The sequence below is a fragment of the Sinocyclocheilus rhinocerous genome, unplaced genomic scaffold (assembly GCF_001515625.1).
Source record: "Sinocyclocheilus rhinocerous isolate Xijiao unplaced genomic scaffold, SAMN03320098_v1.1 scaffold173, whole genome shotgun sequence".
Lineage (NCBI taxonomy): Eukaryota > Metazoa > Chordata > Actinopteri > Cypriniformes > Cyprinidae > Sinocyclocheilus > Sinocyclocheilus rhinocerous.
The window spans coordinates 191,250-263,338 of NW_015645056.1; the positions used below are offsets into that span (position 1 = coordinate 191,250).

The 72,089-nt window shown below is 37.2% G+C and overlaps 5 protein-coding genes across 5 annotated transcripts in view; 1 reads left to right on the plus strand and 4 right to left on the minus strand.

Annotated features, from left to right (window-relative positions):
* tmie (transmembrane inner ear) overlaps nt 1–3,812 on the minus strand; it is a 27,860-nt gene extending 24,048 nt beyond the window's left edge. The window contains exon 1 of the mRNA XM_016508254.1: nt 3,678–3,812. The gene's annotated coding sequence lies outside the window, so the exon portion shown is untranslated. The remainder of the gene's footprint in view (nt 1–3,677) is intronic.
* A 4,436-nt stretch (nt 3,813–8,248) lies between these two features.
* On the minus strand, nt 8,249–19,373 carry ccdc13 (coiled-coil domain containing 13). Its single transcript, XM_016508255.1, has 14 exons — nt 19,180–19,373; nt 18,695–18,843; nt 17,765–17,907; nt 17,536–17,616; nt 17,335–17,448; nt 17,154–17,258; nt 15,482–15,646; nt 15,224–15,400; nt 13,925–14,131; nt 13,767–13,849; nt 11,544–11,684; nt 10,522–10,673; nt 10,268–10,373; nt 8,249–8,413 (listed from the first exon to the last, which is right to left on the minus strand). Exons 1-14 carry the CDS (start codon nt 19,371–19,373, stop codon nt 8,257–8,259), a joined length of 1,974 nt encoding a protein of 657 aa, XP_016363741.1. The 3' UTR covers nt 8,249–8,256.
* A 2,968-nt stretch (nt 19,374–22,341) lies between these two features.
* LOC107705113 (HIG1 domain family member 1A, mitochondrial-like) lies at nt 22,342–23,369 on the minus strand. The gene is made up of 2 exons (XM_016508256.1): nt 23,206–23,369; nt 22,342–23,118 (listed from the first exon to the last, which is right to left on the minus strand). The coding sequence occupies exons 1-2, from the start codon at nt 23,336–23,338 to the stop codon at nt 23,030–23,032; spliced, it is 222 nt and encodes a 73-aa protein (XP_016363742.1). The 5' UTR covers nt 23,339–23,369; the 3' UTR covers nt 22,342–23,029.
* Nucleotides 23,370–24,192: 823 nt separating this feature from the next.
* dspa (desmoplakin a) lies at nt 24,193–55,622 on the minus strand. The gene is made up of 26 exons (XM_016508244.1): nt 55,278–55,622; nt 54,535–54,625; nt 54,230–54,351; nt 52,762–52,930; nt 48,529–48,654; nt 48,258–48,317; nt 47,774–47,941; nt 47,108–47,212; nt 46,762–46,857; nt 45,532–45,657; nt 45,208–45,360; nt 42,653–42,807; nt 42,453–42,579; nt 42,159–42,345; nt 40,640–40,866; nt 39,133–39,311; nt 37,770–37,908; nt 36,511–36,704; nt 36,217–36,379; nt 35,592–35,675; nt 35,404–35,511; nt 35,149–35,247; nt 31,761–33,587; nt 26,156–28,284; nt 24,340–24,421; nt 24,193–24,240 (listed from the first exon to the last, which is right to left on the minus strand). The coding sequence occupies exons 1-26, from the start codon at nt 55,496–55,498 to the stop codon at nt 24,193–24,195; spliced, it is 7,185 nt and encodes a 2,394-aa protein (XP_016363730.1). The 5' UTR covers nt 55,499–55,622.
* Nucleotides 55,623–63,237: 7,615 nt separating this feature from the next.
* The window catches only part of slc22a23 (solute carrier family 22 member 23), a 53,155-nt gene continuing 44,303 nt past the window's right edge, over nt 63,238–72,089 (plus strand). Inside the window, exon 1 of the mRNA XM_016508264.1 lies at nt 63,238–63,722. Coding sequence (XP_016363750.1) covers nt 63,306–63,722 — 417 coding nt within the window. The 5' untranslated portion in view covers nt 63,238–63,305. The remainder of the gene's footprint in view (nt 63,723–72,089) is intronic.

Sequence of the window (72,089 nt, forward strand, 5' to 3'; positions counted from 1 at the left end):
GTAAGGGAGCATAGTGAGCATCGATGCTCCACAGAATTTGCAATGCATTGTGGGATTTTTCAGAAAGTGAACATTCCAGTGCACTGGAAGGAATTCGCTAATGAGACAGCCCTTAAAATGGCCGACTCCCTGATCAGTGCCCTGACTACTGAACAAGGGAGCTGATTGAGACACACCCTAGATCTATATATTTGCATGTTTTCTCAAGCAAAGCAAATTTTGAAAGTCCACTGAAAACATATTGTCTAATTTTTTTTGGCATAGACAAAGAATCTTGAAGGTACACAATTTTTGAAAACATGCTTGAGCAAACTATGCAAAGTGAAAATTTCTCTTTTTTGTTTGTTTTTGTTTTGTTTTGTTTTACTTATTTGGTCTTCTGGGAAACACACAAGTGTCTTCTGTAGCTTCTAAAGGGCACTATTAAATAATAAAAAAAGACATTTAAACAAAACAAGAAAAATGTACACACAGTTGTCATCAATGTGAAAAGATGGATCTAAAAATCAGACAATCACTGCTGAGAAGGGTTCAAATATGCAAGATGCAAGAAAAGTAATCCTTTCAATGGGGCTATTTTTATACATTTAGTTAAAATTTTGTAGTATATGTAAACATCTGTTATGTAAAATATCTTATCCAGGGCTGCGTTTCCCAGAAGCATCGTAAGCTTAAGTTGATCATAGCTCCATTGGAACCGATGGAGCTACGATCAACTTAAGCTTAGGATGCTTAAGTTGCTCAGGACAGTACTTAAAAAAAACATGCATTTTGTATGGTCTTATTAAGTACTATTTTGCAGATTCTGCATGGGGTTATGCATGTGTAACCATGTTAATGGCTATTCCCTACAACTGCCCTACTTTTAAATCGGCACCTGCCATGGTGTTTCTAGTTAGTCGTCCCTGATAAATTAGATAGCATACCCGGTTAAAGATGTCACCACTTGCCACTGACAGGTATTCTAGTCTCTCCTAATTGGTTCACAGCTAGTCTTGGCAGATGAGGGAAAGTCAGTGATCTACACTTCCCGGCCACCCGCTGCACCTGTAACATGATGTACTCGTGATGCTACAGACCCAGCAAACCCAGATGGTGTTTAATAACTATAATTCACTCGAATGATTCTGGATTACAGACACATGAAGGCCAGCCGGTTTGTATGTTGGTGCTTTATTAGCTACACTGACATACTGGCAGTTGTTCTCTCCGATAGATCCAATCCAGTTTTCATGTGGAGCTTTTACTGTATTTTACAATCAGTGTCTCGAGGCCAATTTCAGATTCATAGTTGCTGCAACCACAGAGAGCAATCTTGAGATAAGTGTGTCATGGAAAAATCGTGTGAGAGTGATGGGAAACGAGCTTTGAGACGACACATGAATCAAGAATGTGTTGTGCATCCAAAAATAGGGGCTCTCCACAGTTCTTTAAATTGCCTAGTAATAGGAACTGACCCTTTCAATGGTTTCATTAAAAGTAATTAAGTTAAAGAAAGAGCTACACCCGTGGGATTGTGGAAAAACGGCATATCTGCATTAAAGTCGTGCATGAGCTGCCACCCAGAAGGCCCCTCATAAAACAAGCTGCCAAACCGTAATGCTGAGGGCCGCGCTGTGGTGCCACTGAGAGCCCCAAATCACAGCCTGCGGTCCCCGTCAGAACGCCCAGCTTCTCAAACACCTCGCCGGCAGTTTATTGTGCTACTTTCACATGATTTCAGGTCAGGAAAATAACATTTCTGCTAACATTCAGTGTACAAGTAAACTGTGTATTTCTGTTTCATAATCTCATGCAAATTCACTCGTGACTTAATGAGTAATGACAGCCAGACCAATGCATGCACGGAGATATGTAATTTATGCAAGCTCTTACCCATAGTCTCTGCTAATGCGGCGCATCATTTATTTTGATCCTAATTAAGGGATCCGGTGAGAAACTGGAAAGACGATTGCAGGCCGTTTCTCCAGTTTGATATACACTGCCATCTTGTGGTTAAAACAATGGTCGCAGCACCGATTTAAATGAAAAGTGATATTCGCTCATTTTTAGTCAAATTAATACAGGAATCAGTCAGAAAAGGAAGAAAGCATCTGATTTGCATACTGATTTACAGTTTAAAATGACAAACACGGTTATGATTAACCCTATAAAGCTGACTGTATCATGTTTGACATGCAAATTTCCAAGGCCTCAACATGATCAAAACATTGCTGAAAAACATGTTGCACACAATAGCTACATGCTTTCTGACGTCTGACTGATAGTTTATACTTTTTTAGCAAGTAAAATACATTCTCCCTTCATGCTTCACGTGTCTTTTTGCTGTGAAATCTTAACTGATTTTTATTTAAAATAAGAAAAAACGTTTATTTGTTCATCTCTCAGTCATCATTGTATTGCATTGTATTATAATATGTTTTGAACATAAAACTAAGCATTTAAATACAGTATCATCTCACTAAGACATTATTGGAAGACAGTGACTGATATTTATAACATTTTATGTTAGTTACTGTTATAAAGATCTCATTGATTTACAGTAGGCCTATATTACAAGCTACAATACAATTCAATCTGAATAAAACCATGCTGTTTTTCCCTGCATATTCTCACTACATCATACTATATGAGCCATAAAAGCCTATGATAAAAGTAATATGGTACACAAATACAAAATTTTTTAAGGTTCAATAAACTGTTCAATTCTTAAAGGGGTCCTATTATGCTTTTTCACTTTTTCAACTTTAGTTAGTCTGTAATGTTGCTGTTTGAGCATAAAAAATATCTGCAAAGTTATAAAGCTCAAAGTCCAATTCAAAAGGAGATATTTTATTTAACAGAAATCACTTTTCAAAAACTACAACGAACGACTCGTTTGGACTACAACGCATATTTTCCAGGATTTGTGATATCACAAATATCGACGAATGGGACGCGCGCTAGCTTTCACAAGACAGACGAACTTGGAGTGGTTACAATCATCCAGGTTTAAATCGCACTAAAATTGATTTGATTTTTACACAATATTTACACTGAAGCTCGCAGTGGTATGGGGCGTGACATTTCCCGACCAGGCGCCGAGTGCTGCCAATCACAACACACACTGGCCCAGCTAACCAATCACAGCACATTTTGTATTTCAGAAGGCGGGCCTTCATTTGATACAGGAACTATTTGAGCCGTTCGTGCCAGACTGGGGAGAGAGGTGTTGTAATAATGTAAAATATGTGAAAAATAATGTGTTTTTCGAACAACCTAGTATGAGAGCCTGTTCTAGTACACCCCCAAAACAAAATCAAGACTTTGTAAAAGAGCATAATAGGACCCCTTTAACAAAAATTACAGATCAAAAACTAGTGCTTGATTTAGGCCCAGGTTTTTAGTTTGTTTGTTTCCCAGCACTTGATTACAGTGTCATGTAAAGCACTGTGCATGTGACTACAATTAATGACTGCAGTAATGTGTACAGCATTCAATCCTTTTTAATTACAAGCTAATTAATTAATGATTGCATACTGATTACATGTTTTCTGTAATTGCAATGTAGCCTGGAAACCGTCATGTAAAACGTGACCTGATACACTTCAGTTAACCAACATGCTAGAGTTTGATTTCTTTCATAATCACGGTGTGAAATGAATGCATGTATTCACAAGGCTGTGATTTGCTCTCACCTCTTTCACAACGCCGTCAAAACTGGCACAGTCCACTTTAACCTCTGCCTGCACAGCGGGGACTTATTTACCCAAGTTCCTGGATGTAGTCAATGGTGTGGAGGAAGCACTGGTCCGGAACGAGGGAATACCTTGGAGGAGCGGCGCAGAGAAAGGGCCCATTCAAAGGTGGAATGACAAATAGGTGAGACTGTTTACATACACGCTGTTGACACAAGTATGCATTTGGCTTGGTGGGTTATTGCTGGGTATTCGGGAATAAATCTGAACCTTTCAGGGCTACTGGGGTCCTGCAAAACAATGCCAATCTGTTTGGTTTGAAGCCACATATGTCAAAGTGATGGGTTTCCCACTGCTTCTTATGTTTTGTACTGTACCAAGTGTTTTGAAATAAGTACTGAAATCATTTTGCACCTAAAATTGTCATGTAGTGAAATAAATATTTTTAAATTATTATTTATTCATAATATATAATAGTATAAAATATGATATTAGTAATATAGAGAGAGGTCAATATAATTTAATGGGCAGACAATGAAAATATTAGATTCCTTTAATCCTAAAAACAAAACTCAAGTTCATTTTCTTAGGTCATGTTTGAAAAAAAAATGTTTTGATTTTTAGATTTTTATTTTTTTTTACTTCATGGTAAATGTTTTTGGCACCTATGTGTACACACACAAACACAAAAACATGATTCGAAATAATTACATGGTCCACATGAATTTCATCTAGTAGAAACAAAATCTTACTAAAAGTTCATTTTTTGAGATATCAACCTCAAATTTGGAATACGATTTGTTTAGATTTATGGCTGTTGATTTTCACACATTTTTAAAGTAATGTTTTGGAAAATATGTATTTCATATGAAATTTTTTTTAAAAAGTATTTTTTGTGCATCTTGTGCATCATAAAAAAAAATAAAAAAAAAAAAAAATATATATATATTTTTTAAAAATTTGACTGAATTGAATTTACAAAATAATTTACAACAGTTTAAGTTGGAAATTTGAGATTTCATTTTCAGATCTATGTAATAAATGTAATGTATCAAATGTAATAAATGGATCATAACTCTTCAATAAATATAATTTAGTACAATGAAATCCCCTAAAAATAGAAAGAAAAAAAAATCAAACTAAAATATAGTACATTAATTTCATTGGAAGGGCTCCATCTGATAAAACGAAACTCTTGTGTTGGCAAACAAATACATGGCTTTCTACATGTCAAGAGAAAGTCTGTCTGCTTGAATGTGATGATCAGATCGTCCACTCAATTTTCTTTGGTTCATCAGGTCTCAATCATATACAGAAAACAAGGGGATTTGTTTTGTTTTTTGCCATGCATATAAAGTGTAGCATGCCCTACACTACAGGCCTGATATAACTTGAAGCACTGAGTCAATGATAAATGCTTGCTTGGATTGCAGAGGTCAAGTTGTATTCACCATTCCAGGCTACAGGAAAACATGAAAATAGCAATAGTCTGTTATAGCATGGCAGTCTGTTATTGTAGCGACACCCTGAGATCTTGTTGACTTGTGCAAGCAAAGCAGAAAATACACCATTTGGGCACTATGATGCCTTAAAAAAGTCATCTCAACAGCTCACTAGTTCTCAATAGTTTTAAAAAATTGTAATTGTAAATGCAAAAGCATGCAGGCATATAGAAATGTTACTGTTTGGAGACATTATTGTGGCATTACCACAAAGGCTTTGCCGGATGCAGAAACTGCTGATCGTGGAGGTTTTATAGTTGCAGTGGATTTCAAATCTTCAGGCATGTCAATGCCCTGGCTGATACTACTGTTTTTCTACCAGCTTTATTTAATATTATTGAAAAATGAATATTGTCTGCGCCGCTAGCCTTGTGGGCAGCATGCCGACATACAGCGTTGTTGGGCTGCATGTGTCCTGAGTTCGAGTCCCGACTCCTGGACCTTTCCCGACGTCTTATCTGTCCTGTCACAATAAAGGCAAAAATGCCAAAAAATAAATCTTTAACAAAAAAAGAAAAATGAATATTAATTAATATATTTGATTAGACACCATTTGTAGACAACTGAGTGGTCACTCGAGAAACAAATGTCAGCATTGCAATCTCCTGCAATATTAAAAGGGTTAGTTTATCCAAAAATGACATATCTGTCATCGTTTACTCACTCTCATGTTGTTTCAAACCCATACGACTTCGTTCATCTTCAGAACACAAAGTAAGATATTTGTAATATTCTCTCAACATTTATGTCTATCCATTCAAAGTCCATGCAACCAAAACTTTCACACATCAAAAACAAGAACAAATCATCTTGTGCGTCAAGCAAGCACGACTGAGCTTCCTTGTTTACCATGTTTGATGAGCTCTAAGTATGTGTTGGTCAATGTTAAATCAATCAATAAATGAATAAAAGCCTATAAATTAAATCTGTTCATCATATAAAGGGATTATGTCTCTTCAGAATTCATTTGGATTACTTTTACAAAGTTGAAGATGAAGAGAAGTCTTACAGGTCTGGAAAGGGTAAGTAACCCTTGTGAAAAAGAGGTTCACTTAATTGTATTTGATCTGCACTTGTAGTGTACTTCAAATCTTGAAGTACACTACAAAAAAAAGTTCTTTTTTTAAACTGTACTTGCAGAAATTACACAACACAAGACATTTTAATAAGTGCACTTTGTAATAATGTAAAATTAAAAGTTGCACTTATGTTTTAAATCGTTTTAATATTTGTTTGATGTGCTTTAAAGAAGAAGACTTATTTTGATGTGCTGACTAACATACTAAAGCATAAAAACCATATTAAAGCATAACTTTAACTGTAGTGTGTTATTCGATATTACATTTAAATGACATTACATTTTAAGTTAATAAATTACATTATATTTTACATTTATATATTTTATATTTAAAATGTACTTAATGTGTAATTACAAATATATTTAAATACAAGATATACAAGTTTCAATAGAAATTGCATTAAATATATTTAAGTTTGCCATAAATGATTGTCAGTACATTTGACAACACAATTAACCATATTTCTAAGACAACTAAATTATGCAATTACACATAAAGATTAAGATTACGTCCTACTTACGAAGATAAAAAAACACTTAATTTCAACTAACTGCATTAAATATAAATTTAAACTATAATACATTTGAATTTTACCGCAAATAGCATGCAATTAAATGTCTGAAAACCCTACATTCAGCTTGCACTCAAGTATATTCTTTTTAAATATAGTATTCCCATATTAAGTACACTCTTTAAAAGTATGCTTTACTTCTTTTTAACAAGGTACGTTTTGACAGAATTTTCTTTTTTTTGGTGAACTGCCCCTTTAAAGCGTCACGCCAGCCTTTACAACTGCAATTAAGCTGTGTCAAATGTCCCTTTGCTTGTTGAACATCTGTTATCTACAATCTCATTTCAAACACAAGTTCTTTTTTATTTCTTCACTGTAAATAAGGCTTCGTTTCCAATCCTGGATGATATTTTGGTCTTGTGGTGCTTGCACTCGTAACAGCCTTGGGCTTGCCAGTGTCCCTCAGGCTTCTGGGAAGATGAAATAGTGCGCTGTTTCAAGAGGAGCACACTGCTTCAGCCACAGGTTTAAATTAAGCGTGGTGGAGCAGCGTCAGGATGGGGGGCCTCAAACCCCCTCCGGCCACATAGGAAAGAGAATAACTCATGTATGGCAGCATGAATGCGCCGGCTGATACGCTAAATGTAAACAAGAGGAGAGACACGGAAAGCGAGGGGTCAAGTCATCACACACGTATTGCTTGAGCAGGGCACGGTGCACATTCTGCCGAGCTCATTTTGGTCTTGCTTTTCATTTTTGGTTTCACACCACGACACACAAATCAAATATTAATGAGCAATGTGCGTCAGAAAAGAAGGCAGGAAAGTTTGTTTCCACTTTAGAGTGCCAAAAAGAAAAAAAAAAACACTTGGTTTACCTTGATAATTTCTTAAAATGTTCCTACCGTTAATAAACAAACAGGTTCTCATTATTATACTATTCTTTTCACAACTGTTCCTCCAGCAAAGAGTGAAACATGTATCATATCTCATTCATATCTCATGTCTTCACAATGCTGATGTGCATGTGTGTGTGTGTGTGTGTGTGTGTGTGTGTGTGTGTGTGTTGTCCACAACAAACACGGCAATGGTGTTGATTAGGTGTGGAAGTTGGGCGCATTGTGTCTCCATCACATATGGGGTTCTAATGGGCGACTCCCGGACCAGGTGGGCCCCGGTGTTTAGAGACCTGCAGACGATCACTCATGACAAAGAAAACAGCAGAAGAAGAGAGAGAGTGAGTGAGAGGGAGGTATCAGGGTACTAGTGTGTACCTTAGGGAGCAGCTGGGCAGCTAGGACAGAGGCATGATGGGATACTGGCACAATGCTGGCATGTGTGTGTGTGTGTGTGTGTGTGTGTGTGTGTGTGTGTGTGTTGTCAACAGCAAACATGGCAACATACAGAGCGATCGTCCCCTTAACTTAACTGCCAGTGTTGTCCTTCAGGGATCTGTGTTTGCTAGCAAAGACCCTTCATCAGTCCAGTCTAAGTCCCCTGCTCATGCTTTCTGTGGGCATGCTGGAATTCCTGTTTTGCTTGGGCCAGCATGTCCTTGTAGAATTGCAAGCCTTCTTTCTTTTCCTTCAAGGCGTTCTTCAGAGCAGTTCTCAAGGATTCATTTTCTTCTAGTTGCAGTGCCAACCTGTATGGACAAAAAAAATGCATTTAGTGTACTGGTCTGAAGCAAGCAGTTTCAGAGAGCATCACTATTAGAATTGCTCATATTATGTATAATCAGGGTGCGAACTACGGGGGAGCTAGGGGGAGCTCGGCTCCCCTTAATAAGACATTGTAGTTCGAACACTGTGTATAATGGTTTTAACTTGGCATGTGGCTCATTCTCTGCTTAGTTCTGTCACGACAACTCTCGGAGAGTTTAGCATGGTAATGTACATGACAATGTTAATGTGTTTGGTCTTGCCGGAATAGATCTACTACGCTGCTGCTGCTGCAGCGAAAGAGCAAGTACAGAGACTTGCTACTGCCAATACATCCACAACATACTGCTCTGAGCATGTAAGAAATACTGCTGCTAACATATATGAAATAACCCCCATATAACATACATGAAATCGCCCCGTAGCTGATCTATACAGGTGGAGCTGGGGAGGTGGAGGGTTTCTGAAGTGCACTGCAACTGCTACAGCAACCACTAGCCGAGTATTTGAATGTGGAGCAGCAAGCTCACTGGCTGCTGATGCAAAAAGGAAACAATCAGCTGTGCCATGTGAATAATGATGCGATTATATCAGATTGCGCCATCTAGAGTTTCATGACAGAACACTATTTATTCTACAGACATGAATGATACCCAAATAGTGTTGCTAGTAGTAAGTGCTATCATGTTCTAAGTGACCTCATGTTCTAAGTTGAGGGTGTACAGAGAGAGCTGCTGCAAGAAAAGTGCATGATTCAAGTTTTCCTAATCACACATGAGACATGCTTTATATTAAGCGCTTCAAACTAAGCCTACAGTTTAAAGCGACTTGTCAAATGCATGTGCATTTGTTTTATGTTTGACTTCAAAACCTAGGTACATACTGAACTGCCAACCGTCACTGTCATTTCACTTCAACATAAAGGCAGTTTCAATAAATAAGTGTCCAGTAAATTTGCAGTGTAAAGCTGCAAGGTTTTGCTAGCAGCGGGAAGGTGCCATCACATTAACGAAATTTCAAAAGCATTTCACGGGCAAAAGGTCTATGATATATTGTATTGTCAATAGTGTTGTGATGTATGAAGCACAACTCACACAGAAGCCATTTTCAAAACAAACAGTTTTTTGTAGGTCAACACTGCGAATCGAAGACACGTGTGACCAAATTGAACCCGTTGCAAAATTTGCATGGGATAATCTTTTACCCTCACTGAAATTTCCAGATCTCATGGATTCCTATATAAATTTCACTTCAGAACTAAATAACTAAGTGTTTTAAATTCTGCAGATTTTCTCTCACAATCAGGGCAAAATACTGTGAACAAAATTAGTAATTCAGTGATCTAGATACTGGGCATGTGTACTGTATATCCACTTTCAGGCAAAACCTTACTCATTGCTTAACTGTTCCATTAACAGATAACAGAGTTTGTTATACAAATGCATCAGACATTGCCTTGGTAATGCAAATGTTTACAGATGCTATGAGATGTAAATAGTCACCGCTTTATAGAGGATGATGAGATATTTATGTTTGCACGCTTGACCAGTTGGAAACTAGTAGCCAGGAAACTAACAAGTGACCAATCCTGAGTGGCGACATCACTATACTCGTTCTACCAGCACGGTTCTCCAGTACGGAAATCCGGGCCGAGAATGGTTTGTAATCATGCTGTGCCGAAACAAGCTCAAGTGGAAATAACTGTAACCATTCCTTACCGTTCTTAGAGCTGTTTGGCTCAATGGTAGAAAACAAGTTTATTTGACAGTTGCTGAAATATCTTTTCGTACTAAAATGAGGTTGCATGTGAAAACTAAGTTTAGGAACAAAAGCCATACCGTGCTTTGAGTTCACCAAGTTGTGCATCACGGGTGACATCAGAGGGGCTTCTGGGAGACGAACCCTCCTGTTTGTCAGGGAGACTCAGAGTGCTGCCTGAGCTTCCTACATCAGGCCAAGAAAACCCAAAGGATTTCAGTTTGAGATTCAATATTCAATGAACCTTGGATTTTACAATGTAAAACTGGTTTCAGTGAGACTCCTACCATGAGAAATATCATTCAAATTCAGTCTACATGAGGTCATACAGAACCTGTTCTACTCCTATTAGACGTTTGCAGACTCGCTTCTTTCCTTAAGTCCAGTTTGGCTTTCTCCAGCTGCTGCTCCAGTGAGACTGAACGCTGCCACTCCAGTCTGAGTTTCTGCTCAGCTTCTGCACACTGGCGCTTCGCCTCTTCTTCACTGTAGCATAAATTAAGACAAACAGCCATTCCCTTGAAAAACCCATTGCTTAGCCCATATGACAGGGTTTCCCAAACGGGGTTTCGTGAGGGAACTGCAGGGGGTTTGTGAGTTGATGAAAAGCTAGTAATTCATAATATTGAGTGCAAGTTTAAAATAAAAACAAGGGGCTGCACGAAAAGTAAGATATAGCTTGCTGCAATTATCAAATCAAATCCTGTGATCTAATTAAATAATGCAGAGTGAAGCGGGAGCAGCTTGTGATCCGGTGTTTTCAGCGTTTCAGTTCACAGTAAATTCAGTGAATAAAATGCAGTTTAAAGTGCATATGGGAATGCAACGTATGCTAGGTTTACTTCATTGTCATATTTTGGAACATTTTCGTTTTTGTAAACAAAATTTACAGCATTTCACCTGTATCTTGCCAAAATAAAAGCTTAAGGATTTTATTTTATAATAATATTTATTATTATAGACAGGCAACAAAGTCAAAATAAAACATTATCTAGATTGACATATTATATCATATTTATATAGTTTGGAATGTCCTGTGACCATTAACCATCATCAGAGAACAGTGAAAATGCGAAGTATTAACATGAAATCTCACAGGGACTTCAAGTAAACATTAAATGGGTTTGGCTGACAAAACATTTTGGGAATCCCTGACATCGGTACCGTTGAAGCTTTTGAAAGATTCTTTTATTAAGTAGAATCAGATGGTATTAGTTAACACTTTTAACACCATTCAAAGGGACACCATACACCTATGCTCTTTCCAAACCCATATAACGTTCTTTCATCCATGGAACCTTAATGAAGATGTTTTGAAGAAAGTTATTAATAACATAGTTATTGATTCTGTCCTACCTGGTTTGCTGCACTTTGGTCAGCTCCAGCAGTCTGTCTCTCTCCACACTGGCAGCTTGATAAAGAGCCTTATACTCCGCACACTGAGCCTGGAGCGCTGGGATTTTAACAGCACACTCTGGACAGGCTGCTTGTGCATCTCTGAAATAACATGCAATGCCTTCACTCACGTTGCTGTATTAGATAGCAGGAGACACTGCAGACTGTAGGAAGTGTGTGTGTGTGTGTGTGTGTGTGTGTGTCAGAGGTATAAAGAGAACATGAAAATCATACTTGAGCAAAAGTACAGATACCTTACAGTGAAAATTACTCCACTACACGTTACAAGTCACCAATTCCAAAACAACTTGAGTAAAAGTCTTAGAGTATCTGATTTTAACAGTACTTCAGTATTTTACTTATAATCAGGGTGTGAACTACGGGGGAGCTAGGGGGAGCTCGGCTCCCACAAAAAAACAAGTGGGCTCTCCCAAAGTCCACGTTATAGTTCGAACACTGCTTATAATAAATGTAGGCTCAAATATGCACTAGTCAAAGAGACATGCCAGTGAAAAACTGTAACATTGTGGAGAAGCTGGAGGCAGAGGCAAGGACCTATGTGCAGGTATTTAATGGAAAAACTAGTACAAACAATAAACCAAAAACCACAGGGAACAAGGAACAGAATGATGGGCAAACAGATAATCATTACATTCAACAACCCACAAGGAACTAAAGAAACACTAGGGCTATATATATATACACAAGGGGCTAACATGCTTAAAAAGATAACAAGACACTAGCGATGGGAGAAATGAAGCTTTTCAAAGCTTCGAATCAATTGAACCAATTGCTTTGCAAAATGATTCACTGTTTCGAAGCGCTCGAAACACCACACACTGGTGACGCCTGCTGGTCAAAAGTGTGTAAATGCAACTAAAACTCAGGCTAAAGCATGGATAAAAACAGCTTTTAAAAACCCATTGCAAATGTTTTATTGAAAGTATAATGCATTAAATGCAATAAAAATCATAAAATACCATTAAATATGAAGTGCCTGTATAACATGTGGTTTTTAAAATATTTTATATTAATTTGCAAGGCTTGTTTTGTTTGTTTTTTTGAGAGCTTGTATATAGAGGCCAGTAAGAGACTATTAACTACTTCTAATACTTTTAATTACACAAATGTCTCGTTAAAATGTCTACAAATTGATGAAACTGATCCGAGATCAGGTAAAAACCATAGACGCTGGTTCAATGGTTTGCCACTGGGGGGTGATCATGAACTCCCATGATTCACTGGTTCACAGAGATCGCCTCCCAGTGGCGAACCATTTCGTAACGTTTCGAAACAGTTATGACGTAATGAAGCCTCGTTTACTGAAATCACGTGACTTTGGCAGTTTGATACGCGCTCCGAACCAGTGTTTCGAAACAATTGATTCACAAAAGTTTCGAAGCTTCACGAAGCAGCTCTCGTTAGAAATACCGGCCTCTATCGCCGGGCCCTTGGAATCGTTCTAACCTTCCCCCCTTACGGTGCCCCTGGTAACTGCAACACTCATTACAAATATAGTGGAGTAAAGACTACAGATACTCATTCAAAAATATAGTGAAGTAGAGAGTAAAAGTTGCTAATCTTTGATCTTTGATACTCAGTAAAACTACAGAGTATCCAAAAAGATACTCAAGTAAAGTAATTAATTACATTTACTCAAATACTTTACACCTCTGTTGTGTGTGTGTGTCTGTGCGCAAAATGTTTGGTCAGAAAATCACAGTTTATTTGTTGTCGACTAAAGCTGCGTCCCAAATGACGCACTATACACTATGTACTTACGCACTATGTACTCAATCATGTAGTGTATGAATTATATATGGTTATTTTGTAATTCATAATCGGAGTCTGATAGCCCCTCCCCCTTCACTACGTAATTAAAGCTGTGACAGTTGAGTGCATGAAGTGTCCAACATTCCACACTTCATTTTCTCGGTTATTTAAGTGCATCATCCGGGTATTTAAAGTGCACTTTTTCTGCAGTCACTAATTAGAAGTACAAATCGAAGATTTGCAAATAAAAATGTCGGAGGATTTCGATATAAGCCAAGAGGAGACTGGTTTTCCTTTGCTAAAATTCGTCTGAAAGAAGAAAGTCATATACACCTAGGATGCTTCGAGGGTGAGTAAAACACAAGCCAATTTTCATTTTTGGGTGAACTAACCCTTTAAGAATGATAATACCTGGCAGAGTTTGACTCCCTGCTGTTCTCATGTCGTGATGTCGAAGGCCTGATGTTAGTTTGACTCTTACACTCTGACTGCTTCTGCTCCAGACACACAAAACATGCATAAGCAGGAGAAAGACAACAGCGCTGATGATGTGATCAGACATGTCATACCATGAGGGCGAGTTGCTGGATCTCCTGCTCCAGCTCTTTGACCTTGTTCTCCTTCTCTGAGACCATGGCTTTGAGCTGCTGGACGAGCGAGGCGTGCTGCTGGGCCTCGCTGTGCAGATGTCGCTCCAGGCCCTGCTGAGCCTCCTCACGCTGGGACCCTTTCTGACTTAGATGCCCGAGCATGGCCTGCCACTTCGCCTGCTGCTTCTGTCGGAGGAGCGAGTCAGAGATCAGCCCTGCTCAAATATATAATATCACCTGCCAAATCAATATTCAATATCACCTGCTTGTGTTGGAGGAGGGAGTCAAGAGGTCATGCGTCTGTTACATGCGTTTATTATTATTTACAAGAATATCTACAATATATTACTATTTACAATAATGTCTGTTTGATGTCTAACATTAGATTTCATGAAAAACGTGGTAATACTTTAGATTAGGGAACACTATTCACTATTTACTAGTTACTTATTAGCATGATGTATATTGCTAGCATCATAGCACATATTAATGCCTAGTTCTGCCTGACCATATTCTGGATCCCTTAACCCACCCTATACCTAAACATAACTACCATAACAACTACCTTACTTGCTAATAAGCAGCAAATTAGGAGTTTTTTTAGGAAAAACTATAGCTAATAGTGTGAATATGTGCTGCTTAATCTAAAGTGTTACCAAAATTCTGCTCATACTGGACATGTTTATAAGTTGTTATTTATTCAGACAAAAATATTTATTTACATTTATATTTATGTATTTAAATACTGTATATATAGGGTAAAAGATCGTTATAGATTTATTTATTATCATTATTAATGACATTAATATTAATATATTTATATATAATAATTTATATTAATAAATAGGGTTGCAAAGGGGTGACAAATTTCCGGTAAATTTCCGGAAACTTTCCAAAAATCCCAGGAATATTCCAAAAAATCCTGGAATGTTTCCAAAATTTATTGGAAGTTTTCCACCTTTTTGCAACACTATTAATAAATAACTATTACTTGAACATTGGAGTATTTCAATATATCGCTGTCTAACTGTTTAATTTAGAACCTTGGTGTCTTTTAGCAGCTTGCGAGTCATATGTGTTGGGTTCTTACAGTATTTTGTCCCAAAAATGGGATTTTAGAATTTGAAATGTTCTTCACACTAAGGAAGAAATGTTCACTGAAAGGTTCTTCGGAAAATCCAAAAATAAAACCCCCTTTTGAAACCTTTGTTTTTAAGAGTGTATAATATTTATACATTCTGTATTGGGGTATCACACAGCAATTCAAGAATCTGTTACCAATAAGGCATCGACCAGCTCATCGTCATGTTTGCCTTTATCCAGCAGAGTGCTGATCTGGCTCTTCAGGGCTTTGACTTCTGTGCTCAACACTTTGTTCCTGGATTTAGAGGCCTCCAGTTTCTTCTTCGTGTCTGAGTGCTCCTCAAGAAGAACTTCATAATCCACTGTGAGCTTCTGCAAAGACACGTCATTATCGAAATGTGAAATGTTATAACATAAATGGACCCGTAAAGATGTTTAATCAACGTGCACAACCTCCAGTGTCTCCTTCCTCTCCCTCTCTATGTGACGGATGTGGCTGAGGTTTCTGTCTTGAGTCTTCAGTAGGCCTCCCGTTCCTGTGATCTCCTCCTCCAGGCCGAGGTCACATAACTGCTTCCTGTGAGAGGACTGGCTCAGCTGCTGTTCCAGGTCTCGCATCTTCAGTGTATAAAATGTTTAACAGTATTAAGTGACCTATGAATACAACAGAGCAAATTCCAATAATGGGTGAAATCATGGAAGCCTGTTTCCACCACGGAATCAAAAAATAAAAACTTTTTTTCCTACAATTCAGACTTTCTGTCACAGTTCTCCGAATTTTTGACATTTGCAAAAAAAAAAAAAAAAAAAGAATTGTGAGATAAAAAGTCACAATTATCTTTTTAAATATTTTTATCCTGTAGCAGAAACAAGCTTCCATATGGAATGGTTGTTTCAAGCCAATTTTAATTCTGTCCAATGAGTTTGTGATTAGTGGATAATGACTCTTTAGATACTTTTGCAGAGATTTCCATTTTTTATGAAAAATGTTAGAATAAATATAAAAGTATCATCGTTATTATAACAGCATTTCTTTGCAATGCAAGAAAAATGTCAGAATTGTGCATTAATTCATAATTGCAAGAAAATGTTAGAATAGTGAAATAAAAAAGTTGCAGTTACTTTTATTTTTTATTCCATGGTGAAAAAAAATACATGCACACACACAACTGTTTGGGTTTATATGTCACAATTCTGTTTTTATCTCATAATTCTGACTTTTTTCTCAGAGTTGCGAGAAACAAAAGTCTGAACTGTGAGATATAGATTCTGAATCACAAGAAAAATAGACTAAATTGTAAGATAGTTGTGAGACAATTGCAATATGTGACCCTGGACCACAAAACCAGTCATAAGGGTCAATTTTTTGAAATTGAGATTTATACATCATCTGAAAGCTGAATAAATACAATTCCATTAAAATTGTAAGATAGTTGTGAGACAATTGCAATATGTGACCCTGGACCACAAAACCAGTCTTAAGGGTCAATTTAAAAAATTAAAATATTGAGAAAATCATCTTTAAAGTTGTCCAAATTAAGTTCTCAAGGTCACATATTACTAATCAAAAATTAAGTTTTAATATATTTACAGTAGGACATTTACAAAATATCTTCATGGAACATGATCTTTACTTAATATCCTAATGATTTTTGGCATAAAAGAAAAATCAATAATTTTGACCCATACAATGTATTTTTGGCTATTGCTACAAATATCCCGTGCTACTTAAGACTGGTTTTGTGGTCCAGGGTCACATATAAAAACTCAGAATTGCGAGATATAAACTCTGAATTCGGACTTCCTTTCTCGCAGTACGAGTTAACATTTTGCAAATCTGAGTTTCTCACAATATCTCGCAATTTGGACTTTTTTTGGAATTATGAGAAAAAAAGACTTGAAACTCGGAACTTACAGGTAAAAAAAAAAGTCTATTTTGAATGACAAATCCAAAAGAATTTTGATTATGAAACAGCACTTTTGCTTTGCTCGTGAAAATGTCCAAAACAGAATAGCCCTTCTCAATGCATGAAAGCTGATTAACATGTATAACAAACGAGTGAATAATCAGTATCTAAAACAAATCAGTCACGCTAAAAGTTGAGGCTATGTTCTGAAGACTCACTCTGTTCTGAAGGGCGAGGATCTGCTGAGAACGGCCTCTCCAGCCTCCCGGGTTACACAGTATCTGCTGAATATTGACGTCCTCGCCCACCTCACAGCTCAACACCTGACAAAACAGTTCCACTAAATCATCACATGATGTTTACTGATCACATGAATGACAGGATTTATTGTGAACAAACCCTGTGTGCTATTTTTAACTCTTGTTTACAGGTCTGGATCTGGTTGCGGTATTCAGTCATTTTGAGTTGGGCTGTAGATAGTTTCTCCTGCAGGGATTTTACTATGGGGCTGTTCTACACAAAAACACATTGAAAAGAATGTCATTCAAAACAGTTACCAATGTCTAATCATGTACCAAATGATGATCAACACAATATTACTTCAAGATGGTCGTTCACAGTCCTTGAATCCTGCGTTTTGGTTGTCTTCTTGCCAGGATTAAGTAACAATGTGGCCTGAAGCTAATAAAACAGCAATGATATTGATGAAACCCCACACTGAGAAGGAGCTGACAAAAGCAACTTTGAATGCATCATGCTGTAGCACAGAACAGTGCACAAAAAAATGCATCTGAAATCAAAGGAGTTAACGATTCTGTTTTATCTTTACCTCTTTCTCCAGTTCTTTGACTCGATTGTTTGCTTGTTTCGTTTTGGTCTTCTCTCGTTCTATTTCAGCTGCTAATTCTCGATTCTTTTTTGACAGTTCCACAATTTTGGTTGCTCCTGCATCTCCTGCCAGACCAGCAGTACCTTCACAAAGAAAGCACCAAAAAAGACTGTCACACACTCATTATATACCAGACTCACTGCACTTAATGTATGAATGGCATTGCATTAGGATGGCACGACAAGTAGCATCTTTCAAAATATATTTTGTTATATACAGTAATGTTCCAAATGTTTTTGAAAGAAAATTAAGATTTTTGTTTTACAAGGATGCATTAAATTGATCAAAAGTGACAGTAAAGACATTTGTAATGTAACAATAGATTTCTATTTCAAATACATGTTCTGCTTATCAAAGAACCCTACAAATAAAAGTGGTCACCATTTTGAACACAAATGTGACCCTGGACCGCAAAACCAGTCATAAGGGTCAATTTTTCGAAATTGAGATGTATGCATCATCTGAAAGCTGAATAAATAAGCTTTCCATTGATGTATGGTTTGTTATAATTGGCTGTGATACAACTATTTGAAAATCTGGAATCTGAGGGTGCAAAAAAATCTAAATATTGAGAAAATCATCTTTAAAGTTGTCCAAATTAAGTTCTTAGCAATGCATATTACTGATCAAAAATCTTACTGTTTTTCCATTTTTTTAATGCAGCCTTGACTGCTTTCAAAAATATTGAAAAATAGTAGTAATATACTTTGACTTCATGCAGCCACTTACCTCTACACTCTTAGAGAAACACTTTAGAATATGATTTGTTTGCAGATGCCACATGCAGTGCAATACATTTTCGGATGTAAGAGTCCTAACTTTTTTGGGCCACTATCAAGCTCACAACAATAGAAATGGTGCACTGTTTACCTGCTAAAGCCAATCTTTCCTCCTCTCTCTTCTTCTTCAGGTGTTTAATCTCAAAGTCTTTCTCACTGTGCAGTTTATGGAGTCTGCCGTTCTCATCTCTCAGCTCCCTCACATGATCGTGCAGCTGTTTGTTTTCATTCTGCGTCACTCTGAATTAGAGTACAATTACTATTTAATTCATACACACTGCATATCGAATTAACACATGGTAAATGTGTGTGTGTGTGTGTGTGTGTGTGTTTGTGTGTGTGTGTGTGTGTGTGTGTGTGTGTGTGTTAGAAGTTATATAGTTATGTAATTTTGAATAACTAAAAATTAGAGAAGGAAAATCCATGCAGAGGTAATAGAATTTTAAATGAAAGTGATAAAAAGGGGGAAAAAACGCCATGCAGACTGCTAAATTACGAGGTCTCATTTCTGGCATGATGGACCCTAATAATTATATTTGTGATAGCCGCTCTGTGAACTCATGTTTCATGTGTCACCTTGCATTGAATAGACCCATCATGTCATCATCCTCTTCTGTGAAGTTTATATTGTCCAGACCGCTGAGAGGAGGAGCGTTTGAGTCCGTCTTTTTCATCTCCAGTCTTCTCTGGATGCGCTGCACTTGTTGCTCTTGAAGAGCTTGAAACTGAAGCCTCAGCTGCTCCTTTATTTCATCACTGTCACCATCCATCACTGAGAGATCAGAGACAATATGACACATCTGACAAATGGCATGAGAGCTTGTTTATGCAAACTAATGCAGTTATAGATGAGAGCTGTCCAAACATGCTTCAAAGAAAGAAACATCCACACATCCAGAGAGCATATTACACCTGATTCAGCTCATTTGCATGGGTTGCCTGTTGCAGGCTTGTTTTTTAAAGCACTTTTTGTCCTTTTATATTATTTTATTTTTAGTATTATGTTTACTCTGTGTTAATGTTTATAAATTCTAGTCTGTAAACCCCTGTGAGCTGCAATGTGACATGCAAATAAAATGCAATAATAAAATAAAAATAACATTTATTTTTTTATTACTACTACTACTCCTATAAAGCATATATGTATGATATTAGAGCAATGTCGATTATTTTAGACAAATTAACGTTTAAGTTAACATTATTATAATCTACAGTACGGAGAGGATTCTCAAGCGGTCCGTTTAAACCTGAACAAAAACTTACCGGACGACGTAAGATTCCGCTCAACTTAGTTAAGAATTGGCATTGGGATTGACATGGTTATGGTTCAAATAAATTCATAAATATATCTAAGAGAGTATAGTCCGTCATTTAATAGACACTAAAGGTTTCGCTAGTGGTTTCCCGTCCATTTGTAAACACGACCGTCTCCGTGGAAACGCGTTGCCACGCTCTCAGAGTAAAAAGGTACAAAATATGTCACTGGAGCGATACCTTAAAGTATTACTATGTACTATTTAGGTACTAATATGTGCATTTGAGGTACTAATATGTATCTTTAAGGCACTAAAAACCACCCTTGAGGGATAAATAAGGCACAAATGTGTACCTTTTGAAAGGGTGAAAAAGCTTTTGTACCTTTTTTCTAAAAGTGTAGGAAGTGCGTGCAGAGACGGTCTATGGCAGAGACTCCTCTGATAACCTCACTGGACATCTAACTAGGCTGTTTTATTAGTAGTAAAATAATAGGTCACTTGTTACAAATAATTCATAACAACAGGAATGTAATTATGTAACACAAACAGCTGTACAATGGTGGGAGCTTAATACATGTCTATATACAAATATTAGAAATATTACAAATTAGAAAAAAAAATCATAGAAAGTCGTCCATATATTGCTCCAACGCTTTTTGAAAGGATATACATTTTTTTTAAGGCCGAAACACTCAACAAAAGCCTAAAATAAATAACTAAATCCCTTATCAGAGAGAGAGAGTGTGGAAAAGATTTTTAGATATTTATAATAATGTAGTAGGCCTACATATCACATACAAAGAAAAGAAGCTGCACACAAGAGGCAAACCAGCATGCATCTCAACAGGCAAGCCAGCAGCAAAAACACTCTGCAAACAGAGAAATTCAACAGGAAGCATGAGCAGAGCTCCCTCTTTAGGCACTTATTACAAATTAGAAAAAAAAATCATAGAAAGCCGTCCATATATTGCTCCAACGCTTTTTGAAAGGATATACATTTTTTTTACAGCTTTTAAGCTTTTTTTTTAAGGCCGAAACACTCAACAAAAGCCTAAAATAAATAACTAAATCCCTTATCAGAGAGAGAGAGTGTGGAAAAGATTTTTAGATATTTATAATAATGTAGTAGGCCTACATATCACATACAAAGAAAAGAAGCTGCACACAAGAGGCAAACCAGCATGCATCTCAACAGGCAAGCCAGCAGCAAAAACACTCTGCAAACAGAGAAATTCAACAGGAAGCATGAGCAGAGCTCCCTCTTTAGGCACTGTAGACCTTTTATGCTCCTTGATCCTTCATAAAAACCAATCACGGGTGAAGAACACTTTGGTCTCATCCAGTCCTGTGAAATAGCACACACACACACACACACACACATACACACACACACACACACACACACACAACACACACACACCACACACACCACACACAAACACACACACAACACAATACACACACACAACACACACACACACACATTCTGTATGATTTATAAGCTTGTTTCCTCATGGTGACCTAAAAAAAAATGTCACCACAAGGTTAAAATTGACTGGTATTACTATACTTGTGGGGACATTTGGTCCCCATAACTTGATAAATACCAGGTACACACACACACATTGGTTGTTATGGTTTACAGGGACTCTCCATAGGCGTAATGGTTTTTATACTGTACAAACCATATTTTCTATCACCCTACACCAAAATTTGTCCTTAAAGTTTGTGTCATTGTACCTGTTACATCTATTCCACATTGTTTGGCTTTGGTCTTATTTTTGTTATTGCTAAATCAGTCTCAGATCCTGGAAAAGTGTTTGTTCATCTTTGTTCTGAATCTCGGTGATATTGAGATGGTACCAAAGACCTGCAAGTCCAAAATATCCTGCAATAACATTCAGCATGTACTTACACAGTACAAACTAGGCAACATCATCTATTTAGAGATGTGCAAACCTAACGTCATTTGTTAGTGAGGCCAGTAAAATACACCGTCCTTTGATTGAGTTAAACTGAGTCTCTGTGGTCTTTACAAATCCAGACGTGTATCAATCACTGGTGACAGGCATTTCTGCCAAGTGTCTTAGTCACTTGTGAAATGATTAAATGTAATAAATACAGATAGCAGAAAATGGTTGGTTGCAGTTCATGGGTGTGACGGGCTGTTTCAGTAGTTCATATAAGCCATGATGAATTCTAATTTTGTGTAAAAACATTAAATTTTTTGGCAGTCTAATCAAACAATGAGTAAACCACGAGATAAATGTTCATTCATCCCACTGTAAATGGACGTTCAAATCAAAGAAGCATTTTGGATTCTGTATTATAGTAGCACAACTAACATCAGAAGCATATTATGCATACAGAAAACTGACATACTGTATACTTTATGGTACTATCCTGGGACTCCCGGAGCAGGACTGCAAAACACACACATCACAGTAACACACGAGTGTGAAATAATAACCAGAAGAGTTTATTGGAATTACAACAGTTTTTATTGGCAAAGATAAACACAGTGGTAGCCGAGATCCTCAAAATATATACCACTCTAAAAGTACAATTTGTGTCTGTTTTGAAATATGAAAAAAAAGGTGCAATAATTACCTCACACAGTAACACAATCAATCAATAAATCTACAAAAGAACAAGCTCCTCTCCTTCCTCGTGACACTTACACTCATACACACAGTGAAGCAGTGGTGAAGTCCCTATATTGTGTTCAATGCATTGTCAAATTTCAGATGATGGTTCGTTAGGTTTGCTGTCCTGGAATTTCTTTCGACTATTGACTTAAATGATACAAGAACGAATCTTGAGTTACAAGGTGCAAAGGTCTTAATTCCACACTTCTGTGATGAAACAAGGGCACAACACTGACATAAGAGCAGCAGCATTTAGCAGAAATTACACTAATCCAAATATTTTCAGTAACAAAAAATTTTTTTTTCATAAATAGTAGTTGGCGGTAGCAAAATAGCTACAATTCCGTCGCATACTGTACAATGTTTCTTAAACATGCCAGGCAACCTAACCTCCTTTTCTGAGGTTTATTAAAGTTTAAAAAGGAAACCGTTTCAAGAAATTATTTTTAAAAAGTTCTTATGTTAGCAGTAAACACAAACCGTTGGTATTAAGGATATCGCAGGAATCTAACACATTTCTCTTCACTTTTTTTCCAATGCCTTCTGCTCTAACGCTTTCTGTGCTTCGTGAGGTTTGAGAACGTACTCTCTGTACATAGAATAGATCACTCCTGCAAACAAAAAGACAAAATATTGCATTAAACGATACATTTCTCTAATTCTGAGGATGTGTGTGTAAATCTAGCAAAGCACCTCACCTAAAGTCATGGCTCCCACCACAAAGCCCTGCGCAGCCACACGCATGTGAATCAGGTGGACTGACATCTTCGTATCTCCTCTGTTCTTCAGTTTGAACAGTCTGTATGCCACAATGGCAAAGAACCCAGCCATCCCTTAAGAGACATCACAGAGAGACAATATATGAAAGAGTTAAGGTGATGTTATATATGTGACCCTGGAGCACAAAACCAGTCTTAAGCCTCGTACACACCGGGACGATTATCGCGCGCGCTTATCGCCAACGTTTTTCGACGCGTCTTTTGTGTTCATACCCAAGCGATTTTCGCTGGCGATGAGCCGAGTGAACGTGCAAATTCGCTCCCTGACATTAGATGGCGCTTAATGAAAAACAGAAATACCCCGGTACACATCGCGTGAACAAAAGCGCCAATCTCATTGGTCGGCCAGTTTTTAACCCGAGCCCGAGGCGTTTTTTTTAAAATGTCGCTTTTTACGCCTCGCGTTTTGCGCATCGGTGTGCACACTTACATTGGCGCCCTTTGTTTAGTCACAACAAAGTTTGTTAAACGTCGGCGATAATCGCGCGCGATATTCGTCCCGGTGTGAACAAGCCTTTAGAGCAAGAGCTTGTAACACTCCAAAGAGAAAGGAAAAATTGAAATCGCATCATATGACCCCTTTAAGTGATTCTGAATTACGAACCATATTGTACTGTAAAACGTAAGATATTTTTTTATTATTATTATATATTTTTTTTAGTTTAGAACCATGACTTTAGGTCATTAGTGTGTTGTAGCAAGAGGAGGTTAATGATATATCAAAGAATACATCAAGGAAACTGAAAGGAAAAGTGTGAAAAGTTAGTGATTACTAATGACATGTTATATGAAGGTCAAACGATGCACACAGGCCACTTAATAATTGATTTTACACAGTTCTCACTTGATGTACATATGTAATAAAATATAAACAGCAATGACAGTCTTTTGATTTACATCTTATCATCAGCTTTCAATGAAAAGATGCGACATTTCCTCAAGAGTTAGCGGCTTCTGAGAGCACACAAAATCACTGTCGCTCTTTGTAATTAAACTATAATATTTTATTATATTAGCAAAACAATCAGATATTAAATTAAGGTTATAACATACCTGTTTAGGAAGTTTTCTGCTGCGCGCCTGTTGTGAAGCTGTCCTTTTCTGCCGGTTGAGAGCAGCTGCGCGTGTCGCGTGACTGTCGGGAACAGAGTGATGTAACACGTCACACGTCAAAGTGACGTTGCTATCCGTTTTTACAAAATAAAAGTCTTTTTAAAACGATTGTGCCGCGTAAACAATTAGAACAATGCGTTTTCCAAAGTATAAACCGTCTATTTTGTCGCGAAAAAATGATAACAATTGGGTCTATTGAAAAAAAACAACAACAGGTAATTATTTATATGCATGTATGAAATCATACGTTTTCATCTGAACTTTTATTTTGAAGAAATAGGCCTTTCAAACGAGTTCTTTTTCAGTGAAGGGGCGTGACCTTGCGTGCCAGTGTCCGGGTTCAGGTCAACAGCCTGTACTTTTTTACAATTTATCTTCACAGACAGGAAATTACTCTGTTTATCTACACCTCCCTGTTATTTTAGGTTTATATTAGGTTGTGCAGTATTATTTGTATCATATTTACGGCATCTAATGCACCTTTTAAACATGCCACTTTAATATTCTGTATGAAGTATTTCCCTGGTGAACAAATGTGTATTTCCTGCACTGTTGCTAGAGTTACTATACTGAAGTTCTGCTAAATCAACAGATAATCAGTGATTGTGCTGCTGCATCATTACCGTGTCTTATGGAGCTCCTGTTGATGCTGATATTAATCATTAACTACAAAAAGCTCCACAGGAGCACAGTTGCACTGTAGAGAACTTATTGTATAAACTCTGAAAACATGTACTTTAACAGGATTCAGAATATATGAAGTTTACTCTGTTATATTTAATTTCTTCCAATTCTACTATTCATGTTATAACTGAGGTTGAATACATAGGTAGGTATCTGTATGTATGTCTTGTCTGAACTCAAAATTGACCAAATATGAAGTGTTATTTACAATATGAACAAATTAAATGCTTAGCATCTGAACTGTAATACTGAAATGAGTCGCTAGATGGCTTTTAGATAAAAGCTGAGTCACTGTGAATGTGTGTAATATAAGCAGTGTTTGTTTACTATAGGCATTGTGCTATATGATAGCCTACAAAAGGTAACAATGACTGTATTATATATTACTGTAAATTACATGCAGATATAGGCCTTTGATGTTACTTATGTAAGCGTGGGTTATGTCATGCGAACATATACCTATATGCTGACAACATATAGCCTATTAGTAAGATGATTATACAAACTTGCTTAAGGTGCAAACTCATGATGAAAGGTGCAAAAACATGATTCACGGGTGGTGCCAAATAATTTCTCTCTCTCTCTATACATAATTAAAATAATAAAAATAAAAGTTGCAAGCAATTTTATGGATGATTAACTTCCCATTTTATGGATGCACACTAATGAAATTGATTCTTAATAGTTTCATCCTTTGCTGGCTTTGTAATCATGTGCTGTTTTATTTTGTTGTTTATGCCTTCATAATGTTATGTTATTCATGTCTGTTGTCATGTGTCATGTTCATATTTGAACTGTTTTGCACAGTGTTTTTCTGCTCAAAAAGCAAGCCACTTTGTGTTCATGATACTGAAGCAAGAGATATCGATTGTTGGGATCTCTTTAAGATTTACAATTGTTTTTTAGTAGTTTTAAATGATCAGTTTTTTCATTGTTTTCTGGTTTCCTTTTTGATGTTTTTGTTAAATTGCACATGGATGCTGATTGTTGAATGTACAGTATGTCCGATGTATGCCTATGTGTGTTCATTACAAATTTGTCCAAATAATAATTAGGTTGGCTTTTTCTTTGCTTTGTAGGCCTTCTGCATGAGAGTCCACCCGTCAGGTACTGGAACTCCAAAAACCTCTGCCCTGCCTCGTAAGGCAACCATTTCTCCTTAATGGCCTCTGCGGCAGAAAGTTTCCTCTTGGTCTTCACATCCTCAAAACCGGCATAAGCCTTCTGTGCTGGTTTTAGCTTGACGGACATGTCTTCATCGATAAGGCTTTGCTGTACAGCATCCTTCAGGGAGAGTCTCTGGCCAGTAGCAGGATTGACAATCCCTCCAGTGCAAACCTGGGCTTCCAAGAGCCGCTGAGCAGTGATGTTGTCCACTATTCCACGTCGCTGTGCCTCTGGGATGGTAATCTTCTCAAGGGTTTCTGTATCAAAAATGGCTCCCACGGGGCTCTGGTCATCAAAAATATCAGATGGAGGGGAGAACGTAATGGATACGCTAGCAAAACGTTTGCGGATGGTTGGAGATGATGGCGCAATCTGTGTTGGACTGCTGCAAGTAGCAACATCCTCAGGACTGCTGGAGCAGATGGAAAGCTCAGAACCGCTGCCTTTACTTGTGATCAGACCTGCGAACTCGTGGAGTGTCAGAGTCCCGGCACGGTACTTGTCCAGAGTTTGTCTATCAATAACTCCCCTATCTAGGGACTCTTGAATGTCATACTGGGTTCCGGTTTTGCGATCGACAATAAGTAAACGCTTGCTGCCGTCAGATGCTTCGATAGTGATCTCCTCCCACTCACACTCTTGTTCCGAAAGCTCCAGGAAAGTGTCATAGTCGATTAACTCACGATGGTACGCTTCTCGTACGGTCATCTCTTTGCCGGTGTCAGGGTCTACAATCACCACTCTCCTCTTGCGCAGTGTGTTCTTTTGAGACGTCGTTTGCTTTGGCTTCTTCTTGTCCTTCAAAGGCAACAGGATAAGCCCAGTCTTGGGGTCTTTGATGCACCTCTTTTTCAACTGCAGATATGTGAGGTTCTCATGGGTGTTGGGATCAAAGAAACCTTTGGTGTCATCGCCCTCGTATGTCAAAATCTCGTTCATTTCGCGGTCGAAGTAACCTTTCCTGTAAGCCACTTCCACATCAATCCGATGACTCCCTTTAGGATCAATGATGCCACCACTGGCTATCTGAGCTTCCAGCAGTCTAATCCCATGACCCTTCTCTATGATCTCCTTCTCAATTGCTTGAAAGAGTGAGATGATCTTTCCTGTTGCAGGATCTTTGTATCCTGTCACAGCCTTTTCAGCAGACAGAAGCTTGTCTTTAAACTCCTTTCCCACAAGAGCTCTCCTCCATGCTTCGTCCACTGTCATGCAGACATTGTTGACTGGATCGATTATGAAACCAGCGGCAGCCTGGGCTTCCAGGAGCTCCAGGGTGGTTCCTCGCCGAAGTAGACCATCTTTCATGGCCTGGTAAAAGGGCAAGACCCTATCATTGGCCTCATCATAGATACCAGCGATGCAATCAGAGCCGCCTAGGTACGATCTGAGTCTGTCCTCAATTTCTTTGCCTGTTAGTTGTCCTCGGTTTACTTTATCCAAATCGGTCTGATCAAGCAAGTTGGAGTCTACAAGCTCTGTGAGTGAGACCTCACCACGGAGACCTTTCACTGTCAGTTTCTGACTGCTACTATCAGAGACAGACTGACTGGTTTGTGTACATCGACAACATGCAACCGGACGCTGTTGCAATAACTTCAATTCCCTTTCCAAAGCCTCCTTCTTCATTATGAGCTCTGAGATCTCCTTGTCCGAGCTCTGAAGACGACTCTTGAAGCGTTCTTCCAGACTCCTCATCTCAGCAGTCAATCTTTGGATCTCACTCTGCAAGGAGGCCTTGTCTCTCTGTACTTTGTCTCGATCTGACTCACTCTGTCTGATCTGCCCTTCCTTTAACTCGTATTGGCTTTTCCAGTACTTGAAATCCTTGGTAATTTTATCAATTTCGTCCTGGAGACGTTGCTTCTGTTTGATCTCAGATTCCAAGGAGAGTTTGATGCGCCGGAGCTCTTCTTCGGAGCGCTGCTGCTTGTCTTTGTCTTGTTGCGACAGCTTCAGTTTGACTAGAAGACTATCTCTTTCTTGCACAATTTCTTTGTAGTTGGCATCAGATCGCTGGATCATCATGGATGTCTGTGAACATAAAAGAGAAATGATTTATTGACGAACTGTGTCAGATTATAATTAATTTAGAGGATTTAACAAAGGAAAGAATTATAACACCAACACCATATTGATTCAAACATAATTAGAATAGAACAACAAAAATTATGTTATCAAAGCAAATATTAAAAAAGCTTTTTGTGGAAAGATTGTAACCATGCAGTGTTATGCAGAAAATGTGCTTTCAAAGGTAAAGCATTATGCAGTAAAGAGTTATCCAGCAAAGCCATTTTGATATAGCTTAAATTGGTGATGCATTTTTGATTCAACTGATGTCGCTCAGAAAAAAATACCTCCGAGAACTGCTTTTGGATTTGGGCAATTTCCACCCTTAAATTTTCTCTCTCTTTAGTCAGTTCATTGATTAGTTCCTGCAGTTCCAGTGCTCTGTTATTGCTGGTTTGTAACTGGAATTGAATGGCAGACAATCGGGAAGCGCTTTCACTCTCGATGGTGCTCAGGCTTCTTTTCACGTCATCTCGCTCTAGTCGCACAGTCCTCAGTTCCTCCTCCAGCCGCAGACGCTCTTTGGTGAGATTCTGGGTGAGGCTCTGCAACTTCTCGATCTCGCTGGTGCTCTCATTTAGCACTCGACTCTTTTCTTCTATGGTCTTGTAGAGGGAATCGTTGCGTTGATTGGCCTCACGGACAAGGGCTTGTTCCCGCAGAAGCTGCTGTTGCAAAGCTTTCAATTCTGCATTGACTCTGTTCAGATTCTCTACTGTGATTTTATACTCCTTCTGGCTTCTCTCCAACTCATCTTTCAAATTGCGAAGCTCCTGCTCATACCTGCGTCCAGAGGCACTTTCCTGATCTTGATGGACCCTTAGAGTTTTGATGGTAGTGGTGTATTCACAGCACATCTGATTGACCCTCTCCAGCTCGGTTTCGATCCTTTTCCTCCTTGTGAGCTCATCCTGATTACTCCTCTTCTCCTTTTCCAGTTCTGCCTGCAACTCGTTCACCTTTGTCTGCAGTTCACTGATGCAACTCTGCAGCCTGATGGCATTCTTTTCCAATGTGCTCTTTTCGTTCTTTTGCGTCTCCATGTCTCGCTTTATAATGAGTAGTTCTTGCTCAGAGATCTTTAGCTTGTTAATGGTCTCGGTGGTTGAAGTGTGCTTAGAGAGCAGTTCAGCCTGAGACTGTCTGAGACTTTGATTCTCAACTTCCAAGGCTTTCCTTCGCCTGGTCTCGTCTTGGAGATTCTGGGTCAGCAAGGTAATCTCACGGGTCTTTTCCTGAGCAGCTCTGTTGGCCTCTGCCAGTTCCACCCTGTATCTCGTTTCAGTCTCTTCCCTTTGACGCGTTATGACCTGAATCTGTGACTCCAGTTCGTTCTTGAACCTGCTCCCCTCGGTTGCCGAAGACCTCTGCTGATGAGCGTCCTCTTCTGCTTTTCTTCGTGCCGCTTCAACTTGGGAGAACGAAAGCTGCAGCTTTCTGAGTTCCTCTTCCAAGTCTCTTTTCTCAGAGGTTAACCTATCCAGCTGAAGTCTCAGAGTTGACGATTGCTCCTCCTTCTGTTGTGTTGCCTTGAGCACACTGGTCTTGGTGATGTGGATCTCAGATTCATAAGTTTGCTTTAGGCTATTAATGTCCTGGTTCAACTGTGTTCTTACCTTTGAGGTCTCTAATTCTGCTGCATTGCGCCGGGAGGCCTCATCCTCCAGCTGTAATTTCAGCCGTTCAATCTCCCGCTCTTTTTCTTTGATGGCCCTTTCAAATTGACTTTTGGACAAACTGAGCTCCTCCAGTTCTTTCTGTCTCTTGCGGACAGCGAGCTCATACTCCTCCTGCTGGGTGGTGTATCGGTCCTCAGCCAGCCTGCGTTTGCGTTTCTCCTCCTCGATGAGGAAGGTGAGGCGGGACAGCTCATCTTGTAACTTCTTCAGCTGATTCTGGGTGCTGTCCAGGCTTTCCTGAGTAGTATTGCATTGCCTAGCCTGGGTTCTCTTGATCTCCTCTATAGATATAAGCTCTTCTTTAGACTGGGTCAGCTCCAGCCGATAGCGAGCCAGACTATCCTCCATTGACTTGTTTTTATGAGTTTGATCTTTGAAATTGTCCTTGAGACGTTTTAGTTCTTCCTCCAAAAGGTCAATTTTAGTGTTCCGCATCTAATAAAAAAAAAGCCATATTGAATAGTGTAAGTTAGTGGTAGTAACTTACAAGAATAACAAATCCTCACATTTAAGAAAGCATTTTGAACATTGTGCTTCCTTTTTGTTTCCTATATGTACTGTAAGACTTTATTTTGATGGTCCGCTTTAGAAATTCTGCTGATTATACAGTAAGTAACTTTGCAAATACATGTCAACTAGCAGTCATTACAGTATTAGTGTCAGTATTAGTGTCTACAGTATTAGTCTGCTTAATATCTGCTAACTCTTTATTTTGATGGTCCCCAACACACATTCTACTTACTATAAGTCAATTTGCAAGTACTGTATTGTCCCGAATATAAGACGATGTTTTTTTCTTGGAAATACATCTGAAAAAACGCGGTCGTCTTATATTCAGGGTCTAGACTTTGACATGTCAATAATACACCCACAACAATAGATGGCGCCAAATACGCATAAAACGAGTGTGCCATGAAATACGTAATGTGATGCGTGTTGTAAAGATCGCGAATAAAAACAAAAGAAAAAGAAAACCTTACAGCTGCACGAGTCGTGACTGTCACGTTACCCTGATGGGACCAAACTCCCTTTGTGATTTTAAAACATAAGACAGTACCCAGATTTGAAGACTACAGTAAGATTTAACTTCGACTGTTAATAAGATTTTGGTAGGCTACTATTAGATGGATAGCCTAAATGTCCTAATTCAGATGGGCTACCAGTTTTTTTTATTTTTTTTTATGGTATATCAAAAAGTGTATATTTTTTAAATGTGATTGTTGGTACATTTGACCAGTTTTTACCATACTTTCAAAACAAAAATTAAAATAGGAAAAATATGCAATATGAAAATAATTGAAGACAAAATGTGTTTTACTGAGAAAAAACAAGATCTGGTTTTTAAAAAGCCTTTTTCCAAAAGGTACATCTGGAAAAAGGGGGGGTCGTCTTATAATCAGGGTCATCTTATATTCGGGCCAATACGGTACTACATTTTATTTAAACATAAAAGAGAAATGATTTATTGATAAACTATTTCAGATTATAATTCATTTAGAGGATTTAACAAATGAAAGAATTATAACACCAACACCATATTGATTTGAACGTGGTTAGAATAAAACAAAAATTATTTGTTTTACCAAAGCAAGTATTAAAAAAGCTTTTTGTGGGAAGAGTGTAACCATGCAGTGTTATGCAGAAAGTGTGCTTTCAAAGGTAAAGCATTATGCAGCAGTGTTATCCAGCAAAGCCATTTTGATATAACTTAAATTGGTGATGTTATTTTTGATTCAACTGATGTCGCTCAGTAAAAAATACCTCCGTGAACTGCTTTTGGATTTGGGCAATTTCCACCCTTAAATTTTCTCTCTCTTTAGTCAGATCATTGATTAGTTCCTGCAGTTCCAGTGCTCTGTTATTGCTGGTTTGTAACTGGAATTGAATGGCAGACAATCGGGAAGCACTTTCAAGCTCGATGGTGCTCAGGCTTCTCTTCACGTCATCTCGCTCTAGTCGCACAGTCCTCAGTTCCTCCTCCAGCCGCAGACGCTCTTTGGTGAGATTCTGGGTGAGGCTCTGCAACTTCTCGATCTCGCTGGTGCTCTCATTTAGCACTCGACTCTTTTCTTCTATGGTCTTGTAGAGGGAATCGTTGCGTTGATTGGCCTCACGGACAAGGGCTTGTTCCCGCAGAAGCTGCTGTTGCAAAGCTTTCAATTCTGCATTGACTCTGTTCAGATTCTCTACTGTGATTTTATACTCCTTCTGGCTTCTCTCCAACTCATCTTTCAAATTGCGAAGCTCCTGCTCATACCTGCGTCCAGAGGCACTTTCCTGATCTTGATGGACCCTTAGAGTTTTGATGGTAGTGGTGTATTCACAGCACATCTGATTGACCCTCTCCAGCTCGGTTTCGATCCTTTTCCTCCTTGTGAGCTCATCCTGATTACTCCTCTTCTCCTTTTCCAGTTCTGCCTGCAACTCGTTCACCTTTGTCTGCAGTTCACTGATGCAACTCTGCAGCCTGATGGCATTCTTTTCCAATGTGCTCTTTTCGTTCTTTTGCGTCTCCATGTCTCGCTTTATAATGAGTAGTTCTTGCTCAGAGATCTTTAGCTTGTTAATGGTCTCGGTGGTTGAAGTGTGCTTAGAGAGCAGTTCAGCCTGAGACTGTCTGAGACTTTGATTCTCAACTTCCAAGGCTTTCCTTCGCCTGGTCTCGTCTTGGAGATTCTGGGTCAGCAAGGTAATCTCACGGGTCTTTTCCTGAGCAGCTCTGTTGGCCTCTGCCAGTTCCACCCTGTATCTCGTTTCAGTCTCTTCCCTTTGACGCGTTATGACCTGAATCTGTGACTCCAGTTCGTTCTTGAACCTGCTCCCCTCGGTTGCCGAAGACCTCTGCTGATGAGCGTCCTCTTCTGCTTTTCTTCGTGCCGCTTCAACTTGGGAGAACGAAAGCTGCAGCTTTCTGAGTTCCTCTTCCAAGTCTCTTTTCTCAGAGGTTAACCTATCCAGCTGAAGTCTCAGAGTTGACGATTGCTCCTCCTTCTGTTGTGTTGCCTTGAGCACACTGGTCTTGGTGATGTGGATCTCAGATTCATAAGTTTGCTTTAGGCTATTAATGTCCTGGTTCAACTGTGTTCTTACCTTTGAGGTCTCTAATTCTGCTGCATTGCGCCGGGAGGCCTCATCCTCCAGCTGTAATTTCAGCCGTTCAATCTCCCGCTCTTTTTCTTTGATGGCCCTTTCAAATTGACTTTTGGACAAACTGAGCTCCTCCAGTTCTTTCTGTCTCTTGCGGACAGCGAGCTCATACTCCTCCTGCTGGGTGGTGTATCGGTCCTCAGCCAGCCTGCGTTTGCGTTTCTCCTCCTCGATGAGGAAGGTGAGGCGGGACAGCTCATCTTGTAACTTCTTCAGCTGATTCTGGGTGCTGTCCAGGCTTTCCTGAGTAGTATTGCATTGCCTAGCCTGGGTTCTCTTGATCTCCTCTATAGATATAAGCTCTTCTTTAGACTGGGTCAGCTCCAGCCGATAGCGAGCCAGACTATCCTCCAGTGACTTGTTCTTTTGTGTTTGATCTTTAAGGTTGTCCTTGAGACGTTTTAGCTCTTCCTCCAAAAGGTCAATTTTAGTGTTCCGCATCTAAAAAAAAATGCCATAATGAATAGTGTAAGATAAGGGTAGCAACTTCCAAGCATAACAAATTCTCACTTTTAAGAAAACATTTTGAACATTTATGTTTCCTTTTAGTTTCCTATATGTATTGCACTTGGTATCAGCACTATTAATACTGGTAAAACTTTATTTTCATGGTCCCTTTTAGAAATTCTGCTGACTATACAGTAAGTAACTTTGCAACTCTATGTCATCTAGCAGTCATTAGAGTATTAGTAGGCTGTCTGCTTAATATCTGCTAACACTTTATTTTGATGCTCCCAACACACATTCTACTGACTATAAGTCACTTTGCAAGTACATGTCAACTTATTCTACTAACCCTATCATAACAGTCTACTAATACTCTAATGACTGCTAGTTGACATGGAGTTGCAAAGTTACTTATAGTTAACAGAATTCTAAAGGGGTTCATCAAAATAAAGTGTAGCCCTAATATTCAGCTTTAATCCTAAACCTGTTAAAATAACTTGACTATGTAGTGACCAATCGTTAGTGTCCTAAACAAGGTGACAAAATTGTTACAGGTGACAAAAATAGTTTTCAAACAAATTTACTTGTAAATGTAAAGAAAACATTCTACATTATATATTTCAGGGATTCCCAAACAAACTTTGTCTGTTAAACTTCCAATCAGTGTTATTTTAGTATCATTAGAGATACTAATAAAGTTTTATTGTTTTTATTTTTACAGGTTTCATTTTCAGTTTAAGTTTTAGTAATTTTGTTATTGCTTTTGTCATTTATAGTAGTTTTTTTTTTTTTTTTTTAAATATATGCCAATAAAGTTTTTTTTTTCTGTATTAGTTTTTAGTTTTAGTTATTTTAGTACGTCAACTTCAAACAAATTTACTTGTAAATGTAAAGAAAACATTCTACATTATATATTTCAGGGATTCCCAAACTTTGTCTGTTAAACTTCCAATCAGTGTTATTTTAGTATCATTAGAGATACTAATAAAGTTTTATTGTTTTTATTTTTACAGGTTTCATTTTCAGTTTAAGTTTTAGTAATTTTGTTATTGCTTTTGTCATTTATAGTAGTTTTTTTTTTTTTTTTTTTAAATATAATGAGAAATGTTGCCAACTACCTGGAATATATATATATATATATATATGAAGAGTTCATTTGCAAAAACCGATAACTCCATTTTTATTTATATATATATATATATAAAATTTCAGTTCATTTTATTTCAAGTAATTACATTTTTTAATGGTTTAAATTTTAGTTTAAATTTTAGTTAACTATAATAACCCTGCTCCTAATACCTATGTACAGTTTTTTCTTTTTTTATTACAATTTTAATGTTAAATATGTATTGGATTTCACAACATCTTTGCATGTTTATGTTTCCATTTCCTTATTCTTACATTTCTACAAAAGCTAAAATAATATAGATCATAAATGTGCATGCTGTTTGGCACTGGCATCTCATGAACCCAATGGGGTTTCCAATTTGGGAAACTCTGATTTGGAAGTTTATTTGGAAAGATATATTCACAACACATCAGACACAAAATTTACCTTTAACTCCTCCATGTTTTTCATCATTTCCCCAAGGAATTTGTAGTAGTCGCTTGAACGCGTCAAGAGCTCTATGTAGCGTGACTGCAGCTCTGCCGCCTTTAGTGAGACAGTTATAAGTCAGTGAAGGCAGAAAATTCACTCATAAACTCAAAATAAAGTAAATCACTCGAACTGTGATGTTAATTCATCATGTTTTGTACTATGTGTGAAACATTGGACCTAATCTTTAAATCTTGGATGTAATATGATTACCTCCTGCCTCAGTTCAGTGGATGGAGACTGCAGCATAGTCCTCTTGATGGGAATGTTGAGCAGCGTCTCCAGTCCTGCACTGTAGGATGCCAGCTGGAGCTCATAGTCCTGCGAAAACAGTTATATGAGAACTGAGACTTTTGCATAATTTGCATATACTTCTTGTAATTAAAAACAAGAAGTCTCACCTTTATGGAGGCAGTGCACGTGTCTGCATCTTTGACCACATCATCCACTTTTTCTTTCTTTCCTTTGATCTCAGAATACAGCGCCTGCTCATTGACAACATAATTTTCTCAATTAAATATTATATGCAATCTTTACCCAAATCCAAAATTCACTTTCTTAACCAGAATAAAAAAACAGTTTTTCACTGGCATTTCTCTAATGCATCTTTGAGCCTATGTTGAGTTTGAGTAAAATACTTGAGTACTGTTAAATCAGATACTTTAAGACGTTTTACCGAAGTGGTTTTAGAGTTGGTGACTATAATGGAGTCAGTTTCGCTGCACAGTATCTCTACATTTACTTAAGTTTGGTTTTCAGGTACTGAAAACCAAACTTTACACCTCTGGCGTGTTAAAAGTGCCTCCGTTGCATACTCTCAGAAAAAAAAGGTACAAAAGCTGTCACTGGGGCAATACCTTTTACCTTTTATTTACCCCTGTGCATATTAGTACCTTAAAAGTACATATTAGTACCTTTTGGAAAGGTGATCTTGTCAATGTGATAATTTCATCTAGAAAATCACCTCACTAGACTTTGTACACTTGACCAAATGTGGGTATTTTATTTTAAGTGTATTGCACTGACTTTTTGTTGGTTGAGGTGGTCCATCAAACTGTCCAGACTGTTGAATTTAGTAATCTGGAGGGCATCTTGGCGCTGTCGTGTTTCCTGAATCCATTTGTTCATCATGGAGTTGGTTTGCTTGTAGTGATTCAGCTGTTTCTCCTGTTTCTCCAGGTCCCATACCCTGACAAACAAGCACGCAAAATTGAATGAAACTATGGTGGGTCATACTTTCTACATTTCTACACCATTTACCATTGTGCATCCCAAAAGTGCATGTGGAAATTCTTGCCAGAACAGCATATTTATCAATACCTGCTATCAATCTGAGCCACAATTCGGCGCCAGCGGTCAGTCATCTGTCCAGCGAGCTCTGAGTATCTGGACAGGTCAACATCACACTGGTGGAAAGATTTGTCTATTTGACTGTTCCAGTGCACGGCCTTGGACAGCTCAGTCTCCATAGCCTTCAAAACACCTTTCTTCTGCTCCAGCTCTGCTTTCATCGTCTGCACGGCACAAGACATAATCAAATAGAAATATATAAGTGACATGCTCAATCGTTTTGAGTCGGAAGTCAAGATGAGACATTTTTGGAGACATGCGATTATAAGAAAAAACTTTTTTTTTTTTGTGACGCTGGTGTGAAACGAGGCTTTCCGTCACCCCTAAAGAAATCATATTTACACTGTCTGAACAATTTAGACTCTTTTCAGGTCTCTGTCTTAACTCGGACTTAAATGACTACAACACTGACTTTTCCTTTAAAGCTGCAACATAATAACGTGTGAAAAAAGAGGGGTTTTGAATACTTTCTGAATATACTGTATTGTAAATGTGTTATATTTTTATTTAACCTTTTATTGATATTTTAAGAATTTCATTTATTTTAATTCTAATACTTATTTTAATTATTTAATTTGTATGCTTGAATAAATCTCCTAATTCAGTCAAAAATGACTTATTTTTTAGGCATTTTTTTCCAGAAACATTTTTTTATGACAACCACCATTAAATTATTATATCTTACAATATACAATAATCCTAATCCTATCATTTTTTCATTCAGTGCATAAAACTCAAAATGTGTTTTAGGGTCAAAATGACTCAAAATGATGGTGCATGTCACACCCAATTTTTTATTTTTGATATTTTGAATAATTTTTAATATTTACATTTTCCATTTTCATTTTAGTTTTTTTAGTTGTTGTGTGTTTTTGTCATTTTTAGTAGTTTTTGTTTTATAAATACATAAATAAATGTCTATATAGTTTTTTTATTATTAATTATTATCTCAGTTTTAGTTGTAGTTATTTTATTACATCAAGGTAAACTAAATTCAAATAAGAAATGTTGCTTTGGCAACTAGCTGAAATAACGTTTTTTTTTATAGTGTATTTTATTTCAGGTAACATTTATTTTATTTCAAGAAATGATCATTTTTTTATTAAAAAAATAGTTTAAGTTTTAGTTTTAATTAACTATAATAACCCAGACACACACACATTATGTACCTGGTTAAAAAAGACAAGGGGTCATATTAATTATTACATTAATAAAAATATTAAGTTCACCTTAAGAGTCATGAGGTACTTTTCCACTTCGTTCAGATCAAGAGAAGAAGTCTCTTTTTCTGTCAGACGAGCCTCGTGGACTTTAATGATGTCCTCAGCCTGCAGGAGGTTCTGGAGCAGAGCCTGAACAGCAGTGAGCCTGGACACACAGACAAATCCTTATGAGAAAAAAAAAACTGAGAAGATTACTGCTAATTAATTCTCATACTAATACCTTCTCCTGTCACACCTAACCTTGATGGACAGAAACAACTATAAGTAAGCCATTCATAGGTTAATTAAATGAGAAAGCTTATATATGTTCTTGGATCTTAGATGTCAAGAAGACGCTGCTTATTAACACTGCAAGAGCGAAAAAAAACAAAAACAAAAAACTTATGGATTTATGGATTTCCAATACTGATGCCATAGATATAATACTGTTTACAGCTGCTAATGAAGCCTCTGGAGATGAAACCCAATTATAATAAGGGACATGCTCTAATCAGCTGACCAATCACAACAGACTGGGACCAGCCGACCAATCAGAGCAGACCTTTTCAGAAACTCTGGCTTTAAAGAGACAGAGCATGAAAAGATGAGCTGCAGCAATGTCCAATATGAGAAGAATAATGCTTTTTGATTTTTAAGTCATGTAAATATATTCTAGCAGACCCCATTAAAAATGATGAACTTGTCAATTAGCATATTATGGGCACTTTAACCAAAATCAGACCCCCGAAGAGGACCAAAAAGCGAATCAGAAAAAAAAAAAAACACAGTTCTTTAGATTCACACTGTCCCTGTGCCTGAAAGATAACTTGAATCCTTATTTTGTCCACTTTTGTCTCAGATTGTTTCATACTGGTGCTTTTTGGACCTAATCCATTTCAATGTGCATTTTGGGTACAGCAAGATGGGAGTGTAATGGCATATTTAGTATAATGCCAATAGATTAGCCAGGTAACACTTTATTCCACTAGTCCACTTCAGACATTCTACTAACTATAAGCAAATACATGTCAACTAGCAGTCATTCGAGGATTAGTAGACTGTCTGTTTAATATCTGCTAACACTTTATAGTTATGTCCAACACACATTCTACTGACTGTAAGCACATGCCGACTTATTCCACTAACCTTGACCATAACCTGGCAGTCAACTAATAATCTTAGTTGACATGTAGCTGCAAAGTTACTTATAGTTAGTAGAACGACTATAAGTAACTATAAGCATACAAGTAAAGTGTAACCACGCTAAACTCTATGTGATTCAAATGTCTCCTGTAGACAGCAAGACATTTCAGCAGGCTTAGGAAGAGAGCAAAATCAAAATATTAATAGAATGAATAGATGCCATATCGGTTGTTTTAAATGTTCTTGCCTCTGGATATAAGCGGTTGAGAAGCCCTGCAGGCTGCCCAGTTTCTGGTTGATGTGGTCCAGTTCAGAGCGCAGGTAGCGGGTCTGCTCTGCGTTAGTGCTTCCTTCCAGCTCTCGCAAGATCTTCTCCCTCAGGCGCAGATACTCGTCCCGGATGGAGTCCAGATCACGATGAACAACCTGACCATACAGACCAGACACAGATCGTTTTTACTGATTAAACTCAAAACTAGCTCATATGAATCAAGAGAAGATGTGGCGAAAACAAAAAACTATATTTTATCACAGTCCCCAATCTAACACTAGCACTATTAATAGACTTCTATAAAACATTGCACTTTAATATAATATACAATCAATCAAAAGTTGCCGTAATAATCCACCCTCAAAAAGTGTTGAAAAGACATTTGTTAGTTTTTAGTTGCAATAGGAAGTGGCAGTGGCCAAAAAGGATTTACAAATGATTTTCCAATTGGTCCCTTCCTGTAAACTCTGAGATCAGTAGGAAATTCAGCTGTGTGTGGTGAGAGAAATCAACATTTTGGATTTAGATGCCAATAAAAATCACAGACTAGCCCCTATAATTGTTGAAATTTCATTTTATCCCCATAAGAAATAATTACAGTCCGAAAGGTGCTTTATGCATTTTTGAAACTTGAAAATTTAGGTAGCATGGACTTTCAATGCATAGACAAAAATGATTAGAGATTAGGCTTGCCGCGATAGACGGTGCTGACGGTGATACCGGTGTTAAGCCGCAACACAGAGGGAACGCCCCTGCGGTGATACCGGTATTACCGGTGTTGTCACACGTCGATTAACCGGTGGGAAAATTTCCTCACCGTCATTACAAATATCTTAATTTGTGTTCTAAAGTCAAACTAAGGTCTTTTGGGAACAATATGAGGCTGAGTAAATGATGACAGAATTTAGATTTTTGGTTGAACTGTCCCTTTAATTGACTCTAATTAGCTTTTAAAGAAGATTTAACAGAATTTTCTCCAGTTTGCGTTGTCAATGATCACTAAGTGTCTTCAGTAAGATTTTGGAAAGTACAACTGTTTGTGTGTTATTCATGAAAGGGATAGTTCACCTAAAAATCTAAATTCTGTCATCATTTATTCACCCTCAAGTTGTTCCAAACCTAAATGAGTTTCTTTCTTCTGTTGAACACAAAAGAAGATATTTTGAAAAACTGCTGGTAGCCATTGACTTCCATTGTTTTGTTTTTCTATGCCACTGAAGTCAATGGCTACCGTCAGCTGTTCAGTAACCAGCATTATTCAAAATATCTTCTTTTGTGTTAAACAAAAGAAAGAAACTAATACAGATTCGAAACATCTTGAGGGTGAGCAAATGATGACAGAATTTTCATTTTAAGTCAGACTGTGTCTATAATTGTAAGCAATGCAGAAATCTGATCTTCAGTATCAGCCGATATATAGGCCCATCAGTAATTGTTCTAACAGACCGTGCCATTAGCAGTGATGTTTTGTGTTTGATTGTACCTGCAGCAGCACCAGTCTTTGGGAGCACTCCTGTACGCCGTTCTCCTTCAGAGGCACGTGGAGGTTCTGGATCAAGCCCGTCTCCGCCGCCTCCACCCTGCGTCTGAGAGCACTCAGATCTGACATGAGACTCACGTTCAGGCCTGAGCTCACCAGCTTCCCGTTAGCCACCACCGCCTTCCCATCTGTCTCCACCTTCACCACTTCTGTTCTTACTCCATTCTCCCCTACACGACAAAACAATAACACAACAGTTAGGCTGTAAAGCAACAGTAAATGAATGAAGGTGTCCTAAAGCAGGGATGGGCAGCTTTGGTCCTGGAGGGTTTAACCTTAGTCTCTAAACATCCTTCCTGTAATTTTCAAGTATATGTTTAGGAATGAAGCTGAACTCTAAACAGTGGTCCAGGACTAGAGTTGCTCATATTTGTCCTGAATTAAATTGTAAGTTAAAGATATGTGTGAAGGCAGGGTGAAGGACCCGAGGGAGACACTTTATATTTGAAATATGTCCAGCATCTTTTTTTAATTCTTGTTTAAAAGTACATTAATAGTTTAAGTACCTAATATTATTGTCGTTTTGGGTCTCAATATGCCTGCACCACTGTTATTTTAGTATCACTGAGATACTATTATAGTTTTTATTAATATCTTGAATCTATATTTTATTTTTTTATAATTATAATCATAATTTTTATATTTTCTGTTTATTTTTATTTTATTTTTTATATTTTTTCCCATTTCATTTCATTTAAATTTTTTTTTTTTGTGCGTTTTTTATTTTAGTTTAGTTTAGTTATTTTACATCAATTTAAACTAAATTGAATTAGCTGGAAGATATATGTGTGTGTGTGTGTGTGTGTGTCTGTGTCTGTCTGTGTGTGTGTGTGTGTGTGTGTGTGTGTGTGTGTGTGTGTGTGTGTGTGTGTCTGTGTGTGTGTGAGTGTGTGTGTCTGTGTGTGTGTGTGTGTCAAGTAATGAAAATGTTTTTCTTTCATTGTTTTAGTTTCAGTTTTAGTAAACTAGAATAACTCTGGCCTGAACTAAGAAAAAAGACAGATGTGTGATCTGAAGCTTTATCGGGAGATCTGCTAAATTCCAGTGAAGTTGAACACTGAGTGTTATGTTGTGTAGATGGATTAATTTCCATGCATCCAACATCAGTTTGCAGATTCAGGCAGATGTATGCATGAAGTCATAATTTATGTCACTTGTCTATTTGTGAATGAAGTAAAATGATTATTTCGGTAGACTGACATTTGTGTAGAAAATAGCCAATCAATGAACTTCAGTATTAACTGTTTCAAACACTCTTTGCATTGTTTTTTCTAATCATATTTTTCAATCAGAGATGAACTGTTCTACAGACCCAATCTCTGGATTAATAATAAACATTAATCACGGAAGTCACTCTGCAAACATCACATGGCTTTGATATCCATGCCAAGACAACTTGTAACACTACGTTCATGTATATTGATTATAAAGTGCGTCTGGATGCTGTGTGCGAGTGTCTTACTGTAGTTGGGCAGCTGGATCACCAGCCGGTCATAATGGGACTGAGCTCCTGCGTAATGCATCTCCATCTTTCTCTTTTCTTCATCGCTAAACATCTCAGAGCCGAGACTGTTCCGCATGAACTCCTGGTAGTGGAGCTCCAGGTTCTTAATAATGTTGCGATACTCTTCAGGACGCATTTGTGACAGCTAAAACAGACAGGGAACGAGATGCAAAAAATGACAGTTGTGTGACATAATGCTAAGTAAAAAGCATAAATGGCATAGAGTGAATGACGGATCCGATCAATTCATACCATTGAGAGTGTGAGGGAGTTGATGTATTGGATGTCCTTCATGCAGTACTGCCAGGAGATCAGACTCTTGATGTTGATGTACAGCTGACTCCAGATGGACATGATGGCTTCATAGTACTGCTCGTTCCTGTCAAGCAAGCAGTTCATCAGTGCATGTCTTGTTGCACTCTGATCTGTGTGCATGCGTGTTTTTGTCGTACTTGTGTGCCAGACTGATGCTCAGAGGGTTTGGAGGTGGGATGAGCAGACACACCGATGGGATGAGCATTTCCAGTCCTCCAGGTCCAGTCACGTGCCACTTACTGCGCTGAGAGTTGTCTTTCAGGATACCTTCGTTCCCTTTCAGAATGCCCTTCTGTAAAAGTCAAACGACATTTCAGTGTTTCATATGTGACCAAACAAAACCAAAACCAGTCATAAGGGTCTTTGTCTTTGATGATCCCATCTGAAAGCTGAATAAATAAGCTTTCCATCGATGTATGGTTTGTTAGGAAAAGATAATATTTGGCCGAGATACAACTATTTGAAAATCTGGAATCTGAGGGTGCAAAAAAATCTAAATATTGAGAAAAGTCCAAATGAAGTTGTTAGCAACGCATATTACTAAACAAAAATTAAGTTTTGATATATTTACGTTAGGAAATTTACAAAATATCTTCATGGAACATGATCTATACTTAATATCCTAATGATTTTTGGCATAAAAGAAAAATCGATCATTTTGAGCCATACTATGTATTTTTGGCTATTGCTACAAATATACCCCAGCGACTTAAGACTGCTTTTGTGCTCCAGGGACACATATCATTTCGCATAAATACATACAATGTATGTTTACGTCCTGCTTCTGGAGAATTTAGTTTTAGCTTTAAATGACACTTGAAACTACTAACCAAGGTTTTTGTGTTTACTTGAAAATTACACTGCCAAGTTTGGTAAATTAAAAGAGAGAGACAATGGCATTTCTTCATTTAATGACACTTTTATTCAAAGTGGCTTACAGTATAAATGAGGAAGTGAGTCATCCTAACATGAGAAGTGGTAAAAATACAGACCTTTAAACATTGTCTATAACCAAATTAACTCCCTAAAAAATGAGGCAGCGACAACCGCATTAATATTCAATCAATGGCTATGTTAAAGGGATAATTCACCCAAAAATGAAAATTCTGTCATAATTTAATAATTCATCATCCTCATGTCTTTACAAACCCATTAGACTTTGGATCATCCTCGAAACACAAGCTAAGATCATTTTATTGAAATTTGAGAGGTTTCTGTCCCTCTAATGAAACTTAGAAAATCCAAAAAGGTCATAAAGGCGCCATGAATCGAGGGGTTTAAAGAGATAGGATCACTTTATATGATGAAGAGATTTAATTTAGGCTTTTAAGCACACAAGCTCATGAAATATGGAAAACACAGAAGCTTACTTACCACATGTGATGCGCTTTATGTGCATCGGTCATTGTGTAGATGAATATATAAAGCGATCATGTCTATTCACAAGACTTGGTTTAAATCGCTCGTTTCATTTAACACCAGCTTTATGACCATTTTGAATCTACATTTTTGGTGACCTAGACTTTCAATGGAGGGACAGAAACTCTCAGGTTTCAATAAAAATAACTTCATTTGTGGTTTGAAGACAAAACAAAGTCTTAAGGGTTTGGAACAACACGAGAGTGGTTAAATGCTGACAGGGTTTTAATTTTTGGGTGAACTGTCCCTTTAACAAAGTCAGCGTTTGGGACTGACAATCATGTTTAATAACAGATGTTACTCTTCAACTGTCCTTAAGTCATTCCACTGGTTAAAACAACACTTTATTGGTACTCTGTTCGGCGCCTGATGAGAAATCACTTGCTGACCATGCCAAAAGAGAAAATGGTTTTACAGCGTGCCAATTCTTAGTAATGGAAATGTTAATCATCATCTTTTAAATTACATGTCACATTATATTACTATAATGAAAAAATTTTGATTTGCAACAAAGTGGAAGTTAATATGTGACCCTGGACCACAAAACCAGTCATAAGGGTCAATTTTTTGAAATTGAGATTTATACATAATCTGAAAGCTGAATAAATAAGCTTTCTATTGATGTATGGTTTGTTAGGATAGGACGATATTTGGCAATCTTTGAAAATCTGGAATCTGAGGGTGCAAAAAAATCAAAATATTGAGAAAATCGCCTTTAAAGTTGTCCAAATGAAGTTCTTAGCAATGCATATTACTAATCAAAATTTCTTCATGGAACATGATCTTTACTTAATATCCTAATGATTTTTGGCATAAAATAAAAATCGATCATTTTGACCCATACAATGTATTTTTGGCTACTGCTACAAATATCCCCCAGCGACTTAACACTGCTTTTGTGCTCTAGTGTAAATGTTATAATGCCGTCATAAATTGCATAAATCAACATTGCAATGGCACATGAATATAGAAATCTACTGATGAGCGGTCACATGGTCACATATTTGTAATTTATTACTGTACAGTTTTTTTTACTTTATAGTCATTGTGTAACTTAAAAGTGAAGCTAGTTGTGCACCAATTGAAGACTTTTCATTCATCTGTTATGAAAATAGACCGTTCTCAGTTTCCTGTTCAAACCGCAACTAACATGCTTGGGAAATAAATCACTGTAAGTCCTTCTAAATAACACATGACTAAATAAATATATATAGATTTTCAGATATTACAAAGAAAATAAAGAGACATCAGTGTGTATGTGAGAGTGACTGACCTGGTCCTGTTTGAAGTCACACAGGGCTTTGACGATGACCGGGCCGCTGCTCTTCTCCTCTGGGTTACGAGGCCTCAGACACACGATGCTCTTAGACTTGCTGACCAGCGTCTGCACCTGCCTCTTACTCTCCATGATCCTCTCTTTCTCTTTCTACACACACACACACACAGGCACAATTAATTACACGCTGATGAAGAACGGGAACATTTTCTGTGCACGCATAGTGCAGTCACCTCATATTGACATAGGTAATGACGTTATAGTACGTCATGTGTTATATATTTGTTGATTTAACTCTACAGGTGTTTGATTTTGTCTCACCTCCAGGTTTTTGAGCATTTCTGTCAGATTCTCCAGAGGTGTGTTCTTGTCACAGGTGAACTTGTTACGGATGCTCTCGTGGTCTTTCTGCAGTCTGGTGTACGTCTCATTGGTCTCCTTGAAGAACTACAAAAGAATAATAACAAAAATAAGCCTTATTTTATCCTTTGCTCCCCTTCAGGTCCACACCTGTATGCGTTTTTTCCATAGAACACAAAAAGAGAAATTTTGAAGAAAGGATTGGTTGCTCTTTTCCATGCAATTACAATAATGTGGACTGGGGCTTTCGAGTTTCAGACACAAAAATCACCATGTACTGTAAGTATCATAAAAGTAACCCATATTCCTTGTGCACTATATATTCCAAGCCCTCAGAAGCCAAGAGATTTTGTGTGAATAATAAGTCGAAATGTAAGGCAGCATTATTCACTATACTATTTTAAAAACTAAATAAATAATTTCTTGTCTTTTTAAAAGACAACCAATCTTATCTTCATTGATGCTTTCTAAGAATTGTTTACAACAAAACTGGCCATTATAAAAATCCCTTAAATACATTTGAACACTTGAGCATGTACCAGGGTTTTGTTTTTGTTTTTTTGCATAAAAATGTTCATTACTTGAATTAAAATAAAATAGTTGCTTGCAACATTTCTCATTTTAATTTAGTTTAACCTGATGTACTAAAAAAACTAAAATTTAAACAAAATTAATATTATAATTAATATACGTTATTTGAAATAAAATGAATATTTGTATATTTAAAAAATGACAAAAACACAACAAAATTACTAAAACTTTAAATAAAATTAACTGAAACTGAAAAAAAAAATATATATATATATATATTAGTGCTGTCAAACGATTAATCGCGATTAATTGCATACAAAATAAAAGTTTTTGTTTGCATAATATATGCGTGTTCTGTGTATATTTATTATGTATATATAAATACACACACATACAGTATATATTTCGAAAATATTTACATGTCTATATTTATATTCATATAATTTATATTATAAATAAATATATTTAATATATAAACATAACCTATTTTTCTGAAATATATACATGCATGTGTGTGTATTTATATATACATAATAAATATACACAGCACACATACATATATCATGTAAACAAAAACTTTTATTTTGGATGCGATTAATCGCGATTAATCGTTTGGCAGCACAAATATATATATATATACATCAAACAACAAAGCCTTACTTGGCTGTAAGCAGCGTTCTCCTTCAGATGAACATAGATGCACTTGGTGATCTGCAGTAACCAGCTCCACTGGGTTTGCAGTGTGTCCATATAAGCCTGAAAGAACCAGAGAAAAGTGCTTATTTGCAGTGATGTGCAAAATTTCTTGTACAATATTATAAACCATTGTATAAACTGAAAAAAAATCTACATCATACAAAATATCATGTTTGTAAATTTTAGTGTGTGCCAGACAAATATTATAATTTCAAAGTCATATTAGCATGAATGAGGCAAGTTTTCATAGCCACTGTTTTGTCACAGATGTTGTCATTGCTCTAAGTTGAGCGTGAAGATGTTTCCTCACCTCTATCTTGTCAGATGCTGGGTGCTGGTTCCTCAGGAGGATGTCCACCTTTGCCTTCAGTTTATTCAGCTCTTTCTCTTTCTCTTCCAGATCACTCATCAGTTTCTGGAAGGAAGGATGTATTTTATAAGCTAAAATCATCAGGCATTTACATAACAGGAAATAACTGTCTGGCATAGTTAAGAAAGACTATTTTTTAAAATTGTCTTAATTTCACTGAATGTGATTTTTTTACGTTTTCCCATGTGTACATGTTGTATTTCATCAGTGCATGCATCTCAGAATTTAGCAAAATTCAGAATTTAATGAGTCGACAACTGCCACCTGATCACTTGAGACATAAAACAACAGCTGAAGAACTCATTCTTGTTCTCTTTCCTGTATTTTTTGCATTTTTTGTGTCCGCTAAATTAATAAATGTATACAAACAAAGAAATGTAAACTGGGTAACTCTTTACAATAAGGTTAACATTAAAGTTTGCAGTAGTTTTTATTTAACACTTTGAAAGATTCTCAGTTCATTAGGGTCAAATTACATTGTATCACTGAAACGTGCATTTACTGTAAAAGCTGAAATTGTGAAAATCACTATACCAATTCAATATGCATTTGTGATCATTTGCATTACTGTATAATATTTTCTAATGATTGTGTGTGTCTCCTCACCGAGTAGCTCTCTTGTTTCCGTGGGATGTAGTTGTCGATGTTTTTATCGCCCCAGTCAAACACCAGCTCCTCTTCCTCTCTGTCGTTGACCCATATGATGGCTCTGGAGATCTCCTCGATGATGTTCTGCAGGTCTCGCAGCTGAGCCGCACGCGTGTGGGACATTTTCTACACGTAAGAAAGAAGAAAAGATCAGATTGAGAGAAGCGCAAACACTGGAGAGTACTGATCTGTTAAACATTTACAGTCTAAAATAGTTGCTACATAATATTCCCATTTGTATTACTATACAGTTTTGATAACTCTACTATTATTCTAAAATGTGGTAAAAATGAGTAGGTGAATCGAAACCTAACACATTTATATATAATCTATTTGACGGTGTATAAGCAATTGAATTGAATCACCTGCAATGGACTCTGATCAAAGTGTAGAAACATCTAAAAGATGATAAAGAGAAATGAGAGATGTTTCATTAGCTGACCTGTAAACTGTCCCATTCTTGGTCCAGAGCATGGAGTCCGGCCTTTTCTCTGCTCTGCAGCTGAAGCAGAAAGATTCTGTCAGTACATGTTTATCATTCTTACAATGAATATATTATAAAACAACACTTGAAGCAGTTATGTGAATTTATTTGAATGTTACTCCATTTGAGTTACATTTCAGTTCAATATCCTGTTACTGCCACTTTAAATCAACATTCAAATTCCTGTGTTTGCATTAGCATGAGCGTGTGTGCAGTGCACACAACGCACCAGTTCATCCCGTGCTCTGTCTACTTCCGGGCTTCTCTGGATTGAACTGTGGAACTTGTTGTGATTGAGGATTTGTTGGCTGATGTTCTCCGCATCATCACCGAAGGGTGCGGTCTCAATGAGTCTCTGCAACACACAAACAAACCCTTTCAGACATGTGCCTACAAACACAAGCAACTGATTTACAGTCTTCTGGAGTGTCGCCTCATTTTAAATGCTGTTACATTTCTTCATATGGTCAAACATGGTCAAAACAGCAAATTAAAGTATAAAGCTGGGTTAGTTAAATTAAAGGCACAATATGTAATTTTCGCCACTAGAGGGCGCATATTCAAAATAAACAAAGAGACAAAGGCGTAGTGCCGTGACTGAGTGTGGAATCATGGGAGTTGTGGTCTTCATCCCCACTAACTCAGACAAACCATATATTGTCATAATCGTGTGTTTTATTAGTCACGTTGAATCAATAAAAGCAGTTAAATCTTCTGTTTATTCAGCTACCGCTATAGGCATTTTCTGGGTTTCTTCTGCGAGGAGTATTTGGAGTTTCAGCGCGAGAGCGCCCTCTGGCCTTCGGATGGAGATTTACTGCTGATCACAGAACCGTGCTTCACGGAAAGATACGCATGACAATCGCAGCTTCCAGTGGACATCTTATCATCTAATTTTGCCCACAATTTTGTATCGAATTAGAATTTGGTTCAGAACTACAAACATGAATAAAAAGTGTTTAAAAACTACAAACAGGGCAAACGTGTGAAACCGACTTTGAGCCTTTTAAAGACGCAATTATGATCTGTTAGTATGTCTCAAATCTCAAAAGTATCCACTTTTTCTTCACAAAAAGAGTAAACACTTTAAGTGCATACATAGTATAAATGGGACGCAACAATAGATAACATTAGGTTCTGTTGTTGTAATATTCACTTCCTGTGTTTCTTCCTGTTGTTCACTCATTTCCCTAATTAGAGAGTACCTTCTCCTGCGTCTAGTCATAGTTTAACATTATCATGTGTATATATAGCCTTCCTTTTCCTCAGCTCATTGTCGGTTATTGTCTTTCTTTGCATGTTAAGCATTTCCATTTCCATGGGTTTCCTCATGCATTCCTGTACTCCTGAATATATCGATACAAGCTGCAGTTAGATCCATGTCTCTCCTCGCAACACTGTGACAACACATATAAGACACATCTGAACTTATGTAGCAAAAATAGAGAAAGGATAAAAAAAACAAACAAAAAAAAACCTATTGCACAACAAAGCCCAGTAAATCACAATTAAACAAGACAATGTGCAATGCTTGTTTTGGGAAGCCATTCCTTCTGTATTTTGGTGCAGAAATGATACACGTTCAAGCTCACTGTTTAATCACAATGTGTTTGTTATTCTTCACTTGTGTCTGAAAGCATGTAGATGTTTAAACAAAAGTTAATAATTAGTGTGATTTATAGCCTCTAGGTGGCAGTGCTTAATCATTACCGTCAGTTGTGGACTAAAGCGCCTCTTTTACACTGATCTCAGATCAGTTTTGTGGCTTCTTATATAATGTCTGGGAATCCGGATCAGGGTCTGCAGGGTTGTTTTGGTGACTGTCGAGTTATCTGAAGTATTCGTCCTGACAGAGCTCAGCACAGATAAGAACACAAACCACTCTGAACCAGTCACACCACAGTCACTCTCACTGCTTTTGTCTTGCTTTCTTTTGCTCCAGACACTCCCTGTTTTACCCTCCCTCCTTCCTGCTCGGGCGAAACATTGCATGCTCTGTCTAATCTCTGCTGAACTGTGCAGGGGTGTGTGTGTTTCATTCACGTCTAACTTCAGACAATCAGTGCAATCAAGTCATGCATGGTTTCTGCAAGTTTGATGAAGGTCATTTTTTAAAAATGGTCACACTTTGTTTTAAGCTCCAATTCTCTCTATAAACAAACCATTAACTACAACTTTTGCCTCAATAATTTGCTGCTTATTAATAGTTAGTAAGGTAGTTGTTAAGTTTATGTATTGGGTAGGATTAAGGATGTAGAATATGGTCATGCAGAATATGTGCTTTATAAGCACTAATAAACAGCCAATAATAGGCGTGCTAATACGTAACTAGTTAGTAGTGAGAACTGGTCCCTATATTAAAGTGTTACCAAAAACAATTAAGGGAAATTAATACATCAACATGTTCTCTTAACGTAAATGTCTAGGTAACACACAACGAGTTGTATTAGCAGCATATCAAAATCCGAATTTTTTCAATTATTTTAAAATTTTAACAATAAATAATGGCTTAAACATCTCTGCTTCCAAACATTAGAATATGGAGTAACTTTACTGTGCCTTCTGATCACACTGAAAAAAGTGATGTTTTTTTCAGTAACACTTTATTTTATATTATAATGAGATCCCTTTGCAACGTCACCAACGGAGCGAAATCAGACGCGCTCGTTTTCTCAGACGCTCGCAGAAAAAGGCTTACCAAAACAAAGTTACTGGGTTAATCTTTTTCACGTTTCCTTGGTTGGTAGATGCACCGGGGACCTGATTATAGCACTTACAACCTGTAAAAGTACCATTTTCATGATATGTCACCTTTAAAGGAAAAGCGCTCAAACGGGTGTGTGTAGTGGGAGTGGCACAGAAACGCTGGGCGTGTCTCCTGCTGTAGGTGTGGACGCCAAACAACTCCATCACAAGTAACAAGAAGTTAGTCAACACAGGGAGTCTGATACACTCCTCTCTCTCTCTGTTTGGAAATGCGTCAGATCTCAGTGAATCTGAATGTGAGATAAGCCTGAATGCTTCCACTCACAGGCACTGAACTGGCCTGGACTTGAGGAGGAGGCTGAGCTGTGAGGGTAAATTCCAGTTAAGTGCTGTCATTATGGGCTGTACGGTCTGTAAACCCTGTCTTTCAGCAGGGTGAGAAATCACAGTCAACTCACTGCTATTTTCCAGACAGCTCAGGAGACAGATCTGCTTTGGTAGTCCATGTAAAGAGAAGCTCCAACAAAAGCTCTACGGTTTGAGCCAAGATCGAACACAGAGGATGATTTCGCACTTAAACTGGAAGTTTATCACACAAATATAGATGATGTCAGTAGAGCATATCTTGCATTACCTGGAATTTTCCTTTCGTGTAAATAAAGTCAAAGTTCACCCAACAATAAAAAATCATCTTCATTTACTCCCCCTCAAGTTGTTTAAAACCTGTATGAATTTCTTTCTTCTTCTCAACACAAGAATACATTTTGAAGAATGTTGGTAGCCAACCAGTTGTTGGCTTGGAAAAAAAAAAAGCACTGTGGAAGTCAATGCGAACTAGAAACTGTTTGGTTACCAACATTCTTCAAAATATCTACTTTTGAGTTCAACAGAAAAAAAGCAATTAATCAAACGATAGTTGATAGAATATTCCATTTTGGGTGAACTATCCCTTTAAGGCCAACAACTGATGGTAAAATATGACAAATAAACTAGTAACACAACTGTTCTACAGTAGTCAAACACCGCAAAATGAACATGTTTTTAGTTTTTCAAAACACACAGTACTGTTGATATCTAAAAATAGCTGAGATTGAGATTATTGCCATTAAATTGCATCAACTTTACCTTCGCTCAGCAAAATTTTGCATGAGAGCAAAAAAAGTTCGCCACAAAGATTACACTCATGTTTAGGTTAGTTAAGTGAATCGCTTTCAGAAAAAAATGTGATGGTGATGGTACCCTTTCAAAAGAGATATTTACTAATATGTGCACTTCAGGTTCTAATATGTAACATTTAGTACCTTTAAGTTACTAAAATACACCCTTCAGCAGTAAATAATGTACACTGCATAATGCACTGACCAACAGAACGTTGCAAGGGACTTCTGTGTGAGCTGTGCTTTATACATCTCTAGCAATAAAATGTGTTTCTTTGTGTCCTTTTTGGCACACATAATTATGCATTGTGAGAATTATGTAGTCTTGACAACATTAGGGGTTACAGATCATTAGACTAACCTCGTTTTCCCTGTATAAATGCACCATGCAATGAAACAATACAACGGCTAAGTACCTCATCAGTTACATTGTTTTGTTTTTAGTAGGTAGATGCATTGAGAGTTTTTCTCAGGCTATTGAGTTTTTTATATTCATCGATATTCCCAGTGAATGACTCATACAGAATGTTTGCTTTGAACAGACTGTTGTGCAAGAGAAAAGCAGGTGTGCTGTTTTAAACTGTGGCCTAGAGACAGACCTTTTTCTGGCTGATCCATGCGACTGCCTCCTGGAAGCTCTTGCTAGGGTCGTCCCATGCGATAACCTCTGACGCAATGATCCGATTGCCTCCACCAGCGGTCCTCCTGATAGTGGTGCCCGTGATGGAGTTTCGAATTTCTGAGTGAAAGGCGTGACATTCGTCCAGACTGCAAGACAGATCGAGGATTAGACGCTTTGCTTTGAATCTATAATCCTCTTTATTTTTTATATCAGAAATATCTGGGTGTTCAGCAACTGGTATTTTATGTCCCATTAGTTGATTTGTACTAAAACTCAAGACATTTCAACTTTTTTATTATCATTGTGAATAGCTGCGATAGAAATCACAGTTGCGATTTTTTAAGAATCTCCCTTAGTCAGTTGTGATGTATTTTCCGACAAAACATTTTTTTTCAAAATTGTGTATACTTGATTATCAAAGGTACAATAATGTCAGTGACTAGCATGCTTGAGATGAATTATGAGACATGCACTGTTTTGTATAGAAAAAAAACTAAGTTTTTTTAATTGTGTACCATTTCCAATCAATCTGTTATTTTTTCAATTTGTGCAAAAATGTGAAAATATTAGCTGTGAAATTAGCTTTCCCTTGTTGAGAAGAAGTGCACTTATTTAATGTGGACTAATAATGTACTTCTACTTGAAAGTATATTTACTGCAGTGTTATTTTAGTATCACTGAGATACTATAGTTTTTATAAATATTTTGAATTTGTTTTATTTTTAGATTTTATTGCATTTTCATTTTAATTGAAGTTAAAGTTTTAGTCTTTTTTTTTTTTTTTTTTTTTTTTAAATGTCTACATCGTTTTTATTCATTTTTATTTCAAGTACAGTATATCAAGTTAAACTAAATGAATAAGAAATAAGAAATATTGCCCTGGAAATGGGCTTAAATATATATATTTTTAATTATTACGTTTTTATGTTCTAATTTTTTGTTTAGTTTTTTTGTTAACTATAATAACCCTGATTTATTGTATCTGTACATGCAAACTTTTAAAAAGTAAATTTAAAAAAATAATTTTATTAAACATAAGTTTTACTTTAAAGAACATTTTAAGTCATCGTCTTAATTGTTTGCTGTGCTTTGAAGCACACTTATTTTGATGTGCTTAAAGCACATGTAACATATTTAATTATAATTCTAACTGTAGTGTTATTTGATATAACATTTAAAGTTAATATGTTTTGAATGTACTCAATCGCAACTTTACTATTACAAATGTGTAATTACACATCAGTTGATTTGATAAATCTCCACAATGCCAAAAATGTCCACAGTTGAAGAAACACTCATTGCTGCTGAACAAATTTCACAATATATTCCTGGTTACTGACACATTGCTCATAGTGGGCTGGGCTGTATGCTAAAGTGTGCATTATGTGACAGCATACTAGTTTCATTTACGTATGTGAAAACACACAATCACACGCTGCAGGTACCTTCGGATGATCATTTCATTGGGCTGACCCGCAATGCGTAAGTCCACGGCGTACTTATTCATCTGCTCCATCAGAGCCGCTGCCGCATTCATGTTTTTGTCCACTTCAGCTGCTGGTCCCATCTCCAGAAAAACGACAGAAAAAAAAAACATTAGAATCATGTGGAAAGCAGTAAAACCTTAAATCACTGTGTGTGTGTGTGCGTGTGTGTGTGTGTGAGTGTGTGTGTGTGTGTGTGTGTGTGTGTGTGTGTGTGTGTCACATGCATAACTCTTTTTCAAAGTATGCATGAAAATGACACTTACGTTATCTAGGATGTTATGTGCTCGGTTCAGGCAGCCCATGCACTCTTGGTAAAGCATCTGAGCTCGTTTTTGAACAGACATGGACGACATGCTAAAAAAACAGGCAAAATAAATCAATAAATACAGTAAAAATTTTACATTGTTACAAAAATGTTACAGATCATGTATTATATCACTAATCATTTAAGGTATTTTAAAGCAAACAAATGTTTAATGTTTTGTTGAATAGATTTAACCATCATTCAGTTAAAAGACAGATCAGAACATATTCTCAAACGGGAATAGTATTTCACATGTTGTGGTTAAAAACAAACAAGCCAGGTTACATTTTGAATTCCAATCATTTGAATGCATGCACATGCACAGATTTCACATGCACAACAATTTTATGAAAGCCCTGTTTGATATGTGACCACATAACAATAATGAACAATACACGCAAAGTCCATATGCACAATGGTCATGTGTGACATATCCAATTTTTATAGCTAAAATATTAGTCTTTTATAGATGTGGACTTAATGGAGCTCTTTCATTTAAGTCAACTTTCTTTCGGATGTTTCACTAAATTTCACCAAAATAAATATAATACAAATTTAACAATTGGTGATATACAGTAAGTATAGAGTTAATCAATGAACGTATATGCTACAACTCAGAAAATATATTTTCTTACATTTTAATTGCTGACTTTGTTTATAAATAACAATAAAACACTTGATAATTTAATAATGGAAACTTACCTCTGTCCTCCTCCTCCTCCTCCTTGTGAGTTTCTGGAGAATGTTTGTGCAATGGTCTGCGTATAGCCATCATTGAACTCAGACTGGTATCCATTTCCACTCATGTAGTACTGCGCGCCGTCATTCCGGGGTAAACTGTAGCTCACGGTGGTCAGATCGGGCCGGGAGTTGGATCTGCGGCCGATCGTGTGGAGTCTGGTCTGAGATCCGGACAAACTCATCTCTGTGGAAGACTGCAGCACCAATTCTGTGACCGGTCTCAACCAAAGAAAGCGCAAGGAAAGTTATGAAAGTGCTGCTGTTCTGCTCTGCTCTTGCTGCGCGTCTTTGCGCGGCGGTGAGTGCGCAGATACTGGCCGCTGAGCTCTGGATAGTTCCGGTTTTGCAGTTAGACCACACCTGCGCATTCTCACTATAGAGAGAGTTCAGTTCCCATGAGGTGCGACTCAGGAGGCGCGATATCAGTCATCCTCACTTTCCCACGGAATTCTTTCATACGGTCGGATAAGAATTTTTTTCTGCTTAATTTTTTGCAGTTTTTTTTTTCACTACTTGAACCGCAGCCAACAAGCTGCACATTCTATCAAAAGCTGAAGATGCCCTGCAAATTTAACCTCTACTAGGCCTACTATTAATTATTTGGTTAGTTTCAAGACTAGATATGTGTATACATATGTATATATACTATATATGTGTACATATACATATGCATATGTATATATATATATATATATATATATATATATAATGTATGTGTGTTTGTTTATTTTTCATTACTTTCAAAAGGTAAAGATTGCAAATGCAGTCCATTTATTTATTTTTTATTTACTTACTTTTTATGAAGTTGCATGAAAATGGCACATGACCTGTTTTTCTTATGTTTTTTCCCCACAATTTTTTTCACTACTTGAACCTCAGCCAGCAAGCTGCACATGCATTCTATCAAGAGCTTCTTTTTTTTAGCAAAATGTTTAATTAATTAATTATATTTTTATTTTGTATTAATTGATTCATAAGGCATTTATCTATCTATCTATCTATCTATCTATCTATCTATCATCTCACATCTGTAAAAAGTCAAATTGTATCAATAAATAACACGTGATTGCAGGGAATCAGAAGAAGCATAAAGCACGCCCTGTCTGACTCAAATACACACAGACTCAATCTGCGGAGGACTTTCCCCCGTGTGTGTGTGTGTGTGTGTGTGTGTGTGTGTGTGTTGTCCACGGTAGAGCGACACACCCACCTCACCTAGCCTCACACACCCTTTACAGTCCTCTGTGATTACAGGGAGGTTCTTGACAGGTTAACTTAGAAAAAAAGTGTAGTATGGTGGTAGTACAAAAAGATTGTAATTGTCCATTAGCCTGTTTGACAAGTGAAAAGTACAATGCATAATGTCATATTGCATTAATTTACCATTTGGTGTGGTAAAGTTAGGAATAGATGATAAATCTGATAAATTGAAATTGAGTCATAATTTTTTTCTCAGCATTTAAAACTATAATTATTGAAACCAGAGTTCATTGCAACATTGTATGTACGCAATACTATGTGTCAACATGCAGAATATGATTTTTTAGCTTTCTACCCCTGAAATTTTGCAACACAGCAAGACTCTTACACAAGCTTATCTCAACCAACCAGTTACGTTTTCATACCTGTTCACCTGGTGCAAATCTCCAGTTACACTTAGCTGAAGATCTGAAATTAAAATCCTTCTTTCAAATTCTTAACTCTCAACAAATTAAAGTTTACAGTTGAAACTTAAGTTCAATCAATCCAACCTCTCTCAAGTTTTGGCCCTTATAATTTTACTTATAACCTGTCAGTCATTAGCAACAGCTTAGTCATCACATATGTAAGTCTTGCTCACACCTTTTAATGTTGTGAGTTGTTTTCTCGTGAATGTCTTAAATTTCATTCTTTTTGACATAGCTTCTACTCGTGCAAGATTAGCGAAATAGCTAAGAATGTTATCTGTGTTGTATTTCTCTGATTTAGGTCCTACAAATATGTGGCATTGTGTACACACCTCCAGGCGTCATGTGACATGATGGTGTCCCCCAAGGCTTAATGCTGGGCCCATTATTATTTAACCTACACAGTATACATTTCAATTAGCTCATGCAGATAATCAATATAACATATCTTTTCAATTTGGTTGTATGGGGTCCAAATGCTCTGTCAGATCCCCAAAGCACTAGATGCTCACAAACCAATTAGCAACATTTTGGTGTGCATAGACAGCATGAATGTGTGTATGTCAGTGAACTTTCTGCAACCAAATAAAGATACGACAGAGAGCAAAGTGAGATATGGTTTAGCTCTATTTTATTTTCTTATATTGTTTTTACTGTTTACATTATTATAGGGAACTTAGATGTTTTCTGTAAACCACTTTGAAAAAGTGCTATATAAATAATTCTCTTTCAAATGAGTTATGTGTAATTGTTTTCAATTTTCAGATTGTATTTCAATTTTAAATCCTAAAGAGCTAGACCTTTTTTACCCCATAACAATCTCAGAGAATGTCATTGTGTGCATACTTGTATGCTGCTGATTGCTCTCTCTGACTGGGAACAGTGTTTCTCTTAATCTTGTTTAACAAGAGTGGCACACACCTACAGACACACCAGTCAAGCCCTTAATAGTTTTCTGAATTCATTTCTTTCTGTATAGTTAATTGTTGCACTTCTGGAAAGAGCCTAAGCATGAACAAACTTGCCTAAGTAATAAATGTAACGACTAAGAGACTGCCACCGTTCACATACAGTAAACACTTGAAAAGCATGACAAAACAAGAAAAGAACATCGCCCAGGCCTCACATACCACATTTTATTGTACTTTGACTATACTGTCAAAATTCCTGAATATAATATAATAAAATACTATAACTAAACACAACCTTTACCTTGCCTTTACTTTAAAATAGGAAATATTTATTATTGTTTTTTTTGTTCTTTTTTTTTTCTGAGGGGCTACCACTGACAGTCCTGACACTACATTCTATGAATGTGACAGTCTATTGTTATTTTTTCATTTTCTAAAAAATTCCTGATTACATATAGGCCTTTTGTGAACTCAGAGGTCACATTGTTGTGTCCCTTTTGTTGATCTCTCCTCCCTCTCTCTCTCTTTCTCTCTCTCTCTCTCTCTCACAGGTCCTAATTATACATGTCGCTAACTTGTGTGATGGTTGGCCATAAAGAAACTTGTTAAATGTTGAGGGGTTGAGGAAAGCAGTTGTTGTTGAGAGTTTTGGTGATACTGGTAAAGTGCATTTATAAACAGTTTTTAGTGTGTTTAGAGTTTAGAGTGTTTGCCCATTATTATGAATATTGTATACTGTAAATATAATGTTCTCTCGCCAATGAAGCAGTAGTGGTTGTGTGCAGTTTATTTTTATAATTACATTTAATGTATATATATAGGTTTAGACCCTGAATTTTTGTTTAGTACTTTTTTAGTACTTTTACTGTTGTTAGACTAGTTAACTGGAAAGAAGGTAATGAAAGAAGGTCCTCTTGTTTGGTTTGTTATTTGTCATTAATTCAAATTGCTTCCTCGCCCCTGGATGGCATGTCAATTTGACAGTGTATGGCTGTCTAGACCAACTTACAAATAAACAGCAGGCCTACCGGACATCCCTCAGGCGCTTCGATCCAAGTAAGGGCTTGTCAGATGCAACCCAAGATGCCCCAGGCGATGGCCCTCACCATGCAGACTGAACTGCCGTGACTTACCATTAGGGCCTTTCGCACCGCTTTAGTTCCAGAACTAAATGTAAGCTGGCTTGTAAGACAGGGTGGAGCACAGTCTTTGGGAATGAACCACCCAAATCCAGCCTCTGAAGTAAAAGTGAAGGGTATGGTTGGTGGTAACCAGAATGGGACTTAAGCTGCCACCTTGACCTATCAAGGCCATCAAAGACATGCCACCAGACGTGCTGAATGCGTACCTGGAGAGAATGAGAGGAAATCAAAATGTTGTGTAGGTACATAAAGGCAAACTTGTTAATAATGTCTCTCAGCACTTCATTTACAAGTACCTGGAAGACCATGCAGGGAAGCTCCCCTTGTAGTGCACAGAAGCAGAAATCCCTTTTTTCAAAAGTTTCTGAACAACAAAAAATGGAGGACCTTTGTCTTCAGATAAAACAACACAGTGCACTGATTTCAGAACCTTCACTTATAAAAGTACCTTCATCTGTGTGCTCCAGACTACAAGGATCTTCTGAGTTCCAGTTCAACATTCCTCGGCACTTCATGTTCAAGGCTCTTTTATAAGGAATCCAACTACTTTCTCTCACTGTAAATGGCCCAGCACAATCTGTGAAAGACGTCACTGCCATTGGACTTATCACTTGACCATGCAGAACGTAATCATCACTTAACCAAACGGTAACACAAACAAAGTTGTGGGAAAAGGCAAGCAGGGGCTGAGATTATGTCTCCCAACTCCTACTTACCCTCGCGGACCTCACAAGACCACACCACCACTGCCACATACCCCCACCCATCTACACTCCCAGCCTTTGGACAATCTCAAACTTAAAGGGCTGTGAAACTAGATACCAATGGGTGATCCGCACAATGGCGTCCTCTATGCGGTGGAGCCACTGGAGTGGGGCATGGTTCGAATAAAACATGAAGGATTGTCCCGAGAGGTAGTGGAGGGTCACCTACCCATGACCCAAGCTGAAGCCCAGAGATTTTACTTCTACTCGTCCATCTGCACATTTCTTATGGGCTGCCATGAGTCCTGTTCGATGTAGCGATTGGTGTAAATTGGCAAGTGGTAAAGGCCATCATTACATGGGATACTGGCGTTAAGGGCAATTGCCAATTTCCCTTTTTTATCCAGTATCAACTAATTTTGAGCTGTATTCAACCGTTCAAGCAATTTGTCAAACCTAGGCATTGCATAACCATTGAATTGCAATTTTAGGTTCACTTCTGGTCTGAGCTCCTTCCTCTCTTTGATTGTTGTCGCCAACTCCGCTTCCTCCCTTCCATGTTTTCAGGAAATTGAGATGGTACATTTTCCAGTCAAACCACCTCAGCAACCCCCACTTGCTGTGTGACCTCAAAGGGTTCTTGCCACTTGGCAAGTGATTTAGAGCTCAACGCTGGTAGACACAAAACCACTATTGTAAGGCTGGCTTGATTTTCTGACAAGACTGGACTCTGTCTTGTCAGGAGCTTTCACAGAAACAATAAACAGTGCAATAAAACAATAAATCTACAAACCTAGCAAAGAGATCACCAAGCAAAGGCACACAAAGCCATTCGCCCAATATTCTCTGCTCACTCATCCTGATCCTCTTAATAATTCCTGCCTAAAAAGATGTGACACTTGGGGCTTAAAATTAGCATTTTTATTTTAATTCAGCTAAGCTGTTGTGAAGTGACATTTATCTTCTTTTGGTCATACATCTTGACGTGATGTGTATTCAAGGTGCAGAGTTTATCAAACTTGAACTTTGTAATGCAATGAATTTCCCATGAGCTTGCGTTTTCTCTCACGCATTCGTGTGCATATGAATGGAAGTCAGTAGGCTTGTCTGGGATGAGCAAAATCTGCACTAAACCAATCGCAAAAAAGTGCACTGACTAAAGGTATGATAAAAAATGATTTGCTGACGACATAGCTTAATTCTCATTGGCTTAAACAATTGTGATGTTTTGTTCTATTCCAAAACTCTGACATCATGATTTACATTTATAAATATTCCTAAATATACACAGTGTGACCTCCGTAAGAAATAGGTAACTGTTTATATATTAAATGTGTGTGTGTGTGTGTGTGTCTTTGGGAGTAAATTAAACAATTAAATTTAAATTAAATTAAAAACTAAACATTTATTTTCATATAACAGCAACAGAATTTAAATAATATCCAATGTATTAGCAAGAAAGCCCACGAGCGTGAATCACACAATATCTGCCTGACTGATCCACTATGAGAAGTAAGAACGGTTCATTTTGACACTTATTTCACTCCTCCCTGACTGTAGCCGCCTACTCCTGTCTACTGTCAAGGCGAGGCATTTAACATATCAGATGAGCCTAAGGGAACAAAAGTGTAGTGTAACCGCCCCTTAAAGAGATAGTTCACCTAAAAATGAAAATTCTGTTATCATTTACTCACCCTCCACTTGTTCCTAACCTGCATGAGTGCCTTTCTTCTGTTGAACACAAAAGAAGATATTTTGAAGAATGTCGGTAACCAAACAGTTAAAGGAACCCTTTGACTTCCACAATATGGAAAGAGTACAATGGAGGTCAATGGCAACCATCAACTGTTTGGTAACCAAAATTCTTCACGATATCTTATTTTGTGCTCAGCAGAAGAAGAAAGAAACTCATACAGGTTTGGAACAAGTGGAGGGTGAGTAAATGATGCCCCATTATTATTTTTGGGTGAACTATTCCTTTAAGACCCAGATTACCGGCAAGGATTAACATGATTTCAGTCATTTTACTAACTTCAACCACACATTTTAATAATATTTCTCAAGTAATAAGCAAATGTTATAGATGGCATGCTTAAGAATATTGCCCTTAATTTTGATGTATTACAATTTTGGAACGGAATCAACATTTCATGCATGGATAGTTCTGCGTTATCCAGCCATATGTTTATACAGTAACTGCTCTACAGAACATAGCTTCCAGGTATTGCTAAGGATGGGTCACAGGGGTGAGCCAACGCCTCTCTCTTTCTTTCCCACTGCTTCTCTACGATTCAGGCGTGGCTGATCAAATACCCCCATGTCTACATCTGCTCTGTTACCACTTCTTGTGTTTTCAGTCTATGCGTAAGCCTTTTTCGTGACAACACATTACTCACACTTTATTCAGACACACCCTTAGCAGCTAATTCTCCAGCTTGTCTAAACTCCCTGGCAAGAGAACACAGACATTTTTGCTGGATTTTGGTTTGATTTAATTATTTATTTCACTAGAAAAGTATGTAATCATGGACAATTGTGTAGAGAAGGACGTATGCATTTTCCTTGCAAGCGAGAGTGACTTTGTGAGGACCTTGAAAGGGTCTAGTCTAGATCTAGTCACTGTGGCAATGAAACATCTGTCTGCTTTCACAAATACCATTCAGTGATTTGGTCTGTCATTCACACACCAGATGCTAACTCATCAGATAACAGATGACGCACACCTAATGATTTCATCAACCACCAAAGACTAACCCATTTTCACTCTTACGCAATCACAAAAACTCTTCCGGTGAATGCTGCTATACTGTCAGTATATACAAACATCAAAGACTAGAGGAGTTATAAATCATAGTTTTATCAGCCTTATATAACACTGTTCACTTTTATACCACTGTTAAAAGCCTGACACTTTTTACTACTTTTCAACATTGAACAGTTGACCTTTTGGGGTAAGTGTATGGTCTCAATGGGAACCTGTCGTTAAATAGCACATTATATTGCTGTTTTTCAGCAAAAATGTAAACCGTTATTAGATACATAATTGCAGATAACATAAACAATTTTGTGTTTATGTTATCTGTGTTTATGTTATCACACACAAAACAATTTGTGAAACAGCATATGGTAAGGATCAACAGATATTGTAATTAATCAATTGCAATTAACACCTAACCTGAGAACAAAGATCAGTTTGTGTTAAATCTGTCTTGATAGCATTGTCTTAATGCCAAGTGCGTTTTATTGTGTTCACTGTTTTACCCAACAGCTATTATGAGAGAGAGAGAGAGATTGGGATTTAATTGAAAGTCAGAACCCACAAAAATATTCTGAATTATTATACTTTTAAAAAGTTCTGCATATGACAAATTTGACAAAACCACAGCATAAAACAAGCATTAATTAATCTGGACGTTTAAATCAAAAAAAAATTTTAATTTTGTAATTTTTATAATTACTTAGATTTTTTTATTTTATTTTATTCTTCTTCTTCTTTTTTTTTTTGTGCATCCAGTGTAAACGGGATTGTGCGCGGTTCTGACGCATTAGCGAACCGGGCTGCGGTATGTGCGAGACGGTGATGGCCGTGTCTCAGCTGGACATCGAGCCTCATCCACCGGAGAACGGCTTCGTTACCCCCGAGACGAATAAATCGCCCGATTTACTCTCGCGGATCGACTGCGGCGTTTTGCCGAGCGTGGGCGGCTTCGGGAGATTTCAGAAACAGCTGATCGTTTTAACATGGATCCCGGCCATTTTCATTGGCTTCAGCCAATTTTCGGACAATTTTCTCCTGGCTGAGCCAAAGACTTGTGCGCAAGTGCAGCGGAATAACAGCGATCCTTCACTCAATGTTACGCAGGCGATATTAAATATCAACCTCAATAATGCAAGCAACTCCGCTAATGCGTCATCACAATGCATCTGTACGCAGTCGCGATGCGAACTGGAAATCGGACTAGAGCAAAATGTTGTCACAAAGGTAAGTGTGTGTGTGTGTGTGTGTTCACAAACTCAGTTTGCCCTCAGTTTCTCAGGGATAAACTTGAGCATTGGGCTGGCAGGCAGTTTCAAGCTCCCCTTATGGTTTTACTACAAATAAAACCAAAAAACATGGTTACTATGATCTTGCTACACTAACCATAGTTTAACCATGGTATTTGTAGTAAATGGTAATAATAAATGCGCCCCAAAAAAACCATGCTACTACACTTTTACAATAATAAAACCATGGTTAATTTTCGTAATGGACTTGTGTAGTAGACAAGCATGCAGTTGCATTTCACACATTTTTGCCATTTCCATCAGAGTACCCACATGAATGCATGTGGAAAGGTGAGTTTGTTTGCAAGGCATCCAGGGGCCTGCATTACAGCGCAAAGGACCGACTCTCTGTTCAGAGAATGGCATTGCTGACTGAGACGAATATGAGTCATCTGCATCAACAGCTGACAAGGTGCCAGCCATCACGGGGTGTCATGTCACTGGGTTCCCTCATGCTGACCAGATGACATAACCGCTCTGAAAAAAAAACCAACAGCACCCTTTTAACCATCTGCGTCCTGCCCTTCGGCCTCCATTAGCCTGTCGGTGCATTGTGCAATAGTGAATATGGCTCAGCAAACTCTGAGGATTACACAGTAATTCTGAGCAGCCTACAGAGATGAGAGAAAGCCACCGCAGGCCTTTTGAGTTGATCATATTAGTGCCACATTATGTGCTTCCCTGCTAATCTGGTAACTGGAGGAAGATTCCCTATTAATAACAGCTATGGTCAAGGAGTCTTCATCAAATGTGCTGTAAGACTGAAATCTTCATCTTGTTTTCTCTGTCTAGATGCTCGTGTTATGACGTGATGTATCATGTACAAGCAGAGAGGCAGATTAAGTGCTACTTTATTCCATATTTGCATAATTTGAAAAAGACCCACAGACCTGTATGCAGTGCACAGAGCCTGCCATGAGAGTGAGTGAATCAGCAAACTTGTACGAAAGCATCAATTTACCCATGGCTTTGCTGTTCTCTCTGAAAGGAAATCCTGTAACTGTGTTGGCATGCATTTCCAGCAATCAAAATTGAGCTATCGTTTCTATTTATTTATTGAAACTGTTGTCCATATGATCAATTTGGAGGTGTAATTTATGGTTGCTGCATGGAGCAAAAAAATGGTTTCTTTAATATCACCTTCTATACCAAGTAAGGCATAATGTCCAGCGTGCCATTTTTTTTTAGGTTTGTGTCGGGGTTCTAATCACTCTGTCACGTTTATGTTGTGCATTTATCCTGTTTTTTTTTTTTTAATACATCCACTTGCTACATACAGTAAGTAAATAATTGGACATGGTATATTAATTTGAGCTGGCATTTTATTAGCTCACTTGTAATGAACTCTTAACTACAAAATGAGCACTGTTGAGGTGCTTTGGGAACAGGGTTGAGAGCCTCTGAACTAAATGCATTCATGTCTGAAGTCTCGAGTAAATAATAACTGTGTCCTTTTCTTATCTAATCCTTTAAATCAAAGTCATACAGGTAGAGGCATGCTACCACAATTTTGGGGCCATTCAAAAGTCTTATGCTCACCAAGGATGCCTTTATTTGATCACAGAAATACAGTAAAAATGGTAATATTGTACAATATTATTACAATTTAAAATATCTGTTTTCAAAGTGAATATCTGTTAAACTGTAATTTATTCCTGTGGTCAAAGCTGAATTTTCAGCATCATTACGCCAGTCTTCAGTGTCACATGATCTTCAGAAATCATTCTGATTTGCTGCTCAAGAAACATTTCTGATTATTCTCAATGTTGAATACAGTTGTGCTGCTTAATATTTTGGTGGAAGCTGTGAAACAGTTCTGCAAAAGGCAGCAAAGTTCATACATTTCACGTCAGTTTAATTTAGTTTTAATTCAGTTTAGTACCAGTGTCGATGTTGTGAGAACAGCATTTATTTTAAAGATTTTTAAAAATATATTGTCACTGTTGATCAGTTTAATGCATCCTTGTATAAAAGAATTAATGTATTAAAAAAAAAATCTTATTGACCTCACACTTAAAATAAGCCAATAAATCGGAGATAATAAAGTTGTATAATATTTGTTTAAATAAATAAAAAAGAATAAAAAAACAATAATTTTAGGTGAATTTAGGCAACACAGCATTGAATCTTGAATAAGTATTTGTTGATGTATTTGGATTTTATAGTTTTTGTCAGTTCAGTGTCCTCATCTTCCAGTCAGTTTCTTTGTGTTCAGTAGATGAAGAATTAGTTTCAGGTAGGAAACACTGACATACAGTAGTCTTTGCTGGAAAGGGCATCTATGAAGTCCTGAAATGACCCAATATCTTACAGTGTGTGTCATGCCTTTGTGGCACCAGGTCTTATGTTTTACAGTCAGCTAACAGAACCTCAGACTTAGTTTTAATTCCGTTTAGTACCAGTGTCGATGTTGTGAGAACAGCATTTATTTTAAAGATTTTTAAAAAATATATTGTCACTGTTGATCAGTTTAATGCATCCTTGTATAAAAGAATTAATGTATTAAAAAAAAAATCTTATTGACCTCAAACTTAAAATAAGCCAATAAATCGGAGATAATAAAGTTGTATAATATTTGTTTAAATAAATAAAAAAGAATAAAAAAACAATAATTTTAGGTGAATTTAGGCAACACAGCATTGAATCTTGAATAAGTATTTGTTGATGTATTTGGATTTTATAGTTTTTGTCAGTTCAGTGTCCTCATCTTCCACAGTCAGTTTCTTTGTGTTCAGTAGATGAAGAATTAGTTTCAGGTAGGAAACACTGACATACAGTAGTCTTTGCTGGAAAGGGCATCTATGAAGTCCTGAAATGACCCAATATCTTACAGTGTGTGTCATGCCTTTGTGGCACCAGGTCTTATGTTTTACAGTCAGCTAACAGAACCTCAGACAAAAACCAGTCTATCACCTGAACAATTTGACTAAGTCTGTTATTTAAATAGTTATGAATCTCATTGCACTTAAAAATAACTAGTAGTACAAATAAATAATGCATGTGACACCTGTAGACACTTAAATGTTTCTCATTTAAACTTTCTTTTTAAAATAATCTAAGCTATTATAAATCTCGTACATCTGCTCAAAGCGAGTCTTCACTGTATTTGAGCCATTGTTTCTGGTGAAGACATGCACTGCTCCCCACAAATTCCCCAGCCAGGCCGCTAAAGCTTCTTCTTTCGAACCTTGAGACAGGTTTTCTCCTGTCAGTGTGATCTTCGGGGAAAGTGAGCTGTTTGCAGGCATCTCATTAATAAGAAGCTGCATGCTGCAACTCGTGTGCGGATTCGTTATTGACCTCATATGCGTGATTGGCGTAGTATTTCACCTGCTTTAGCTCTAATTCAATGCGTGCTTTGCATTTCTCATGCTTTTCGTGGATAGCAACTGGTGAAAGATTCATGTGTGATGGCTATTGGTGTTTTTTGTCGACTTTACTGACGGTATCTGCTGGCACCATATATTTGCATATCGCGTCGGTTATTTCCTTGTGCAGTTTTGAGCTCCTCTCAGAAGACGTGATGCTCGCAAATGCCGGAATGATCAATATTTGTTCAGTTAGGTTGGCTTTGAGGTGTTCTTTTGTTTGTTTTTTGACATAGTTTGTTGTCATACGCTGATCATATAGGTTTTTATGGTGGTGTCTAGGGCTGTGCGATATTGAAGAAAAATGCGATATGCGATAACTCATTAAATAATGCAATATTCGATATGCGATACGATGATGCTTAAAGTGCCACATGCTCAGATGAAACAGTTTTACTCAGCTGTTGCTGAGTCAGTTCTGTGAACTTCTATAACTATCTTGTGTCATATATATATATGGTTATTTGAATAAGTATTTGTTGATGTATTTGGATTTTATAGTTTTTGTCAGTTCAGTGTCCTCATCTTCCAGTCAGTTTCTTTGTGTTCAGTAGATGAAGAATTAGTTTCAGGTAGGAAACACTGACATACAGTAGTCTTTGCTGGAAAGGGCATCTATGAAGTCCTGAAATGACCCAATATCTTACAGTGTGTGTCATGCCTTTGTGGCACCAGGTCTTATGTTTTACAGTCAGCTAACAGAACCTCAGACAAAAACCAGTCTATCACCTGAACAATTTGACTAAGTCTGTTATTTAAATAGTTATGAATCTCATTGCACTTAAAAATAACTAGTAGTACAAATAAATAATGCATGTGACACCTGTAGACACTTAAATGTTTCTCATTTAAACTTTCTTTTTAAAATAATCTAAGCTATTATAAATCTCGTACATCTGCTCAAAGCGAGTCTTCACTGTATTTGAGCCATTGTTTCTGGTGAAGACATGCACTGCTCCCCACAAATTCCCCAGCCAGGCCGCTAAAGCTTCTTCTTTCGAACCTTGAGACAGGTTTTCTCCTGTCAGTGTGATCTTCGGGGAAAGTGAGCTGTTTGCAGGCATCTCATTAATAAGAAGCTGCATGCTGCAACTCGTGTGCGGATTCGTTATTGACCTCATATGCGTGATTGGCGTAGTATTTCACCTGCTTTAGCTCTAATTCAATGCGTGCTTTGCATTTCTCATCCTTTTCGTGAATAGCAACTGGTGAAAGATTCATGTGTGATGGCTATTGGTGTTTTTTGTCGACTTTACTGACGGTATCTGCTGGCACCATATATTTGCATATCGCGTCGGTTATTTCCTTGTGCAGTTTTGAGCTCCTCTCAGAAGACGTGATGCTCGCAAATGCCGGAATGATCAATATTTGTTCAGTTAGGTTGGCTTTGAGGTGTGCTTTTGTTTGTTTTTTGACATAGTTTGTTGTCATACGCTGATCATATAGGTTTTTATGGTGGTGTCTAGGGCTGTGCGATATTGAAGAAAAGTGTCTCAGATGTTGGTACATATTTGTGGTATTGTGCCATTTTTTGAAAAAAAAAATTGATAGGTCTTACCATAGTGATCCTATACTCTAACTGCTGATGTACAATTGCTTTTGGCAACAATTTATTATTGTGCCTTGCATTCATATTTTCTATTCTAATGGTTGTGCATTTTGGTAATGATTTGTACAACTTAAACAGAAAGGTCAAATCTCGTGTGGGGAAAGTTAGTACAACCCTGCATATACATCAAGTGCTTAACATTAGAATAAGGCGCAAATTATTCATTCACCTCAGTAACATGGTTTGGTTTAGTTCTAAGCACCAAAGCTCATAGTACCCAGCGCTGTATATTAACCGCTTGCATGTAATCTGTATTACGTAACCAGGTTCCAAAAATTAAGTGTTTGTAATTAGCTTATATTACATTTTAAAATGCTCATAATCAGACTACAGTTTTATTGAATACAAGATTACATATTATACACAAGGTCACATGACATGCAGGTAAACAGGAATAATATTTCATATTTTTATTAAGTGTTTTATTTTGATTGTTGTAATTTAAAAAAAAAAGATTAATTTTAATTTAACATTTGTATAATTTAATTATTAGCTTTTAATTAAACTCACAAACCCGCTGCAGTTTCTTCACGAACCCCAGTTTGGGAAACTTTGATGTAATATAATGTTTAGTGCACTTTGTGTTGTTAATAACAATGAATGGAATATATTATATTCTTTCTCTTTGTATTTTAATATCAGTATCATACAAGATTATCCTATTAAATCAATGTGATTTATAAAGTTAGGTCAAACGTAATCTCAAAGTAGTCTGATTGTAATACCGGAAATGTGTAATGTAATGGATTACTTTACTAACTACAATTTTTGTCATGTAATTTGGAATCAGTAACAGACTACAATTTGTAAGTAATCTACCCAACACTGATAGTACTGTACCATCATGCAAAGATCATGATGCCTCACAAAGTCTCATTAGGTCAATGAGATAGATTAATAATAAAATAACTCTAGAGGGGTTTTACCATGCTGACTGTTAATACACTAAAGCAGTGGTTCCCAACACTGGTCCTGGAGGCACCCCAACACTGCACATTTTGCATGTCTCCTTTCTCTGACACAAATTTCACGTCTTGAAGTCTCTACTAATGAGCTGATGACCTGAATCAGGTGTGTTTGATTAAGGAGACATGCAAAACGTGCAGTGTTGTTGGGGTGCCTCCAGGACCAGGGTTGGGAACCACTGCACTAAAGTACAGCAAGCTATCAGCAAACTCAGCAACTCGGTCTGCATTTGCACCATAATTAAATGCACAACATTAAACTCTCAGTCGACCTCACAGTCAATCCTGGCACGTCCCTGAAGAGAAGCAGGACCTCTGGGACGATTTGCACCATGCAGATGAGACCGATTTTGACTTGTTTGGTCACAGTTTCAAATGTCACACTGGGAGAAAAGAAGCTGATGGCAACTGTAAGGCATGATAATGACCCCAAACAAGCAAGCAAAGAAATTATTGATTTGAATGGTTGACTGTAGTCTTCTGCCCTGAGTCTCTCTGATCGAGTTGAGCAAGTCGGAAAAGTCCCTGAAAAATAATGCTTGTTCTTCTTCTCTGATCTCCTCAGACAGCCTCTGAAAGCCATTTTCCATCGGGAGAGCCCTTTCAGATTTTGAGGACTATTCTAATTGCATTGGAGGCCCCACAGGCTTTTATTTTAATAAGATGAGGTGAAATGAATAGGAGAGTATCATCACTGAGAGTCGTGCACATTTGGCTCTAGTGTTGCATTCTGATGACAAGGTCAGGATCAGGCCTGAAGGGTTTTGATTCAAAAGCAAGAGAGTAAATATGATAAAATTGGTCTCATGAACCAATCATCTTGATGAATGTTACTGCTACACATTTTTGATGAAGCTGATTAATCTTGTTATAGGAGCCATTTTTACTGTCTATCAGTGTATGATAAAAATACGGTAGGTGCTGCTGATCTACTGTACCTGAAGCTTGTTTTTCTTTTACTGAAAATAATAATGAACTGAGTGTAACATTCAAGACATCCATAACTCACAGGCCCATAAATGATTGTGCAATCAAGTATATTATATGGAATTAAATAAGTTGTTTGGATAATAGGAGCAAAGATGCTGTCAGTGTTGCCAAAATCGAATTTCATATTCGCAGCTGTTTGATTAAATTACTTCTAGAGCGTAATATATTTTCAACTTAAGTCAGCAAAGGAAACTTGAGGCCTAACCTTTACATTTTGATTTTACTGAACCCAGCTAAGGTCTTTAGGACCTCTGCTAGAAACCTTCAGTTGGAGCTGAACTCTTCAGGAGCACGACTGGTCACCCTTTGTCTAGAAACTCTGTGTGTGTGTGTCCTGGTCCTCAAGATGTTTTAAGGTGCATGCACAGATTTAGGTGTTCTAAAGAAAATTCCACATAATCTGCCATTTTGAAACATCTGTCCTTTCCAAACTGTGGCAAGTAATAAACTGGAATAAAAGCTTTAATGCACAAGGCTACTACTGATTATGTCATGGCTTAAAACAAAATCTCGCCACTTACACCAAGCAGTTTAGTCAAATATGGAGAAATATGCTTGTTCAAAAAATAGATTTGTATTCAAATGTATGATTATAAATTTGGTGTATATTCAAATTTGCATATATATTCAGACTTTGTGCTTTGACACAATCTATATTGCCTAAAGTGCTATATAAAAATAAAGTGGACGTGACCTAAAACTATGTATTCAGGATGTACAATTTGGATTTACATTTATCACACATACGCAATTGATTTTATATATTTTAGAATTTATTAAAACAATTTATTAATTATTATTTAAATTAAATTATTTTTTTCATTGGTTTTGTACTTTTTCGTCACAAACTAGCCTAAAACCTTGTTCCAGAAGTTGCTTAAATATTGAAATTACTCAATTAAAACAGCACGTCAAACTAGATTTTTACATTTTCTGAAGAAGATATGAATATTGCTTGTCCATGCAAAACTACTGTGCTATTGGGTGGATGTGAGGGAAATAATGGTGAAATAAGGTTTATGGCATAATCACTGATCTATAATGAAGTATTGGATTGCTGATAATGTCATACTGCACCACCATATTGGTAATCTCACAAATACTACTATCTTAATAGGAGATCAGTTAATATTACCCACCCAAAAGTTATCCTTTTTATAGCTGAAGTCTGCCTATAGACTATAGTATAGAATATAATGATTTTATCGGCATTGCACATGTACAATGAAACTTGTTGTGCAGATACTAAAAAAGATACATTAAATAATTTACCCATGCACACTTGGTACATACATATGATGTTACTAAAAAGAACATTATTTTGTGTATTTGTTGTAATGAAATGTGTTTATGTGGTTTAAGGTTCAAAAAAC

What these genes read in the sequence shown, in the direction of transcription:
- dspa (XM_016508244.1), bottom strand. Translation starts at nt 55,498, where the DNA reads ATGAGTTTGTCCGGATCTCAGACCAGACTCCACACGATCGGCCGCAGA. An exon ending in CATGGATCAGCCAGAAAAAG is followed by an intron (nt 48,655 to 52,761) that starts GTCTGTCTCTAG and finishes TGTGTGTTGCAG; the next exon opens with AGACTCATTGAGACCGCACC. An exon ending in AGTACCTCATGACTCTTAAG is followed by an intron (nt 36,705 to 37,769) that starts GTGAACTTAATA and finishes TGTGCCGTGCAG; the next exon opens with ACGATGAAAGCAGAGCTGGA.
- ccdc13 (XM_016508255.1), bottom strand. Translation starts at nt 19,373, where the DNA reads ATGGATGGTGACAGTGATGAAATAAAGGAGCAGCTGAGGCTTCAGTTT. An exon ending in TCCAGCAACTCGCCCTCATG is followed by an intron (nt 13,850 to 13,924) that starts GTATGACATGTC and finishes TGTCTGGAGCAG; the next exon opens with AAGCAGTCAGAGTGTAAGAG. An exon ending in GTCTAATAGGAGTAGAACAG is followed by an intron (nt 10,374 to 10,521) that starts GTTCTGTATGAC and finishes GGCCTGATGTAG; the next exon opens with GAAGCTCAGGCAGCACTCTG.
- LOC107705113 (XM_016508256.1), bottom strand. Translation starts at nt 23,338, where the DNA reads ATGGCTGGGTTCTTTGCCATTGTGGCATACAGACTGTTCAAACTGAAG. An exon ending in GGTGGGAGCCATGACTTTAG is followed by an intron (nt 23,119 to 23,205) that starts GTGAGGTGCTTT and finishes TTTTGTTTGCAG; the next exon opens with GAGTGATCTATTCTATGTAC.